Here is a 72089-nt window from a genome sequence, read left to right as displayed (position 1 = left end):
TTGGCTATAAACATATGAAGACATCTAAAACATATTCAGATAAACTTTACAACAAGTCATAGTTACGATTTAATAAACAATTCAATACAAATGAGATGCAAATTCGTTCCACCCATTTAACTAATCCATAATTCACATGAATTTTTCACTCAAATATGACCATATCCGAAGCATGCTCATAAATATCCAAATTCATCAACCTTTCAAGTGTATAATACCTACTACAATTACCATGCATTCAAGGCACACAACATTTTAACTAAAACGTACATAAACCATAAGCAATATAACCAACTTTAACACAAAGATTAAGCCATTTTCGCATGGCTTTATACACAACAAAAATTCATCTTTTCCAAAACACACTTCAGCCTATACATGCCATAATTCGAGTTTAACTTATAGAGGTACCAAAATAATAGATAGTGTGATGAGCTTTGCTGACGATCCCCGAGCTTGTAACTTGATTCCAAAATCTATAAAATAAAGACAAATACACACACAATAAGCTATATAAGCTTAGTAAGTCATAAGCAAACAAACAAACCGATAATATAATCAACTTATTATAACCAACCAAATTACAATATCATTATCAAGCTTATTTTCAACTTTCAACTTCAACAATAATATACCTGAACACAAATATTTATTACCTTGGCCGAATGATCACAAGGCTAAGTCATCAAATTATTGTTCAATTTTCAAAACCAAATTATCATCATAAAACCTAATACACATACCTTTGTATAAACAAGCTTTTAAATCAAGATAAAATTTATATACACATATTAACTAAATAACCGAATATGCAAGGTCACTATACATATATACGCAAAAATAAAATCACACCAACGAGGATCATAATTCTTGTCCATAGGGTCGAATACACATGATATATTTACACATATACTTGTAATTAATTTCATAACACTCACTTAACTTGTTGCAAATAAATACTAAACTAATACATATCTGATCCCTTCACTAATTTTACATATTTGTTCCTAATTATTGATGCCCGATGAACCATTCGAAATTGGGTAGGACATTCGGATAATCACACATGTATCGTACAATGCCAACGTCCTAGACGTGGTCTTACATGTAATCACATATCGATGCCACTGTCCCAGACAGGGTCTTACTCGTACACATGCATCGAAATGACATATCGATGCCATGTTCTTACTCGGACACATATATCGGAATCCTATGCCATGACATATGAATCCTAACTATTCCTAAGGTTTACACGGGGCTTTCGGACGTCGTAGCTCGGTCGAAACGAACTTGGAATGTGGTAACTAAACTTATTCATATTCGGCCATAGTATTTATGGCTTCATACATTTCGTTCCAGCATACATATTTAATATTAAACTACAATTAAACACGTTTATTTGCTTATAAAATTACCTCGGACATTATAGAACGGAATAGGGCAGCTAGTCGACGACTTTCGTTTTTCCCGATCCAAATCCGATTTCTTTGGTTCTTGATCTAAACATATTCAAATTAAGCTCATTCAAACATATTTTCATTCCATTTAGTCCAAAAACACAGAAATGGGAAAATTACCGTTTTACCCTTGACATTTACACTTTTTACAATTTAGTCCCTATTGCACAAAACACAAAATACACAAAATTTCAAGATACCCATGTTTGGCCAAATCTTACCCATTACCATACACGTCCATATATTTAATTTATTTCACATTTTAGTCCCTCAAATTATTATTTTTGCAATTTAGTCCTAATTACTCAAAATCATCAAAAACTCCAATACAAAATATGTTAATCTAAAACATATCTTTCATATTTAATCATCAAACAAAAAAATCACAAGATATCAATAATGGAATAACGCAAAATATTCATCAAAATCAAAAATTAAAGCTTGGGTCTTGAAGATTACTAAGCAACGATCTCAAAAAATTAGAAATTATCAAAAACTGAATAAAAACGAACCTTGATTGAGCTTGATTATAAGCCGAACCCTAACTTGTCTTCTTTCTTTTTCTTTTATTAAGTTTCGACAATGAGAAAGTATATGCACTTATGTTTTTGTTTTATTTTTTTATGGTATGTTTTATATTATAACATATTACTATATAATTTACTAATTTACCCTTAGCATAAGTTATTTATATATCACCTATTAATGACTGAATGTGTCCATGCAAGGATGCAAAGGTATATTTGCATTATAAGTGCCTCCATTAATAAAGACAACAATAATTAAGTACTTTCACATTTAACCACCAAGTTTTTATTTTACACGATTAAGTCCTTTTATTTAATCGGACACTCAAATGATAAAATTAAATCACGAAAATTTCACAGATATAAATTCACACAAAATAAACACAAAAAATAATTTTAAAATATTTTTCTGACTCAGATTCATGGTCTTGAAACCACCGTTTCGATTAGGGTCTAAATCGGGCTGTTACAATATTGATGATTATTAGGTTAATGATAGATGTGTATACATATATATGTTTGAGATTGGATTGAATTATTATAGTACAAGAAGAATGCGATGAACAATTTTCAGTACTAATCCTATAACTGCGTAGTATATGAATAACAAGCATGATTAATTTATTTATTTAGCTTTCACCTTGTTTAATGAAAGTAAATGGTTTCGGGATGATATGCTTATAAGAAATTTTGAAGCAAAAGATGAATTACAGAATGATTATATGTTGTAAGTGTTATGGTAAGAAGAAACATTTAAGTAAAATGGTTATATGAAATGCTTATAAGGAAAACTATATGCATGTATATGCAAGGCTACACCAATTATCCATGAGAGGTGTAGTGAATAGAAAACGACAGTTAACTTAAAATATAATAAAATAATCATGCTTAGTTGTTTATTCTAATATGTCAGCAATTAAGTTGCCTTTATACGAACTTACTAAGTATTATTGCTTACATTAGTTATTTCCTTTTCCTGTAGATCATCGGAAGGTTCAATTTGGTTGGAAGCTCGTCGGAGACCTATCACACTATGTAGTAGTTAATTCGGTAGTTTTTGAGCATTTTTGGCTAAAGGTTATAATGGCCATGCCATTATAACATTCCAACCATGTGTCCCTATTTCGAATGTTACATGGCCTAAGACACGGGCGTGTATCTCAGTCGTGTGACCCCTATAGTCAAAATTTTGCAAGTTTTTCCTGTACTTTCCAAATGTTTTCAATTAGTCCTAAATTATTTATAATGCATTTTTAGGGCCTCGAGGGCTCGATTTAGGGACTATATGTATGTGAATGATTGATTCATGTTATAATTATGACTATGTATGAAAGGTGTATTTAAGTGTTCTGTGTGTTCAATAATGCTCCATAACCCTAGCCCGGTGACGGATATGGGTTAAGGGTGTTATAGTTGGTGCATAGTATATGCCAAAGTGATATGAGTTAGCATAATGAGTCTATCTGTGTTCCATCTACGCCAGTAGGCATACTCTATGTAAAATGTGTGTATTTTTCTAAAAGATTTAGTTAATATTCTAAGTATTGTATTGTATGATTTCTCTTTGGAACTCTATGTTCATACAAACTTACTCTATTACCTTTTTCCTTCTCAGGATTTGTTGATTGAAGGAAGACTTTGATCAAGGACTACGCCAGTGAACTGTTAAGATTGTGAGTTGATTATTTTATGTTTGTATCATGCATAATATATGGGGGTGATGCTTAAGTTTATTTTGAAAATGATGTGTATAAATAACTTTTTTATATTAATAAATTGTTTTTATAAGAATTTAATGAATTATTAATATTTGGGTTTTAAGTCAATATATTCTATTTATGAAGTTGTCATATTTGAATTTATATGCCATATGAAATGTATGTTGTTTTCAAAATGATGATATTTCTTTTACCTTATTAAAATAACAGCTAAATTATGTTTTGAATCTATAACTTTGTAAGGATTCTTCAATGCTTCTACTGAAATGTATTTAAGTCAATATGTTTTCAAGTAGTAATACACCAATCTTAGATCCCATTTAGGGTCAGGTTTGGCGTGTTACAATCTAAACCACTTTGTCTAGCAGTCTGTAATACGAAATATCCCCTTTCTTGTATAACCATGTAAGATAGTCCCAATGGACTTCCCTACAACAAGGTAGTCTTTGTTGATATTCCTATCTTCAAGTTAGTCATTGGTAGATTTCTGAACATTCGATAGTCCCAATGGACATCCTCTTCCTTTGTTAATCCCTGGCAAACATTTCACCTCATATTGCCGTCGGCGGACATTTCACCCTACATTGCCCTTGTTGGACTTTCCACTTATCCTTGGCAGACTTCCCTCTTATGATAGTCCTTGGTGGACTTTCCACTCACGATGGTCCTTGGTAGACTTTCCACTTACGATGGTCCTTGGTAGACTTTCCTCTTAAGATAGTCCTTGGTGGACTTCGCTTTTTTGGCATCCTCTTTGCCAATAAATACTTGGAATTAAAATTTTAAAAAATCATATCACTTTCTCATAACCCATTTTGGCTTATTTGTTATCTCTGGCGTACTCTTAGTGGTAGGTACTTATTCGAAAATACCTTGAAGGAAATACCCCTATTTCCATACATATCCATGCATAAGGTGCTTTCACATATTCCTCCTACCTTTGCAACCTGGTTGGATCTCTTATCATCATGCTCGCCTATATTCCCATAAGCACCATGACCTTTATGACAAACATGCCATCATGCGAATCACATAGTATTTTTCACGTACATACCCTAGCGGGCTTCTTTACCTACTATCTTGGCAGACTTCATTTTTTCATAAGGCGTACCTATCCTCCACTGAATCATGCCATGGCTCACCCTAGAATTTCAACTTCGAGGAGTCAGTAAACTTCTTTCAAGGTATCATTCCATAAGGCCAGTAGAGAGCTTGTAGACTATTTCCATGGTGTCACTCCGTAGGGCCTATAAACTGTTTCCATGGTGTCACGCCTTAGAGATCGTAGAATTTTTCCATGGTGTCGATCCATAGAGCCTATAAACCATTTGTCTAACCAAACCATCCTCAAATTCCCCTTTCAATCTGTCTATTCCTCTATTATGCCTATTTACCTATCTTCAACTAACCTGCCAAAATAACTCCCTCCATACTTCAAAGTACATATATTTCACACATAACGTTACCCTTACTAGTATAACACGTAGTACACCACATGTCAATACATCAATACAACCATATCTTACATCCAGAGAACATACTTGCAAGCATTCTTATATTAAATTACTTTATGTAAACATAACTTTCTCATTCACCATAATCATATACAAGCATGGAATTCAAACTAAACTCAAAACAAACATACAAGCAGAACATGCAAGCACCAAAACAACCAGCAAACACCCAAAGGTGTAGTACAAAAACTCACTTTCAATCCTTCATCCTCGTTAGCTCAGCTTTTCCAAATGCTAGAGCCTCTTTTGTCCTAACAGCTAACCAAGACAACCAAATATACCAGTTAAATCAAAATCTTTCTTGCAATAAAATCCAAAATCCAATAACATGAATGACTTTTCAAAGATTTCATAAATCCTTAAGTTCATTTTTTCTCAATTCCACGATTACAGAGAGATTTAGAAGCTTATCGGTTCTCCAAATTTACTACATTCTAGACTTAAACCTCACGATCACTATCCCATGCAGTGCTTTCCTCAACTTTCTCTTCTTTAGAGCAGCTAAAGAACATGATGTAGGAGAGAAGATAATAAAACAAAAATGAGAATATTTCTACCTTTAGAAAAATCCTTCTCACGCAAATATGTAACCTTTCACACACAGTTACCAAAGCCCCGAATAACCATTCGTCAATAATCATTCAGTCTCCTACTAAGGAACTAGTTGGTTCCAACTTAAATAAACCAGAAGTGAGACTCAACTAATTACCAATCAGCCACAAAAATTCCCATATTTTTCAATAGAGCCCACCAACTTACTATATCTTTCAATTTACCCTTAAATATTTCTAAATTCCATGACCTTAATGAAAACTGGGTGTAACATATATATATTAAACTTCTAATCATACTACGATAGTTACTAGGATTAGTTGTAACTGTCCTTACATTTGGGAATCTAAAATCAACATAGGAGTTCTAACTAGCCTTGAACCTTCAAGCCCAATTTTTTTTCTGAGTTTAGTGCTTACTTCTCTTATGATAAGAAAATTCCATATTTAAGATGTTTGATCTAGAAACCTAAAAAAAATAGGACAATTCTCCTACCATGCTCATCGAACTCAGATTGCATCATTTTCACAAATCCTTCTTTGGCTTGCTCGAAGTTGAGCCAAATATAATACCATCTACATATATTTAAACTACTTTAATAACACCCTTCTACTTCTTAATTAACATGGTCTTATCCATGCACCCTTGCTCGAGAAAAACCTTAGAAGCCTCTTATACCATACCCTTAAGGACTGCTTCAATGCATATAAAAAATTTATAAACATCATTGGGATGCTTAGAGGTCTTTGAATCCTTTCTGATTCTCCACTAACACCTTTTCATTGATGAAGCCATTCAAAAAATGCATTTTCACATCTATCTAAAATACCTTTATTTCCAAGTAGGTTGCAATTGCTAGTAGGAGTTTGATTGTTTCTAATTTTACCACAAGTTTGAGTGTCTTAGCAAAGAAAAGTCCTCCCACAAAAGTGTAGCCCTAAGCCACTAATCTGGCCTTATTCATGGTGATGTTTCCATGTTTGTTAGTATTGTTCTTAAAGATCTATTTTGTCCTAGTTACTTTGCAATCCAAAGATCTAGGGACAATCTACCATACATCATTTCTTTCAAATTGATTTAACCTTTACTACATGGCTTGAATATAATTTTTCATATTTGTGATCAACGGAGGAAATGTATCATGCCAGTCTAACCATATCACAATAGTTAAGCTTAGGCTTGCGTCTAACCCTGAATCCTCCCTCAACATCACTAATTACATCAACCAGTGGATGGATCTTACATACCTTTGAAGATGGTTGAGGTTGAGACACATGAATTATATGTAGATCCCCATTGTCTTCAAGCTCACTTGCATGATTAATTTTAGGTTCAATTGCAATTGATTCTACATCTAGTTTAATTAATTCTCTATCTACACATTCATTGGATAAACAACTTGCTTGTTGACGTTTGACATAACCTTATTTGTTTATTTTTTAAAAAAAATATTTTTTCTAGCTTATTTGTATATGTATATAATATATCTTTCATTTGAAGACTTAAAACCAACTCATAAGTATATATGAAAAAAGTAATTTAGAAATATTTCAAATTTGAGTTGTAACATTAAAACACATGAATATTGATACATATTAATACTAAAAATATTAAAAAAATAAGTTCATCGACATATTAATACTAACTAATTTTAAAAATTATAACATAATATTTTAGAAAAATTTATTTATCTATAATATATATAAAAGCACGAGTTTAGAGAAACTTTTAAATCTACCTGACTACTCTTTATTTTTCATCATATTACTAAATTAACTTTAAGATAATTATAACTTAATTTAGAATTATTAATGAAAACAAATTGTTATTATCTTAAGATAGAGTTATTACTTGAATAGAACTCTAAGCATAAAATATACAAAAAATTTGTGGTAATTATAACTATAATTTAATTACAATTATTAATTAAAAATTTGTGTTAATTTTTTTAAAAAAAAACTGTGTTAGTTTTATTAATGTAAAATAGAGTTATTACTTATATAAAACTCTAAGCATGTAACACCCCTAACCCGTAACCGACATCAGATTAGGGTTACGAGGCATTACCAGACAGACAGAACATTTCAAACCAATTTAGAATCACATATACTATTTAACATCATTTCATAAACAATCATCTCTAATTATGGTCTACGAGACCTAAAATATACATTTAAAGAAAGGTCAAAACTAACCCGAACTTATTCAGAATTTTCAGAACTTAACTAATTCTTTCAAACTGTTAAAGTCACACGCCCGTGTGACTAGGCCGTGTGGTACACATGGGCACTTGACACGCCCATGTGAACCAGCCGTGCCAAAAATAGGTCCTATACTGACTTTTTCACACGGCCAAAAGGCACGCCCGTGTGACAGCCCTAAAGTGACCCTAGTCGAGAAGTGGTTTTGGGGCCACAAAACCGAGTCATAAAAATAATTAGCTGTCATATTTGATGCTTATTATATGTATATATGCATGTGTGAAAATTTCATGTTTGAATTTTGTCAATTGTAAGTGAATTTTATCAAATAGGACTTATGTGCGAAAATTTAGAAATGTGCTAGGCAAATGTGAAATGGCCTATTAATGCATGTTGTGAAAATGATGGGTTTGCATGTCAATTTACCCAAATTTAAGCTTAGTGGCCGGCCATGCTATGAGTGGAAACATGTCACAAACATGTTATGTTAGTGATGTATGTTAGGAAAAATAAAATAAGGAGTATGGGTAATAAAGAATGGAAAAAAAAGGAAAGAATGTGTGTGATTGTCTCCCTCCCCCATTGCCGTGAGTGGAAGAAAAGAAAACAAAAAAAAAGTGTTCATCCTTTGGTTCATCCTTGGCCGAAAATTCTAAGGAAGAAGGAAGGAGTTCTTGCTTCATGTTTGGTTTGGAAGAGGATTAGGAGGAGGTTCGGCTATACTTGTATCTAGATTAAGGTATGTTGATGTTGTGCCATGAGATTCATGCATGTTTTTAGTTGCTAGTTTGAGTTCTAATTAGCCATGGTTCAAATCTTTGCTATGTCATGGGGATGATATTCGGCCAAGGTGGATTTTGTGTTAATGTCATTGCATGCTAAATGTGAAGCTTGTTAATGATACATGTGATGGTGGATTGATTAACTCTTGGATTTTCTTTTTAGCATTTTTGAGTGAGACATTAAGTTCTTTGTTTAACCATGATCAAAATTGAAATGGTAAGGTGTTGTGATGTATTCGACCATGGTATATCCATAAGTATGATTTATGCTTATTGCATGGTAGGTAAGATTTGTGTTTTGGATTTATGTTTATGTTTGGTTATAATCAACCTTGTGATTCGGCTCTTACACATATATATATGTTTGCACATGATGTATTGGCATGACATATATAATATCTCAAGGTATATATTTTCATATGATGGTGTTTCGGTTATGGAGTAAATGATGGATGCGTATTGAGTTATAATATGTAATGCATTAGTTAGTAAAATGTATGCCATTTGTGTGTGGTATTAAGTATATAATTGGCCTCAACATAAACATGCATATTCGGCCACATGAATGAGTACATAGGTTGATGTGTTTGTTCGGCCATAGGTAAGCATATTGAAGGATTTATCTTGACTTAGAAAATTCGGCTAAGGAGAATACTAACTAATGTGTTGAGTTTGATTCATGATTCCGTACATATGTGACTTTGATGTCTAATGAATTATATATGGGCTAAGTACCTTGAGTTCCTCTTTTCGATGCTCAAATGATTAAATCAATTTATTTGTTAAATTAAGCTCAAGAGCAAAGGGGAACTAAATCCGATAAAGGGAAGGAAAAAGTGGTCGAATAGCCATCGAAATCGTTCGACAACATCCGAGGTAAGTTTTCGAGTAATGGAACTTAGATTATGATTTGATTAGATCATATTTTAAGCGAATCAAAATCATGCTCTTTGTATGTGGCTATTGAGCCGAAATTGCAAGTGTGATAAGTGTCTTGTGTTTGAGCTTTGGTAATGAAAATGAAATACGGATGTGTCATGATTTATTGATAAATGTGCATGGTTATTCAAATGATGTCCGGGCTAAGTCCCGAAGGCTTTGTGCTAAGTGACTATATCCGGACTAAGATCCGAAGGCATTTGTGCGAGTTACTAATTCCGGGCTAAGCCCGAAGGCATTGGTGCGAGTTACTAAATCTGGGTTAAGTCCCGAAGGCATTTGTGCGAGTTACTATAACCGGGCTATGTCCCGAAGGCATTTGAACGAGTAGCTATATCCGGTTAAATTCCGAAGGTACGTGATTCGGGAATGAGCGATCTTGCTGTAAAAATTTCAGTTAATACGCTTGTAAAATCCCAACAATGAGGTATGTTTCGTGTGTGCATTGGAATAGTTGATTCCCTTCGAATAATATTCGCTCAGTAAATTTATGAGTTTCCGGCCTTGGCTAAGTTGATCTTTTGTGTGTGAATATAAGGGTTGGTAATGTGAAGTAATTATGATATTGAGAATTTGTGCATATGAAATTATCCGTTTAGTTATATGAATGCTATACTTCAGTTGTACTTAAATTCTTTGCTCAAACTTACTAAGCACTAAATGCTTACTCCGTTTCTTTGATTCTCTGTTTTATAGATTTTGGTTCGTCAGCTATCGGACTCGGGAATTTTGAAGTCGAAGTCGCCCACACTATCAAAGCCCCTTTTGGTACACTTTTGGTTGAACTTTGAAATGGCATGTATAGGACTACCCTCTTTGTTGTGGGTCATGGACCCTTTGGATTTGTATAATTTTGGATAGCCATGCGAAAATGGCTTATATATGTTTGAGCATAATGTTATAATCATTTGGTATGGATATGGTTATTGAGAGGTGTGGATATGCTTAACAAGGATTGGCCATGGGAATGGTTAATCACTATCATAAATTGTGCTATTTATGCTAAAAGGGCTAGTTGAATCATGGAAACTATGAAATAGGTAAAGTCTACCTTAAAGGCAGATGCTGACAGCAGCAGTGATGTAGATTTGGAAAATCAATAAAAATAGTAGAAATGGAATTAAATAGTGAATAAATTATTTAAATGAATCTTGATGAATCTATTTTCATAGGAAAGTAATGAAACGATCATATGAGCAGTATGTTAAGAGATATTCAGGTTTTCGTGAGACAGGGCCAGAACGGTTTCTGGATTCCCTGTTCCGACTTTGGAAATTCATTATAAATTAACCAGAGATAATTAGAAGTCATTCCATATATGCATAGATTCATTTTTGAGTCTAGTTTCTATAGAAACAAACGGCATCAGTATTGAAGCCCTGTACAGGGAGATATCTAAGTCATAATGAGAAAAGGTCAGTGTAGTCGATCCCTGTAACATGGGAGACTTTGACTAATAAACTGTACTAATTGGCTCAACCAAAAATTCTAGAAAAAATTTTTTAGATGCATATATGAGTCTAGTTTCAGGGAAAAATCATGAAACTGATTTTCGAGTTGTGAAACTCAAGATATGATTTTTAAGGTGACAGTGACGCAGTTAGCCAGCTTGCCTGGAAAATTTAAAATGGATTGTGCAAAGAAGTGATTTAAGTCTGCAAACCCCTCGTGTCCGACTCCGGCGACGGACTCGGGTACGGGGTGTTACAGCCCGTGTACGATGGCCATGTGATACTTAGCTAGCAACTGACTTTAATCCACGGCCATATGACTTGCCCATGTGTCGAGATCGTGTGATTCTTAGAAGAATACTGCTTTTCTTACACGGCCACAAGGCACGCCCGTATACCCTGACTGTGTGGCACTAAACAGGCTTGGTTAAAGCCAATTTGCCACCCCTTTTTGGGTCCAATCCTACCAACAATAATATACAACATTCACACCAAAATTTCCAACCAATTCCATGCTTAAGAATGACCAAAACACATTAGAACTTAGCACATTACAAACATACACCAAAACTATACACAACTCATCATTGTTAGTCAACTCCCATGGAATAATATACACATCAAAACGTATATACATAGACCTTTTAGCCTATACATGCCAAACTTTAAAATATTTATGCTTTCAAAAGTACCAAAATGAGATCGATAGTGTGAAGACGATCCTCGACTATCCCCAAGCCCTCAGTAGCTACGATAACTGTAAAACAGACAGTAAACACACAGAGTAAGCTACAAAGAGTTTAGTAAGCCAAATACAATTCATATAATTACTGAAGCATATATATACCATTCAAACATCTAGATTCATAACCATTTCATAGAATAATTCATAAACTTAACCATGCTCCTTTGTTTGCATATATGTCATGCTTCATTTCCATACATATTTCACAAAGACAGAGTTTTTCATATTTAGAAAATTTAGTACGATACAAACGTACCTGCATAGGTTATACAATCCATATACTCAATCTCAAATTTCTTACGCTATAATCAGTCGGGTCAGAAACGATACAGATGCTCATATTCAAGTACAATGCCGACGTCCCAGACGTGGTCTTACATGTAATTCAATATCGATGCCTCTGTCCCAGACAGGGTCTTACACGAAATCAGATGCGATGCCGATGTCCCAGACACGGTCTTACACGATGTCACAGACAAATGTCAACTTTGCTTAAGAACAAACAGAGTTTTTCAGATATTAACATATTATCATACTATACTCCAAAGATATACATCAGGCACTCAAGGCCATCCAATACAGATTACAGTTTATATGTGCAAAATTTATTTCAATTAACACATAATTGTAATTTGACTTACCTCGTACGGATTTCAGACGGAACGAGTCGACTATTCAACTATTTTGGACTTCCCTCGATCTAAGTTCGATTTTATTTATTCTTGATCTAATACAATTCAAATTCAACCATTCAATCATTCATTCACTCAAAATATTCCATGAACACATATTTAGGGCACTTTTCATTTTAGCCCTTACATTTTCACACTTTGACAATTTAGTCCATTTTTCACAAAATAACAAATATGTAAAATTCACCAAGACTGTAGCTTGGCCAAATATACATAGCTTCCATACAAGTCCAAATAAAATAATTAATTCATAATTTAGTCCTTCAAAACTCCATTCTCACAAATTAGTCCAAATGACTCTATTACATCAAAATTCAAAGAGAAAACTTATAACCCATCTACCAAGCCTTCATAATTCATCCAAAAACATTTCAAAACTCATGATATCAACAATGGCATCTCATGAAATCTTTAACTGAAACAGAAATTCAGACATGGGCTTTGAAGAACACGAAGCAATGATCACAAAAACGTAAAAATTACTAAAAACTGGGTCAAAATGGACTTACAATTGCTTCCTCAAAGTGTCGAATTATTTTGAGCATTCAAACCCTATTTCCATGGTAATATTCGGCCAAAAAAATGATGAACATGCAAAACCATTTCATGCTTTATTTTTATTTAATATATCATTTATACACTTTTTACCATTTTAGCCTTGTTAATAAAACATTAATTTTCATCCACTAATGTCCATAATTGTCCATACCATATAACAATGGTCTAATTGCATCTTAAAGACCTCATATTTAACAAGATAAATCAATTAGATAGAAAGCTACTTTTGCATTCACTGCAATTAAGTCCTTTTTCATAATTAAGCACAGAAACAGACAAATTAAATCATAAAAATTTCGTAGATATAAATTCACATATCGCAGATACAGAAAATAATATTAAAATATTTTTTGAACTCAAATTTGTGGTCCCGAAACTACTATTCCGAGTAGGGTCAAAACTAGACTGTTACAATTCTCCCCCTTAGGGATTTTCGTCCCTGAAAATCTTACCATTAAACAGATTCGGATACTGTTGTCTCATTGCATCCTCAGGCTCCCATGTAGCCTCTTCTACTCCGTGTCGATGCCACATCACTTTAACTAGAGAAATTTTCTTATTTCGTAACTCTTTAATCTCGCGAGCTAAAATACGGATCGACTTTTCTTCGTAAGTCATATCAGGTTGAATCTCAATTTCAGATGGGGATATCACATGGTACGGATTAGATCTGTACCGTTGAAGCATTGATACGTGAAATACATTATGTATCTTTTCTAACTCAGATGGTAGCCTCAATCTATAAGCAACCGGTCCAACTCGCTCGATGATTTCACACGATACAATGAACCTCGGACTCAACTTCCCCTTTTTTACCAAATCAGAATAGTTTCCTCCACGGAGACACTTTTAGAAACACTTTATCACCAATCTCATATTTGATATCTTTTCGTTTTAAATCTGCATAAGATTTCTGACAATCATAGGCAGCTTTCAGACTATCTCGGATTACTTTGACTTTCTGTTCAGTTTCCTTTATCAAATCAATATCGTAAATCTTATTTTTACTGAGCTCAGACCAATATAACGGAGTTTTACACTTTCTACCATATAAGGCTTTGTACGGTGCCATTTTGATGCTCGATTGAAAGCTATTATTATAAGTGAATTCAATCAAGGGTAAGCATTGTTCCAACCCACCTTCAAACTCAAGAATGCAACATCTCAACATATCCTCGAGTATCTAAATAATCCATTTTGATTGACCATCTGTTTGTGGATGAAAAGCGGTGCTAAAATGTTGTTTAGTACCCATAGCATCTTGCAATTTCTTCCAGAATCATGATGTAAATCTCGGGTCTCTATCAGACACTATTGACAATGGCACACCATGCAATCTCACAATATCAGAAATATACAACTTAGCTAGCTTATCAAGCGAATAATCAACTGAATCAGAATAAAATGAGCTGATTTCGTCAAACAATCAACTACAACCCAAATTGCGTCTATCTTTTTCGGAGACACAGGCAAACCTGAAACAAAATCCATGGTCACACGATCCCATTTCCACTCCGGAATCATTATTGGTTGTAATAACCCAGATGGCACTTGATGCTCAGCTTTAACTTGCTGACAGATCAAACATCTCGAAACAAAGTCAAAAATATCTCTTTTCATTCCCAGCTACCAATATAGTTGTTTCAAATCGTTATACATTTTCGTACTTCTCGGATGTACAGAAAATCTACTATTGTGGGCTTCACTTAAAATCATTTGAATCAAATCTGGATTTCTTGTAACACAAAGCCTATTCTGAACCTCAGACAGTCATCAACATCTATTTGGAATTCAGAATCAGAATCAGAATTACACTGAGTTCGTTTAGCCATAATCCCATTATCAATCTTCTAAGCTTCGATAATCTGTTGTAGAAACAAAGGTCTTGCTTTTAATTCAGCTAAAACTGAACAATCATCAGACAGAACTAAATGAGTATTCATTGCAAATAATGATTTTCGACTCAAAGCATCAGGAACCACATTTGCTTTTCCTGGGTGATAATCAATCACAAGTTCGTAGTCTTTTAACAGTTCTAACCATCTTCTCTGTCGTAAATTCAAATCTTTTTGCGTCATTAAATACTTCAGACTTTTATGATCAGAAAACACGTGACATTTCTAGATCTTCAAAGCAAACACAATGGCAGCTAACTCAATGTCGTGTGTAGGATAGTTCTTCTCATGCGGCTTTAATTGTCTCGAAGCATATTCAACAACTTTTCCTTCTTGCATTAAAACAGAACCGAGTCCATTCAACGAAGCATCGCTGTAAACAATGAATTCTTTACCTGACTCAGGTTGTACCAATACCGGAGCTTCAGTTAACAGAGCTTTTAACCGATCAAAACTTTTCTGACATTTCTCAGACCATTCAAATTTCATATCTTTCTGAAGCAATTTTTTCAACGGAGTTGCTATCACAGAGAAATATTTTACAAATCGTCTGTAGTAATCGGCAAGTCCCAGAAAACTACGGACTTCAGATACATTCCTAGTATAGCTGAAATCTTGCTCGGATCAACTCGGATACCGGAAGCTGATACAATATGACCCAGAAAACCAACTTCTCGCAACCAGAATTTACATTTACTAAACTTTCCATACAACTGTTTATCTCGCAAAGTCTTTAGCACTATTTTCAAATGTTCAGCATGCTCATATTCATCACGTGAATAAATCAATATATCATCAATGAATACAACAACAAATTGATCTAGACACGGTCTGAAAATTCTATTCATCAAATCCTTAAAAATAGCCGGTGCATTCGTTAAACCAAAAGGCATAACTAAAAATTCATAGTGTCCGTACCTCGTTCTGAAAGCAGTTTTCAGAATGTCAGAGTCCTTTACTCGCAACTGATAATAACCCGATCTCAGATCTATCTTTGAAAACACAGTAGCACCTTTCAACTGATTGAATAAATCATCAATTCTAGGCAGAGGGTATTTGTTCTTTACAGTCACTTTATTAAGCTATCTATAATCAATACACATTCTCATTGTGCCATCTTTCTTTTTCACAAACAGAACAGGAGCACCCTAAGGTGAGAAACTTGGTCTAGTAAATCCTCAATTAGTCAATTCCTGCAACTGAGATTTTAATTTCTTTAACTCAGTCGGAGCCATTCTATACGAAGCTATTGAAATTGGAGTAGTACCAGGTACTAATTCAATGCCAAATTCGACTTCTTGAATTGGAGGCAAACCAGGTAGTTCTTCAGGAAACACATCAGAGAAGTCACAAACAACAGGCACTGATTCAACTTTCTTATCATTCACTTTCGAATCTAACACATAAGCTAAATAGGCTTCACAACCTTTCCTCACATATTTCTGTATTTTCATTGCAGATACCACAGCTGGTAGTCCATTCAAATCACTAAACTCAATTCGAATTATTTCATCATTCTTACACCTTAAATCAATGACTTTTCGTTTACAATTCACAATAGCATCATGCAGAGTTAACCAATCCATTTCGAGAATTATATCAAATTCGTCAAAAGGCAAAAGCATCAGATCAGCAGAAAAACAGACACATCGAATCATTAACAGGCAATTCTTGCAGACTTTATCAACCAGGACACTTTTTCCTAAGGGGTTCGATACTCTAATTACAAATTCAGTAGACTCTACAAGAAAAGTCTTACTGTGTACAAAATTTATACAGATATAAGAATACGTTGATCCAGGGTCTATCAATGCAATCATAGAAGTATCATAAAGAGTAAAAATACCAGTAATCACGTTTGGCAACGAAGCTTCCTCACGAGCTCGGATAGCATAGGCTCTGGCAGGTGCTCTGGCCTCAGATCTAATAACAGTATCCCCAGTAGCTCTTTGACCACCACTTGCATTTCTTGAATTTCTGAAAGGTCTACCTCTAATTGAGGGGTTACTCGGTCTCGGATTCTGTACATTCTCTTGCTCAACAGGTTCAGAACAATCTCTTACAAAATGATCCAGAGATCCACATTGAAAACAGGCTCGGTCATTCAATCTACAATTTTTCAGATGTCTTTTACCACAGTGTTTACATTCAGGTTTTTCAGATCGGACATTTCCAACACTTGTAGCAAAAGTAACAAGAGCTCTGGAATTCGAGTGCAATCTAGTCGATCTCGGTTCGAATATCTTAAATCAGTCTTTGAACAGTTTTGATCATCTCAAAATTTCTTTGACTCAGATTGAAATGCTCTACCCAGAGATCTCTTTCTAGCATCTCTAGCTTCAAAATTAGCTTTTCTTTTCTCTTTACTTAATTTTTCAGCTTTACAAGCTCACTCAATGAGCACTAACATTTCTTTAATCTCCAAAATCCCAACTAAAAACGAATATCTTCATTTAGTCCATCTTCAAAACTTTTGCACATTATTGCTTCATTCGATACACATTCTCGAGTGTACTGACTCAATCTCACAAACTCACGTTCATATTCAGTGACAGATATACGGCCTTATTTAAGCTCGAGAAACTCTTTGCGTTTCTGATCGATGAATCTTTGACTGATATATTTCTTCTGGAATTCAGCTTGGAAGAAATCTCACGTAACTCGTTCTCTCGGAACCACAAATATTAAGGTTTTCCACCAATGGTACACCATATCTCTCAGAAATGAAATGGCACATTTCACACATTCTTAAAGATTCAAAGACATTACATCAAACACTCGTATTGTATTCTCTAACCAAAATTCAGCTCTTTCAGCATCATCATTTGTTGTAGCTCAGAACTCTTCAGCTCCATACTTTCTAATCTTATCAACTGCTGGTCTACTCAACTGTACTGGATTCACCCGTGTCTTATCAGAAGTTTAAGGAGGATTAACCGGGGGTGGAGGTTGTTGTACAGCTGGATTGGTTCTAATATATTGAGTGAACCAATCATTCATCATCTGATAGAAGGCTCGCTTAGCCTCACCATCACAGCTACTCGTAGCCGGTCGATAATCAGCTTGCACTGTCCCTTGTACGGGAGCAGGCGCATTGCTTTCAACATCGTCAGCTACAGCTCTATCGGGATCCATTGCTATACAAAAGCACATTTCAATTTCAGGATTCATCTTACTATCGCAGTTTCAGATATATATGGCATGTATACTAGACTCACATATGCTATGGTAGTCCTAGAACTGACTAAACCTTGCTCTGATACCTACCAAATGTAACACTCCTAAATCGTAACCGACATCAGATTAGGGTTACGAGGCATTACCAGACAAACAGAACATTTCGGACCAATTCAGAATCACAGATACTATTTAACATCATTTCATAAATAATCATCTCTAATTATGGTCTACGAGACCTAAAATATACATTTAAAGAAAGGCCGGAACTAAACTGAACTTATTCAGAATTTTTAGAACTTAACCAATTCTTTCAAACTGTTAAAGTCACACGCCCGTGTGACTAGGACGTGTGGTACACACGGGCACTAGACATGCCCATGTGAACCAGCCGTGCCAAAAATAGGTCTTATACTGACTTTTTCACACGGCCAATAGGCACGCCCGTGTACGATAGCCGTCTAATACTTAGCTAGCTACTGACTTTAACCCACGGCCATATGACACGCCCATGTGTCGAGACCGTGTGATTCTTAGAAGAATACTACTTTTCTTACCTGGCCACAAGGCACGCCCGTGTACCCTAACCGTGTAGGACCAAACAAGCTTGGTTAAAGCCAATTTGCCACCCCTTTTTGGGTCCAATCCTACAAAAAATAATATACAACATTCACACCAAAATTTTCAACCAATTACATGCTTAAGAATGACCAAAACACGTTAGAACTTAGCACATTACAAACCAAAACTATACACAACTCATCATTGTTAGCGAACTCCCATGGCATAATATATTCACATTAAAACTTATATACATAGACCTTCTAGCCTATATATGCCATACTGTAAAATATTTACCTTTCAAAAGTACCAAAATGAGATCGATAGTGTGGTGACGATCCTCGACTATCCCCGAGCCTTCAGTAGCTACGATAACTGTAAAACAGACAGTAAACACACAGTGTAAGCTACAAAGAGCTTAGTAAGCCAAATACAATTCGTATAATTACTAAAGCATATATGTACCATTCAAACATGTAACATCCTAAACCCGGCCCAAACGTTATTGCCAGATCTGACGTGTCACATGGACTTACAACTTAATATGCATTCGTTGGTTTAAATGATTGGGGTGGTCTTTGTAAAAACAGCGATTGAATGAAAAGTCGGTTTATCAATATTTAGGCTATCCATTTGTTGTGCTTGTTGAGTCTTGGAAAACGTTCATTAATTATGAAAACCTGCACAGCCTAACACTAGCAGTTTCGACATAGTATAAATGTAATCAGAAAATAAAACCATAGCAGAAAAAGAAATTTAAATAGCGGCCTTATTACAACTTAAAACCCAAAATTAAATCAGAATATAAAATAATAAAAATAAACTAACTTAGAAAAACCAAATTTGCAGATGATGTGGCCACTCCGAATCCCTCACAGCTCCAAGCCCACTATGGTTGGGGATTTCCTGCAGAGATTGAAAATAAAGGGTGAGCTCGGTAAACTCAGTGTGTAACATAACACAACCATAGCCCAAAACAGATCAAACCTCAGAGTCAGACTTATCTGGGCCTTGGCCCAGTACAGAAATCAGAATGAAACCCATAGGCCCATAGCAGATACAGAACAAATATATCATGAATGCAGAAATCCCAACCCAGAGCCATCCATAACACCCCCATACCAGCCTTACACCATGTGAGGAGACTACTCGACCCACCCAACAGATATTGTGACGAAGTCACCAGATACAGATATTGTGGCTAGGCCACCAGAGCAGATATATGTATGTGGCGAAGCCACCAGATTGCAGCGAGGCTGCCAGGTATTGTGACGAAGTCACCAGAACAAATATATGTGGCAAGGCCACCAGATTGCAGCGAGGCTGCCAGAATGCTTCCTCCATCAATATAAACCCATGTCCCATGCAACAGAAATAATATGTCATGGCATACGCATACAGAAACAAAACATCATGCTTTTCAGAAAAAAATAACCCTAGGGGTAAAATCGTAATTTTGCATGCATAAGGGTATTTCAGTAATTATTACCTATTGCTAAGGTTTCATGCTCATTCTAACGTTTACCAAGTAATCAGAAGTACTTACCTCGTCTTTTAACCAAAGTGGACCCGTTGGCCCGTTGTCTCGTTTTCGGCCCATTAAGCCCAAAAATACCGTTGTGCACGAAAATGCACACTCTGCACTCTAATCACCCAAATGCACCATATCCATTAACAACTGTCTCACAAGCGCTCGTACACTCGCGAGTTCACAAAATACCAACGGTTCGGTATTACGGCTTTTACCGATTCAATCTAAGGGAGGGTGTCATTTACACACTTGGTTGATGACGATTGATGAGGATATCTCCCACGCGATAATCCTACAATCGATCACTAACACATTAGACTTACGAATTAATGATAACTAACATAAATCCACGTCAACTAACCCAATCATCACACAAGTTAGTCATTGACGCACGAGGGGCAAAATAGTCATTTAACACCCTAGGGGCAAAATGGTAATTTTACCCCACAAGGGTATCTCGGTAATTCTACCCTACAGGGGTATTTTGGTATTTCTACCCTATAAGGGTATTTCGGTAATTCTATCCTACAGGGGTATTTCGGTAATTCTACCCTACAAAGGTATTTCAATAATTCTACTCTACAGGGGTATTTCGGTAATTCTACCTTACAAGGGTATTTCGATAATTCTACAACTTATCCACTTGGGCCTACGGACCCATTGGGACCACATAGCCCATTTTAGCCCATCGCGGCCCGAAATAGCCATCCTACTGCTAGAGTAATGAGAAATACACACCTGTTAGGAGACTGCAGTTAATCCGCGCTCCAAACACTCTTAGCTGACGCCCAACCCAAACGAACACGTCACAAAGCGAAAGGGATCAGTGAAGAAGGGTATGCCTACTCTCCTCATGGTTTGCTCTATTTAAAACCAGCTCTCCATCTACTCTTTTGTTAGCTTCCCGATGTGGGATCCTTCCATCACCAGAGTTTAAAACTAACACCAACTCTTGCTGTCTAAACATAGCAAAATAATAAACCTTTGCATGCCAACGGATTCGAACCAAAGTCCTCTCACATGCCAACTGACGCCACCACCACTAGGCCATCAACTCATTTCTGTCATAAATCCAACACATTAAACTTTAAAGCGCAGCTACTTGCTTCTAAATTTATTGAAAAGAAAAACCAAAATATATTGCAAGAGCCAAGACTTGAACCTTGGACCCCTTGCTTCCTCTATGGCGTCACTTCCTTGTCCCCTAAGTGGCGCCACCTTACCACTACACCACACTCCTTTTTGTGTCATCTTTTAGCCATTTACTCTTAAAAACCCAAACGCCAATTGCATCACCTGTTCATAAAATTAAAATTCCGAAGACTACCACGGATTTAACTTAAGTTTGGGTCTTCCAAAGGCCCACTAACCTACTAAAATATATATATTAACCAACCAGAACAGACACAAATTTTAAAAATCACAGAAACACAGAAAACCTAAAAATTGGGGCGTTACAACTCTACCCTCCTTAAAGAAATTTCGTCCTTGAAATTTTACCTGAATCAAACAGATGTGGATATTGTTGACGCATCGCCACTTCTGGCTCCCAAGTAGCTTCCTCTCTGCCATGATTACGCCATAGAACCTTTTCCAGCGAAACTGATTTCCTCCTTAAAATCTTAACATCTCGATCCAAAATCTGCACAAGCTCTTCCTCAAAAGTCAAGTCTGTTTGGACCTTGATCTCTGCAACTGGCACAACATGAGTAGGGTCAGAACGATACCGCCTTAACATGGAGACGTGAAAGACATCATGAATCCTATCCAACTCTGGAGGTAGCTCCAACTGATAAGCCACTGGACCCACTTGCTTATGAATCCGATAAGGCCCAATGAACCGCGAACTTAACTTGCCTTTCCTCCCAAACCTTAATATTTTCTTCCAAGGTGAAACCTTCAAGAAGACCATATCACCCACAGAGTATTCAATTTCCTTGCACTTCAAATCTGCATATAACTTCTATCTATTAGATGTTTCCTTCAACCAGTCTCTAATCATCTTGACCTTATCCTCAGTATCTACCACCAACTCAGGTCCAAGAACCTGTCGTTCACCCAACTTGGTCCAACAACTAGGTGTACGACATCTTCGCCCATACAGTGCCTCATAAGGAGCCATTCTAATACTTGTCTGATAACTGTTGTTGTATGCAAACTCTTCCAACGGTAAGTAATCCTCCCAACTGCCTCGAAAGTCGATAACGCATCCCCTTAACATGTCTTCCAGAATCTGAATAACCCTTTCCGATTGACCATCAGTCTGAGGATGAAAGGCTGTACTAAAGTTCAATCACGCACCCAACACCTCATGCAACTTTTGCCAAAACTGAGATGTGAATCTAGGATCTCGATCACAAAATAATCGACACTGGCACTCCGTGAAGTCGCACTATTTCCACCACACACAATTTGGCTAACTTCTGAAGTGAATAATCAGTGCGGACAGGTATGAAATGAGCAGATTTGGTCAACCTATCCAAAATTACCCAAATCGAGTCCTTCTTCGACGGTGTCAAGGGTAACCCACTCACAAAATCCATGGTTACCCTCTCCCACTCCAAAGTGGTACTTTCACTGGCTGCAAAATTCCAGGAGGTAATTGATGTTCAGTTTTCACTTGCTGACAAGTCAGACATTTTCCCACAACTTCCGTTACCTCTCACTTTAATCCAGGCCACCAATACAACTTCTTTAAGTCGTGATACATTTTATTCCCTCCAGGATGCATAGCACACAGACCTCCATGAGCTTCTTTCAGAATTTCTTGCCTCAAGTCAGAGTCCTTCAGAATACAAACTCTACCTCGGTAACACAAAACTCCCTCACTATTCAGTCCGAACTCAGAAGTATCCCCATTCTTAACCTACCAGAATTGAGAAACCAGGGACTCATCCCTCGACTTTTTTTCCATAATCTCATCCACCCAAGTTGGCCTAACTTGCAGTTCTGCTAACAGGCTACCGTTGTCATACAGACTCAAACAAGCAAACATGGCTCTCAGATCAGTTACAGTTTTACGACTTAGGGCATCAGCCACCACATTAGCTTTGCCTGGGTGATACTCAATCGCGTAGTCATAATCCTTAAGCAACTCTATCCATCTCCGCTGCCTAAGGTTCAACTCCTTCTGAGTCAGCAAGTACTTAAGACTCTTATGATCTGTGTATATAATACACCTTTCTCCGTACAGGTAATGTCTCTAAATCTTAAGCGCAAAGATTACTGCTGCCAACTCCAAATCATAAGTAGGATAGTTAACTTCATGTGGTTTAAGCTATCGTGATGCATAAGAAACCACTTTACCCTCTTGCATCAGCCCACAGCCCAACCCTACATGTGATGCATCACTGCATACGGTAAAATCTTTTCCAGACTCCGGCTGAATCAGTACAGATGCCTCGATCAGAACTTTCTTCAGCTTCTTAAAAGATTCCTGTTGTTGCTCAGTCCAAACAAACAATACTCCCTTCCTTATAAGCTTTGTCAAAGGCGCTGGCATCATAGAAAATCCTTCCACAAACCTTCTATAGTACCCAGCTAAACCCAGAAAACTTCAAATTTTTGACACTGACCTCGGTGGCTTCCATTATAGAATTGCTTCAATCTTTCGAGGTTCCACCTTGATCCCTTCAGCAGAGACAACATGCCCCAAGAAAGCTACCTCTCTCAACTAGAACTCACACTTACTGAATTTCGCATAAAGCTCATTCTCCCTCAGCACTTGCAGCACAATACGAAGGTTCTTATCATGCTTCTCCTCAGTTTCAGAATAAACTAGAATATCATTGATAAAGACGACCACGAATCGATCCAAGTATGGCTGGAACACTCGATTCATTAGATCCATAAATGCCGCAGGTGCGTTCATCAACCCAAATGGCATAACCAAGAACTCATAGTGACCATACCGAGTTCTGAATGCTGTCTTGTGATATCCACCTCCTTAACCCTCAACTGTTGATACCCAGATCGAAGGTTAATCTTGAAAAATACTGAAGCTCCTCTAAGTTGGTCTAATAAATCATCGATTCTCGGTAGTAGGTACTTGTTCTTAATCGTCAGTTTGTTCAACTGCCGATAATCGATGCACATCTGCATTGACCCATCTTTCTTCTTTACGAACAACACTGGTGCTCCCCATGGAGACACACTTGGTCTAATGAAGCCTCTATCCAATAACTCTTGAATTTGGGCTTTGAGCTCTACCAACTCCTTCGGTGCCATCCTATAAGGTGCAATGGACACCGGTGCCGTTCCAGGCAACAAGTCGATTCCAAACTCAACCTCTCGGTTCAGGGGCAAACCCAGAAGCTCCTCTGGAAAAACATCTTGAAAATCCTTGACGGTTCTAATTTTATCCACTGTCAGATCCTCAGTTTTCGATTGGCTTACAAATGCCAAATAAGCCTCACATCCCTTTCGAATCTATTTCTCGGCTCTCAATGCTGACACCACATTAGACAGATAATCCTTACGCTCGCCTATCACTAAAACCTCCTCATCCTTTGTGGTCTTTAACATTACTCGCTTAGCAGCACAATCCAGAGTAGCCCTATGCTTAACAAGCCAATCCATTCCCAAAATGAGATCTAATTCTCCGAAAGGTAGCTCCATCAAATCTCCAGAGAAAACTTTTCCTTGAGTTTCTATAGGCATATCTCTATACAGTTTATCTACCCTAACCGAGTGACCCAAAGGATTTAGTACAGATACCCCACTTACAGTCTCTTCAGAGCGCACACCCAGCGACCCAAATATAGCACATGCAACATATGAATGGGTAGATCCAATATCTATCAACGCAGTGTATGGCATACTGGAAATCAGAAACGTACCAGTTATGACGTCAGGTGCATCACCCTCCTCTCGGTGACGAGCTGCATACACCAACGCCGACTGACGAGCCTCAGCAAATCCAGCACCCTTACCAGGCGCTCTTCTTCCTCGACCGTTTCCATTACCACCTCTGCTTTGCCCACGTCCTCTCGAAAACTATGGTCCACCCCTCACTGGTTGAGCGACCCTCTACTCTAAAACTTGAACCTGATCTGGTTCCTGGGGACAATTCTTAACCCTATGCTCCATAGATCTGTATCAGAAACAAACACCAGAACGTTTCTGACACTCGCCCATATGCATCTTCCCACAATTCCTACAACTCTACGGTCTAACAGCATTCATCGATACTACTCGAACTGGCTCCATTACCCTTGCTCTCTTAACATTCCTGTTCATACCACCTGAAAGTCCTGAATCTCTCCTAAAGCGGTTCCAATCTTTCTCACGATTCTGTCTTTCTATATGTTTCACTTCCTCAGCTATCTTAGCTTTTTCCACTAAAGCAGCGAAGTTACGCTCCCTCTGCGGAGCAATCAGCACCCTAAGTTCATCTCTCAGACCATCCTCAAAGCGTACGCTACGCTCATACTCGGTAGTGACAATCCCAGAAGCATACCGGCTCAGTCTCAGAAACTCAGACTCATACTCAGCCACTAACTTACTCCCTTGGACCAGGTTCAGAAATTCTTTCCGGCGAGTGTCCACGTAACTAGCCCCAACATACTTTCCATTGAAGGCTGTCTTAAATTGCTCCCAAGTCACACTGTCAGCAGGAGTTCCATCTCTCACTATGAGCCACCACTGATAAGCCTCATCCCTGAGTAACGATATGGCTCCTTTCAGTTTCTGCTCCACAGAGCAGTCCAGATCATCCATAATCTGCTCTGTGGCTTCTAACCAATACTCAGCCACATTCGGAGCTACACCAGATACGCCCCTAAATATCTCTGCTCCATTGGCCCGGAGCCGCTCAAAAATAGACCCCCGAATTTCGTTTCCCGTACTCGCCCTAGCAACCCTTTCTAAAACTCGAAGCATTGCCTGAAACAGAGCATCGTCCCTGGCACCTCGATCATGAGACTCTACCTCCGTTGCCGGTGGTATCGGTGTATCTGCTGTCGGCACATGTCCTGAAGATGAAGATTCAGCCTTAGCATTACCTCGGCCACGTCCACGGCCTCTTCCACGAGCTACTCGTGTACTAATTTCGTATTATCTGGTTAAGAATTTTATGAATCAGTTTAATATTTCAGTGTTTATTACAGATGTCTTATGAATAACAGTAATTCAGAGTTTGAGTCTACAGTCTCAGTCTACTTATCAGAGTTTCTATAGTTCCAGTGTTACCGTAACTAAAGTACCATGATAAGGTTTTGTACAAGCATATAACAGATATTCAGAAACAATCAGAAAGGCTCAGAAAACTTATAGACTTGGGCCGGAGATTCGTTGTGCCACCTTCTAAAAAAAAACCTAATTTTAGAAAACTGATTTTAATCTTTAAAATCATCTATTTGTAAAGAGAAAATATTGGAAACATTCTCGAAAACAATTCATAATCAAGTTCCAAAAAAAAACGATTTGTGAAAACCTTTATTCAATGTTTCTTTACAAACTCCCATTTTTAGACCCGTTCCACAATCGATTTGTTGCAACTTAGCTCTGATACCACTAAATATAACACCCCAAACTTGGCACAGACATTATTGCCAGATCTGACAAGTCACATGGACTTACGACTTAGTATGCATTCGTTGGTTTAAGTGATTGGGTTGGTCTTTGTAAAAACAACGGTTGAATGAAAAGTCAGTTTATCAACCTTTAGGCTATCCATTTGTTGTGCATGTTGAGTCTTGGAGAACGTTCATTAATTTTGAAAACCCGCACGCCTAACACTAGCAGTTTCGACATAGTATAAATATAATCAGAAAATAAAACCATAGCGGAAAAAGAAATTTAAATAGAGGCCTTATTACAACTTAAAACCCAAAATTAAATCAAAATATAAAATAATAAAAATAAACTAACTTAGAAAAACCAACTTTGCAGATGATGTGGCCACTCCGAATCCCTCACAGCTCCAAGCCCACTATGGTTCAGGATTTCCTGCAGAGATTGAAAATAAAGGGTGAGTTCGGTAAACTCAGTGTGTAACATAACCCAACCATAGCCCAAAATAGATCAAACCTCAGAGTCAGACTTATCTGGGCCTTGGCCCAGTACAGAAATCAGAATGAAACCCATAGGCCCATAGTAGATACAGAACAAATATATTATGAATGCAGAAATCCCAACCTAGAGCCATCCATAACACCCCCGTACCAGCCTTACACCATGTGGGGAGACTACTCGACCCACCCAACCGCTACACACCACAAAAATTGTAGCGAGGCTGCTAGATATTGTGACGAAGTCACCAGATACAGATATTGTGGCTAGGCCACCAGAACAGATATATGTATGTGGCGAAGCCACCATATTGCAGCAAGATTGCCAGGTATTGTAACGAAGTCACCAGAACAGATATATATGGCGAGACCACCAGATTGCAGCGAGGCTGCCAAAACGCTTCCTCCATCAATATAAACCCATGTCCCATGCAACAAAAATAATATGTCATCGCATACGGATATAGAAACAGAACATCATGCTTTTCAGAAAAAAATAACCCTAGGGGTAAAATCATAATTTTGCATGCGTAAGGGTATTTCAGTAATTATTACCTATTGCTAAGGTTTCATGCTCATTCTAACGTTTTCCAAGTAATCAGAAGTATTTACCTCATCTTTTGACCAAAGTGGGCCTGTTGGCCCATTGGCCCATTTTCGGCCCATTAAGCCCAGAAACATCGTTGGGCACGAAAATGCACACTCTGCACTCTAATCATCCAAATGCACCATATTCATTAACAACTGTGCGCTTGCACGCTCGCGAGTTCACAAAAGACCAACGTTTCGGTATTACAGCCTTTACCGATTCAGTCTAAGGGAGGGTGTCGTTTACACACCTAGTTGATGACGATTGATGACGATATCTCCCACGCGGTAATCCTACAATCAATTACTAACACATTAGACTTACGAATTAACGATAACTAACATAAATCCACGTCAACTAACCCAATCATCACACAAGTTAGTCATTTACGCACAAGGGGCAAAATAGTCATTTAACACCCTAGGGGCAAAATGGTAATTTTAACCCATAAGGGTATCTCGGTAATTCTACCCTACAGGGGTATTTTGGTATTTCTACCCTACAAGGGTATTTCGGTAATTCTATCCTACAGGGGTATTTTGGTAATTCTACCCTACAGGGGTATTTCAATATTTCTACCCTACAGGGGTATTTCGGTAATTCTACAACTTATCCACTTGGGCCTACGGACCCATTGGGACCACATAGCCCATTTCAGCCCATCGCGGCCCGAAATAGCCGTCGTACTGCTAGAATAATGAGAAATACACACCTGTTAGGAGACTACAGTTAATCCGCGCCCCAAACACTCTTAGCTGATGCCCAACCCAAACAAACACATCACAAAGCGAAAGGGATCAGCGAAGAAGAGTATGCCTACTCTCCTCATGGTTTGCTCTATTTAAAGCCAGCTCTCCATCTACTCTTATGTTAGCTTCCCGATGTGGGATCCTTCCATCACCAGAGTTTAAAACCAACACCAACTCTTGCCGTCCCAACATAGCAAAATAATCAACCTTTGCGTGCCAAGGGATTAGAACCAAAGTCCTCTCAAATGCCAACTCACGCCACCACCACTAGGCCATCAACTTATTTCTGTCATAAATCCAACACATTAAACTTTAAAGCGCAGCTACTTGCTTCCAGATTTATTGAAAAGAAAAACCAAAATATATTGCAAGAGCCAAGACTTGAACCTTGGACCCCTTGCTTCCTCTATGGCATCACTTCCTTGTCCCCTAAGTGGCGCCACCTTGCCACTACACCACACTCCTTTTTGTGTCATCTTTTAGCCCTTTACTCTTAAAAGCCCAAACGCCAATTGCATCACTTTTTCATAAAATTAAAATTCCAAAGACTACCACGGATTTAACTTAATTTTGGGCCTTCCAAAGGCCCACTAACCTCCTAAAATATATATTAACCAACCTGAACACACACAAATTTTAAAAATCACAGAAACACAGAAAATCTAAAAATTGGGGCATTACAAAACATCTAGATTCATAACCATTTCTTAGAATAATTCATAAACTTAACCATGCTTCTTTGTTTGCATATATGTCATGCTTCATTTCCATACATATTTCACAGAGACAAAGTTTTTCATATTCACAAAATTTAGTACGATACAAACGTACCTGCATAGGTTATACAATTCATATACTCAATCTCAGATTTCGTACGCTATAATCAGCCGGGTCAGAAATGATACAGATGCTCATAATGCCGTCGTCCCAGATGTTGTCTTACATGTAATTCAATATCGATGCCTCTATCCCAGACAGGGTCTTACACGAAATCAGATACGATGCCGATGTCCCAGACATGGTCTTATACATAAATCTCAATCGAGGCCTGTGTCCCAGACACGGTCTTACACGATGACACAGATAGATTTCAACTTTGCTTAGGAACATACAGAGTTTTCCAGATATCAACATATTATCATACTTTACTCCAAAGATATACATCAGGCACTCAAGGCCATCTAATACAGATTACAGTTTATATGTGCAAAATTTATTTCAATTAACACGTAATTATAATTTGACTTACCTCGTACGGATTTCAGACGGAGCGAGTCGACTATTCAACTATTTTGGACTTTCCTCGATCTAAGTCTGATTTTCTTTGTTCTTGATCTAACACAATTCAAATTCAACCATTCAATCATTCATTCACTCAAAATAATCCGTGAACACATATTTAGGGCACTTTTCATTTTAGCCCTTACATTTTCCCATTTTGACAATTTAGTCCATTTTTCACAAAATCACAAATATGCTAAATTCACCAAGACTATAGCTTGGCCAAATATATATAGCTTCCATACATGTCCAAATAACATAATTAATTCATAATTTAGTCCTTCAAAACCCCATTCTCACAAATTAGTCAAAATGACTCTATTACATCAAAATTCAAAGACAAAACTTATAACCCATCTACCAAGCCTTCATAATTCATCCAAAAACATTTCAAAACTCATGATATCAACAATGGCATCTCATGAAATCTGATAAATGCCAAATTATACATACCTACACCCCAAATACTTAGCATATTTATGGATGTTTATTACTAGATTTGTGGATTTTGGTGCTTTTAATCCGGTTATTTCATGTTTTGTACTCAGGAAAGCACTAAGAGTCGAAAGGAGCCAAAAACGAGCTAAAAAGGGACAAAACAGACCAAATCGAGAAGATGACATGGCCTAAGCCTTGCTACATAGGCATCTCACACACCGGTGGCCTTCGGGGGCATCAACCAAGGTTTTCACGATTCACACGGTCTGGCCATTGAGCCCACACGGTCATGTGTAATTCAAACGGATCGAACACGGCCTGGTAATCACGTCACAAGGCCGTGGCACACGGGCGTGTCCCTTTTTCAAAGAGTTGTATTTTACACGGAAAAAGGTACTTAGGGAGGAAGAAAGCCAATCCAAAGCCTATATAAACACCCTAAGTGTGACCTAGAAGGAGGCCACTCTTTCCAGAACTTTTCTGGAATACAGTACCATACGCCAAGAATTACTTGAAGGAGGCTAGACGATCCATCTCAAAAGCCGGAGCTACTCCAAGACTGAAGATCTCTCTCAAAATTCCTTCAGGGGTTTTCGAGTTTTCTTTATGTTTTGTTATTTTCATACTTTTGAGATGTACTCTTATTTTATTATGAACTAAACCTCTTAGATACCTAAGGGGGATAAAACCTATGATGGATCTTGTTATTATTATCTGAACTGTATGATAAATACTTGATTTGTTCTTAATTATGTGTTTTTAATGCTTGAGTTAATATTCCGGGTATTAATTCATGATTTTATGTGATTAGCAAAGGAGGAATAGACCCTGCCTAAGAGTAGATTTGGCAAAATTAAGCGGAGTTGATCGAACGCCTAGAAATAGGGTTACAAGATTTTGTCAGATTAGGCTGAAACCTAATAAGGGGATCCATAGATCGAGTTAATGCAACCCTAGAGTGTTAATTAGAGAAAAGTCTCGGTTTTTAAATCTAGGGATTAGACGTTATTAGTCTTGAATAGGGATAATAACTTAACTTAGGGATCTCTACGAACAAGTCAAGTGAATAAATCGTCCGGTTCAGAGTCAGATAACAAGTGAAATCTAGGTGGATTCCTCCTTGGGTGTCGTCTTTATCAATTACTTTTCTTCAAGTCTTTTTCCAAATTTTCTCTTTGCTTTAATTAAATCAGTTAACTAGTTTAAATAATTAGTTTAATAAGCAAACCCTTTTATTCTTAGGCTAGATAATAAAAAGATAGTTATTACTAGTACTTTTGGTTCCCTTGGGTATGATATCCCGGTCTTGCCATTACTATACTATTGTTCGATAGGTGTGCTTGCCTTTTCGTCGTGATAATAGTTAGTCTATGTTTGATCTTCATTATAAATATTTATTACTTGTTACGAATCACACGATCAAGTTTTTGGCGCCGCTGCCGGGAACTGAAATATTAGGAACACTAAATTTTTATTACTTGAGCCATTTATTTTTCTTGCAAATTTATTTTATTTTAATATTTATTAATTTACTTGTTTCTCTCTCTCTTGGCAGTTTTTTTTATATAGTTTATGACTAGAAGAAACCCGTCAGGACCTTTACTCTTTGACGAAGAAATCGATCGTACAATTCGCAAAAATCAAAGAGAAATAAGGCGTAGTTTACGCTACACGGAGAACGAGTGAGAAGACGATACTCAACCCTCAAACGAAGAGATGGCCGAAAACCCATGCGATCAGCTGCCTCCTGCAATTGTAGTAATCAAAATCCTACTCCACGTACTATAACTATGCTAAACCTTCTTTAACAGGAACTGAGTCTAGTATAGTTAGACCTGCTATTGCTGCGAATAATTTTGAACTAAAACCTAGCACAATTTAGATGATACAGCAGTTTGTTCAGTTTGATGGTTTGCAGGATGAGGATCCCAACACGCATTTGGAGAATTTTCTTGAATTTTGCGATACATTCAAAATCAATGGCATTTCTGATGATGCCATTCGTCTTTGATTATTTCCCTTTTCACTGAGAAACAAAGATAAACAGTGGTTGAACTCGTTACCACGAGGGTCTATCACTACTTGGGTACAAATGACCGAGAAATTTTTACTTAAATATTTTCCGCTGGCTAAAACGGCTAAATTGTATAATTATATCTCTTCTTTTGTGCAAATGGATTTAGAAACACTTTACGATGCATGGGGGAGATACAAGGACTTACTGAGAAGGTGCCCTCACCATGCGTTACCACTTTGGCTGCAAGTTCAAACGTTCTACAATGGTGTGAATCCCTCGACAAGACAAATGATTGACGCAGCTGTTGGCGGAACCATTAACAATAAAACACCAGAAGATGCCTATGAATTCATAGAGGAGATGTCACTGAACAACTATCAGTGGCAAGTTGTAAGGACAAAGCCAACGAAAATAGCCGGCGTCTATAACATCGATTCAGTCACCATGCTCTCTAATTAGGTAGAACTTCTCAATAAAAAGATTGACGGTTTACTTGGTTCTACACAGGTACATCCAGTAATGAGGTGTGACTCAAGCGGAGGAGGTGTACATACAGAATACCAATCCTTCAATCCTACTATTGAAGAGGAACAAGTCAATTGTATGGGTAATAATAACTTTAGATCTCAAAATAACCCATACAGTAATACTTATACTGCAGGTTGGAGGGACCACCCAAATTTCTCCTAGGGTGGTCAAGGAAATCAAAAGCTACAAAATCCTCAGGGTTTTCAACAGCCACCTTACCAATAGGAGAAAAAACCAAACCTTGAATAGATGCTTTCTAAATTCATCTCGGTGTCAAAAACCCGTTTCCAAACTACCGAGGCAACACTTAAGAATTAACAAGCATCGATCCAAGGATTAAAAACTCAGATAGGCCAGCTGTCCAAACTAATCTCCGAACGACAACAAGGTAGCCTACCAAGTAATACTGAACTTAATCCAAGGGAACACCTTAATGCAATTAGCACTCAAGATAAGGAAGGATTCACTGGACCCGAGCCAGAAATATAGCAAGACAACGCGATGAACAAAGGACGAGAAGAGGTAAACAATAATGATCCTAAACAGGTAAGGATAACTCATGAACCCCGTGTGCCATATCCTAAAGCGATGACGAAAGACAGAATAAAAGAACAATTCGGTAAGTTTGTCAAACTCTTAAAGAAATTACATATTAACTTACCCTTTATTGAAGTTCTTTTGCAGATGGCCAACTCAGCAAAATTTTTAAAGGAACTTCTGAGCAATAAAAGGAAATTAGATGCTACATCACATGTGGAACTCAATGCAGTCTGCTCAGCTGTTCTAAAGAATGAGCTACCTAACAAATTGAAAGATCCAGTGAGTTTTACAATTCCTTGTTTAATTGGTAGTCTATCTGTGAATAATGCTTTAGCTGATCTAGGGCCAAGTATAAATGTTATGCCATATAAAATGTTTAAACGACTAGGTCTCGGTAAACCCAAACAGACTAGGATAAGCATACAATTGGCTGACAAAATACTTAGATTCCCTAAGGGTATTATTGAAGATGTTCTCGTTAAAATTGATAAATTTATTTACTCAGTAGACTTCGTTGTCTTAGATATGGATGAGGATAACGAGGTACCTTTAATTTTAGGATAGCCATTTTTAGCAACTGCCAGAACCATTATTAATGTAGGTACAGGAGAACTAACACTTCGTGCAGGTGACGACGCAGTAACACTCCAAGCACGCGACTCAGTCAAAACCTCTAAGACTCAAGCTAACGCTATAAAACCTGTCGATGATAAAACTAATATTCAATCGTCCTTGTAGGAACTTCCTCGAACAAGGACAACGGAGACAGTGCGCTATTGTCATGAAGAGAACAAAGATGTCCATGAAGAACAAAGACTATAGATAGAGGAGCTAGATGAATGGCGAGAACACAAACTGAGAACACATGATAAACCGAAGCTACGCAAACACAAGCCCGATACCTCTCCTAATCAACTTTAGGTCGACGATACAGTCTTACTAGATGCCGTTGATCCTCACATTGTCACTACCACACCGAATGAGGAAATCCCTCTTACGGTACTTAGTATTTTTCCATTCGGTACAATGGAGGTGAGTCATCCTAAGTTTGGCACTTTTATGGTAAACAACACCCGTTTAAAACCTTATTTTAAAATTGACAGCAGGAACAAGGAGTATGAACTCCTCAAACCACCATGATAATGAACGGAGAGGTAACTCGAGCTTAGACTATAAATAAGCGCTTCTTGGGAGGCAACCCGAGCACTAACATATTTTGATTTCTTTATTTTTATTTTCTAACACTTTGGATCCTTAACTTAATCTTTGAATTGCACAGTTTTTCAGCACAAACAGCCAAGCACACGGGCGTGCCTAAAGCCGTGGCCAAACAGGGGAAGCGACACGACCGTTCGATACGGTCGTGTTGAAGCAGGACATGATTTCCCAAAACACGGGGTGCGCTAAATCCCCACGACCGTGCGACATGGCCGTGGGTGAACTTGATAGGAACACACGGGCGTGGGAATGAAAACCAACGGCTGTACCAGGGAAAAGGCTCGATTCTGTTTCTTCGACACGGGCGTGCAACACGCCCGTGCCATTCAGTCGTGTACAACAATACACGGGCGTGCTACCATAACACACGGACGTGAGAGAAGCGAACAAAGCTAGGCACGGTCGTGCGACATAGCCGTGTGCCACACGCGCCCAAGCCACATGAGCATAGGACAGTAGCCGGGCACGACCTAAATTTAAAAATTCAAAAAACACAGGCTCACACTCAAAGCACACGGTCGTGGCACTAGGCCATGTGACCCTCCCCTATATAAACAAACCATTGTTCATCTTCTTCCCCCTTTCAAAACCCTAGCCGAAAAATTCTCCTCCCCACTTCCTAATCCTTATTCCGGCCACCATTCCCAAGATTCTCACTTCCCCAACCCTCAAACCACCCTGAAATCCATTCCCTTTGCATTAATCCCCACCTTCCCCTCTCTATACCCTCCATTTTTCCCACCACACGACTTCCTCTTCGCGTCACATGCCCGTGCGTCACCATACAACAACCCTTGGTTCACTTTCTCTACTTTATTTTTCCAATTTGTATTGCTACATTAGTATTATACATGCTTTACATAGATATTGTACTATTTTTCTTTAGACAAGTTAGGAATTTGACTTAGAATTTTCTATATTTGAATTATTTAAGCCACTAAATAGCATATACTAGTTTTGGGCCTCTTGCTTAACTACTGATGTATCGTGAATTCTATCACTGCTCATATATTTTCAGGTACATTATGTCGTCATCAAGAGGAAAGAAGGTCGCGGTCCTATCCTCAAAGAGACGTAGAGGACCGGGTTCTTCCTCGGTGCGTGCTACAGCTGAAGTTCGGCACCTGTTCTTTGAATTTCCGTGAGCTTCACAGGAGGAGCTATTCCAGATATTACGCGCACAACCCATTACCACAAATCGTTGCATCGAATGGGCTACCGTAGAGCAAGTCCAGCTCACTGACGCCATCTGCGCCCTCCTGTCCACAGACCCATTGGAACGGTTCTTCGCTATTACCAAGCCCACTTATTTAGAGCTAACTTTAGAATTATGCTCTACTTTTCATTTACAGGTGGTGATAACGAACAATGATGACCCAAGCACCATTCACTTCCGATTAGGCGGTCTAGTTCATTTGATAAGTGTCCCAGAGTTTGGAGTTGCTCTAGGACTTTACACAGATGAGTTTATGGAGGAGGAGGACATGAAAGCACTACCACGCAATATCCACATCTCCCCCTCCTTGTGCTGCAAGGCTTTAGTACCACTCTCTTCCAACTATGACCCCAGCTGCTCGAAGGCCTCAGCTCTCCCCCTTCCCTACGATATCTCTATGCCATATTTGCATACACCTTGATAGGAAGGAGAGAGAGCACCAGCGTCGTTAACACCTACGACGCCTACTATTTATGGTGCATGGCGAATGCACACGTGACTGACTTGGACTACTTCATTGCTTTCGCCATTCGCCATCAGACCGAGCGGTATAGGAAGGGTCTGATCTCCATCGGCCCCTACGTGACGCGCCTTGCTAGACACTTCGGCCTTCTCAACACCGTGGCTCAATCATCAGCACTTACCCTGATAGGTCAGATGTCCCCACAGGGCATCACGACTCTGTTACACATGAGGATGATCGAGCGCCAAAGTGGGACCGATCCTCCTCAGTACAGTCTCTCGCATTCCATTGACGAGGAGGATCTTGAGGACATCCCTGATGATGTTCCCCCACAGCATGAGGAGCCTCCTACCGTGCCACCTAGGGAACGACCAATTCATGCGGCTGCTTCATCGGCACATCTTTTCGACTGACTCGCCCATTTCGAGCAGTATTGCACTACACAGTTCAAGATGATCCACGAGCGAGATCGACGACGGGACCGACAGATGGACGACATGTAGGCCATGATGCAGCAGCTGTACCAGCACTTCCACATCGCCACTCCAGCACCACCACCTGAGGGCCCCACCGATGAGGATCATTGAATCCTCCTATTTTTTATTTTTTAGTTTTATTTTTATTTTTATTTTTATTTTTATTTTATTTTATTTTTATTTTGAAAGGCATATCTATATTAGTAAATTTTATTTTTATTTATCCATTTTCTGGTATTTCTAACAAGTAATTCTGCTACGCTCTCTTCCACACAAACTCTTAATAAGCTCTTCATGATTCTACAGCTTGCAAGCAAAGCTGCTAGGAATATTTTACAGAATGAGGAAACAAAAGGGAAACAATACCTCACGAGTGCCATGTTCAACGACCCAATTTCTTCATCTAGCCAAGAACAACGGTAGCCATCACTTTCCCCGAACACTCCATCCTCAGAATCAAGCTCCACATCCATATAACAGGGAGTTTCACCTCTTTTCCTCTTACGATTTTCTTTATTTTGAATAATATATCTTTGTACATTGAGGGAAATGTACATCTTAAGTGTGGGGGGGTGAACATGAAATCTAATTTTTTGCATTATTCTCAAATCCCTGAAGTTGATCTTGTGCTTAAGTGATTTTCTCATAATCTTAATCGAATAAATTCTGATTGATCTATAATTATTGTTGGTATGTCATGAATTAGACCATGGGAATTATGGATGATTATTTGATTATAGGACATTAAAGAATCGAGCATGATAAGTTGATATTTTGAGAACTAAAATTTTTAGATTATTTTCCTAAATTGAGGTATTATCTTGAAATCTTAAAGTATACATGAATGACATCAAAAACCCAAATTTTTGGTGAGATTTTTGAGCCTTTTGAGCATATAGTTTTCTTTCTTGCTCACTTCTTTTGTGGTTTGAGTGTGTCAACATTGAACTGTTATTCTAGAACTTGTTTTGATTATACATATCGAGATCACACGTATGATTTGATATACTGAGATGATAAAGACACTTAGGATTTAACTCATTTACTCCATAAAAAGACTTCCCACATAGTTAAACCCTTGGTGAAACCCCTTGAGCCTACTAACCCTTTTTCATTGATTAACCGTCATCATTAACCCATTAACCCATTAACCCATTATTGTTGAAATCCTCCTACTAAATTTGACCCTTTTTATCGAGATTGAATTTAATATTGTTACCTCGTTATGTTCACAATTTTTTGTTACTGAATCATGAAGTATGATTTCTATATTGTATCGACTTAATTTGAAGTATGATTTATATATTGTATCGACTTGATTTGCTCTTAAAAAAAAACTCAGTATTATATTGTAATTCTCAGCAAGCTAAAGTTGCCATGAACTCATGTAAACTAGTTCTAGATATTTGTTTGTGATTCAGTAATTAAGTTTTTGATTGTGGGGTAATATATTGAAATTATCTCGATTCTAACCTTTGTCTCTTCAGCTTGTATCCATACCTATAACCTAAACCCCGTTACAACAATGCAAAGACCTTTTGATTAGTGTATCATGTAACACCCCTTACTCGTACCCGAGCCGGGATAAGGTACGAGGCGTTACCAGACAAACATACAAACATTAAACTAAAATACGAGCCATAAAATTTCATTCATATTTCAAAACGTTCATTCACTTACACATAGACCCTTATTTGAGTCTACGAAGCCTAAAACATACTTTAGAAAGGGTTCGGGACTAAACCGAGAACTTACAAAAATCTTGGAAATTTCATGCTTTAAGGCTCCACGCGCCCGTGTCCTAAAGTCGTGTTCCATACATGGCTGAGACACATGGTCGTGTCTCTCCCTGTGTGGAATATACCTAGGCTATTTTCCAAGTTTTGGTCAACTTTAATCTCTTACACACTTATACAAAATCAAAAGCATATAACATGGTATTCATTTAATGATTAAATATTCTCAATTAAACCACAAACATAGCATTTGTATGTCATCATACATGTGTATCTCATACTCATTTTACCTTGTTTATTATAGTACCACTTATACATTTATACCAAGATTATCATCTTACCAAATATCTTTAGCTTAATCATCAAGCATTCATATTTAAAACTAGATCATATCTTTATAAAATACCACAATTTCGATGCGCAAAATAACATGTTTGCCTGAAACATTTCAATTCAACTCCATACCCAACAAGAATTACATTGAGACTAGTCATATATATATATAAATGTCATGATACATATCATTCTCTTTCTGTTTTCTTATAAACACATATCATTTATTTCATTATATCAATATTTCATATACCATAGTTTCCATGTATTCCACATATATTTATTTTCCTCCTCCTCCTCTCCATTCCACATCCTTAATGTATATAGCATTCTTGTAAGTATGATTTCACAATTTACTAATAAATGCTCACATCAAATTGTCTACACGAGTCATAGTCACTTATTTATAATTCGAGCTACAGAGCTCCAAATTAAGATCCCGAAATTTATCCTTAAACTAGACTCACATATCTTTCCACCATAAAATTTTCATAATTTTTGGTTTAGTAAATTAGTACATTTTATTCATTAAAATTTCCCCTATTTAACATTCTGACAGTTCTGACCTCTCTTCACTAAAAATTAATTAGCTCACAATACAGAAATAGGATAATGTTCTTGTTGATTTATATTGAAAATAGACTCCTTAGGGATTTTAAAAATATAAGTTTAAGCCTCTAATTATTTTTATCCAAATTTTTGTGATTTTCCAAAGTCAGAACAGGGGATCACGTAATCATTCTAAACCAGTCTCACAAAAACATAAATATCTCAAAATATAGAACTCATTTTCTTGCTCTGTTTCTTTTATATGAAAATATACTCATTAAGATTTAATTTTATATCTTATTCAGTCTCTGATTAAATTTCTACTATTTTTGGTGATTTTTGAAAATCACATCACTGCTATTGTCCAAAATAGTTTTATTGCTAATTCACTCTTTCACACTTTCTTTGTATTAACCTCATTTTAACATACATATCACAAATCATTTTCACCACATGTCATACATCACAAGTATAGGCCCATGATCACTAGGTCACCATAAAATCATCCTCATGTATAACTTACTTGTTTATAACCTTACCACATCCTGGTCACTTAATGAACACATCATTCACATAACCAAGTTCATGCACTTATTCATCACAAAACTCACAAAGCAATACATAGAGAGTCTCCCGTTGAACACTTCGGATCAATCCTCGATACTTGGTGGTTTCAGCACATAGCTCCACCCATCATATAGTTCGGCTCTCTTGTACACATGGTGAACACTCAGTACCACCCATGTGACCTAGCCAATTTATCTCGTAGCTCTCTTGTCTACATGGTGTCCTTCACCTGGAACCACGCATGCGACCTAGCTACATATATCCCGTAGCTCTCTTGTCTACATGGTGTACACATAGTATCACCCATGCGACCTAGCTACATCATAATGTCTTGTAGCTCTCTTGTACACTTGATGTGCACTCAACACCATACATGTGACCTAGCTACACACTATCTGTATCATCCAATCTTTCCGAAGGTTCAACTGGGATTTCTCTCTCTTTTCCAACAATTTCACCAATCAAGTAATTATCCACAAACATATTTCCAATATTATTATAAAATATCATAATACAAGTACTATTAATGTATTACTTACATATAAACTTACATCTCATTTAATATCAAGGCAATAACATTAAATTACACATTGCCTTATTAAAAATCATATGAACTTACAATTTCCCATAATATCCATAATCATAGAAATCACTTTTATATATGATAATTCAATGCACTTCATGTACCATAGACATATTTTTAAATCAATTCATAAACTTGGCACCATAATCATTTAATTTAACATAATTCAATTAATTCACTAAATTTAACTTTCAAATATAAATTACAGCATTATTGATGTATTATTATCAAACCAACATACATGCTTTCAACACCTCGGAAATTATAATAAATATATCAAATTTACATTGAAACATGCATAAATTAATACTTATTATACATATGAACTTACCTCGATACTAAAATGATCATTTTACCAACTTTCCCAATTTTCGATTTTTCTCTCATTCTAGGTTCAAATCTCATTTTTTGGGATCTAAAACATCATATTTTACTTATTTAATTAATTTACTATTCAAAACAGTCCTTAACTCAAACTTTGGAAAAATTACAATTTTGCCCCTAATTTTTGCATATTTACACTTTTGCCCCTAGGCTCGGGAATTAAACTTCATCCCTTATTCTTATGTTTTGTGACATGCTGATCACTTTTCACTTCTATGGCAACATCAAATTCTCACTCTAACATATACTTATGACTATTAGGTATTTTTACCGATTAAGTCCTTTTACTCGTTTTCACTCAAAACCGAGTAGCACAAGTTGTCTAACATAATTTAAAACCTCATATTCTATTATAAAATAGAAAAATAAACACATTTCACCTATGGGTATTTTTCCAAATATGAACCCTAGATTAAATTATTGCTAGAATAAGCTTAATCAAATTACCGAGATTCTAAAAACGTAAAGAACTTGAAAAACGGGGTTAGAACGGACTTACTATTGAGCTTGGAAAGCTTGAAAACCCTAGCCATGGCTTCCCCCATGCTAATTTTGGCCTCCATGAAAAAGATGAGTTAATTTTGGCTTTATTTTCCCTTTTTATTTCTTTTAATTACCAAATGACCAAAATGCCCTTCCTTACTAAACTTTCGAAAATTCCATCCATGTCCAATTTTTTTCCATCACTTAGAAATTGGTAAAATTGCTATTTAAGACCTTCTAATTAATATTTCAAAGCAATTTCATACTAGAAACTTCTAGAATGCAAGTTTTGCAACTTATTCAATTTAGTCCCTAACTTCAAATTGAGCACTTTATGCATAGAATTTCTTCACGAAATTTTTACACAATCATGCAATCATATCATAGACCTAAAAATAATCATAAAATAATTATTTATATCTTGAATTTTGTGGTCTCGAAACCTTTGTTCCAACTAGACCCAATTTTAGGCTATTACAACTCTCTCACCCTTTAGAGATTTTCGTCCTCGAAAATCTTACCGGAGTGAAGTTTAGTACCTTTCTCATAATTTCCAGCATTACTAACTAATTTTTTTCAAGACGATACTTTCAGAAACACTCTATCATCAATTTGAATCCCAAGATAACTCAGTCAACTCTGATATTTCTCTAACTCTGTCCTTCACTTGTCAACCATTCTCAGTCTCTGGTCATATCTATAATTATTTTATCATTGAACTCTTTGATTCCACACTTAGGAACTTAGTCAACATGATTCTCATGAATTTCCGTTATATACACCTCGTCGGTAAGGGGGTGAGGTCGTACAGTCTCTAACTCGATTCTGACATATATCTATATGACACATTTTTTTCATTATCCACATATGTCATTATAATCATACTATCCACTTCAAACAATTTATTATTCATATCTGCCTTACATAAAATTTCCAATTATCTCATTTCAAACAAGTGCACTCACTCATACATTCTATGAATTTTGAATAACTTTAGTCATCACATTTACTAATTGATTTAGTCAAGCATGCAACAACATATGTAGGCCAAACAAATATGAATAAATATATCACTATATAAACTTTCATCTCAAATATTATCACATATACATACATCACGAATTCTTATTCATACCTTCCCGAGTTTAACACATCATAGCTACATTTTATTAAATACTTCAATATTACTATTAAATGGTCAGATGTAGCTCGGTTGGAGAATACTTCATTTTAAACAAAATGGTCCTCATTAGTGTCGGGAGACATCACACTATCACATATTTGTGGCATGTATAACTAAACTCTCACACTTGCTATGTTAGTCCGAGAATCGACTAAACCTGCTCTGATACCACTAAATGTAACACCTCTTACCCGTACCCAAGGCTGGGATAAAGTACGAGGCGTTACCGGACAAACATACAAACATGAAATAAAATACGGGCCATAAAATTTCATTCATATTTCAAAACGTTCATTCACTTACACATAGTCCCTTATTTGAGTCTACGAAGCCCAAAACATACTTTAGAAAGGGTTTGGGACTAAACCGAGAATTTACAAAAATCTTGGAAATTTCATGCTTTAAGGCTCCACACGCCCGTGTCCTAAAGTCGTGTTCCATATACGGCTGAGACACATGGTCGTGTCTCTGCCTGTGTGGAATATACCTAGGCTATTTTCCAAGCTTTGGTCAACCTTAATCTCTTACACACTTATACAAAATCAAAAGCATATTACATTGTATTCATTTAATGATTAAATATTCTCAATTAAACCACAAACATAGCATTTGTATGTCATCATACATGTGTATCTCATACTCATTTTACCTTGTTTATTATAGTACCACTTATACATTTATACCAAGATTATCATCTTACCAAATATCTTCAGCTTAATCATCAAGCATTCATATTTAAAACTAGATCATATCTTTATAAAATACCACAATTCCGATGCGCAAAATAACATGTTTGCCTGAAACATTTCAATTCAACTCAATACCCAACAAGCATTACATTGAGACTAGTCATATATATATATGTCATGGTACATATCATTCTCTTTCTGTTTTCTTATAAACACATATCATTTATTTCATTATATCAATATTTCATATACCATAGTTTCCATGTATTCCACATATATTTATTTTCCTCCTCCTCCTCTCCATTCCACATCCTTAATGTATATAGCATTCTTGTAAGTACGATTTCACAATTTACTAATAAATGCTCACATCAAACTGTCTACACGAGTCATAATCACTTACTTATTTATAATTCGGGCTACAGAGTCCAAATTAAGATCTGTAAATTTAGCCTAAAACTAGACTCACATATCTTTCCACCATAAAATTTTCATAATTTTTGGTTTTAGCAAATTAGTATAGTTTATTCATTAATATTTCCCCTGTTTCACATTCTGACAGTTCTGACCTCTCTTCACTAAAAATTAATTATCTCACAATACAGAAATAGGATAATGTTCTTGTTAATTTTTATTGAAAATAGACTCATTGGGGATTTTAAAAATATAAGTTTAAGCCTCTAATTATTTTTATCCAAATTTTTGTGATTTTCCAAAGTCAGAACAGGGGATCACGTAATCATTCTAAATTAGTCTCACAAAAACATAAATATCTCAAAATATAGAACTCATTTTCTTACTTTGTTTCTTTTATATGAAAATAGACACATTAATCTTTAATTTTATGTCTCATTCAATCTCTGATTCAATTTCTGCTATATTTGCTGATTTTTCAAAATCACGTCACTGCAACTATCCAAAACAGTTTTATTGCTAATTCACTCTTTCACACTTTCTTTGTATTAACCTCATTTTAACATACATATCACAAATCATTTTCACCACATTTCATACATTTCACTCTTGTACACATGGAGAACACTCAGTACCACCCATGTGACCTAGCCAATTTATCTCGTAGCTCTCTTGTCTACATGGTGTCCTTCACCTGGAACCACACATGCGACCTAGCTACATATATCCCGTAGCTCTCTTGTCTACATGGTGTACACATAGTATCACCCATGCAACCTAGCTACATCATAATGTCTTGTATCTCTCTTGTACACATGATGTGCACTCCGCACCATACATGTGACCTAGCTACACACTATGTGTATCATCCAATCTTTCCGAAGGTTCATCTGGGATTTCTCTCTCTTTTCCAACAATTTCACCAATCAAGTAATTATCCACAAACATATTTCCAATATTATTATAAAATATCATAATACAAGTAATATTGATGTATTACTTACATATAAACTTACATCTCATTTAATATCAATGCAATAACATTAAATTACACATTGCCTTATTAAAAATCATATGAACTTACAATTTCCCATAATATCCATAATCATAGAAATCACATTTATGTATGATAATTCAATGCACTTCATGCACCATAGACATATTTTTAAATCAATTCATAAGCTTGGCACCATAATCATTTAATTTAACATAATTCAATTAATTCACTAAATTTAACTTTCAAATATAAATTACAGCATTATTGTTGTATTATTATCATACCAACTTACATACTTTCAACACCTCGGAAATTATAATAAATATATCAAATTTACATTGAAACATGCATAAATTAATGCTTATTATACATATGAACTTACCTCGATACTAAAACGATCATTTTACCAACTTTCCTAATTTTCGATTTTTCTCTCATTCTAGGTTCAAATCTCATTTTTTGGGATCTAAATCATCATATTTTACTTATTTAATTAATTTACTATTCAAAATAGTCCTTAACTCAAAATTTGGAAAAATTACAATTTTACCCCTAAATTTTTGCATATTTACACTTTTGCCCCTAGGCTCGAGAATTAAACTTCATCCCTTATTCTTATGTTTCATGACATGCTGATCACTTTTCACTTCTATGGCAACATTAAATTCTCACTCTAACATATACTTATGACTATTAGGTATTTTTACCAATTAAGCCCTTTTACTCGTTTTCACTCAAAACCGAGTAGCACAAGTTGTCTAACATAATTTAAAACCTCATATTCTATTATAAAAAAGCAAAATAAACACATTTCACCTATGGGTATTTTTCCAAATATGAACCCTAGCTTTAATTATTGCTAGAATAAGCTTAATCAAATTACCGGGATTCTAAAAACGTAAAGAACTTGAAAAACGGGGTTAGAACGGACTTACTATTGAGCTTGGAAAGCTTGAAAACCCTAGCCATGGCTTCCCCCATGCTAATTTCAGCCTCCATGAAAAAGATGAGTCAATTTTGGCTTTATTTTCCCTTTTTATTTCTTTTAATTATCAAATGACCAAAATGCCCTTCCTTACTAAACTTTCAAAAATTCCATCCATGTCCAATTTTTGTCGATCACTTAGAAATTGGTAAAATTGATATTTAAGACCTCCTAATAAATATTTCAAAGCAATTTCATACTAGAAACTTCTAGAATGCAAGTTTTGCAACTTATTCAATTTAGTCCCTAACTTCAAATTGAGCACTTTATGCATAGAATTTCTTCACAAAATTTTCACACAATCATGAAATCATATCATAGACCTCAAAATAATCATAAAATAATTATTTCTATCTTGGATTTTGTGGTCCCGAAACCTCTGTTCCAACTAGACCCAATTTTGGGCTATTACATATCATATCATTTACAAGTGGTGGAGATTTGATTTTCATGCAAGCCTATGGTAATAACTTTTCATGTTAGACAATCGAGTGCTTAATATTGAACCTTAAACACTTTGAGTGATTTGACTGAATCTTTAGTGAGGATGTCATCTCTTGTATATTTAGGACTAAAGTTAATTACTTGAAGGAAAGAGATTACCTATAATTTTGTTGTCAAAGTATTCGATTTAGATTGTTTGAGGCTTTTAATGCCCTTATAGTTGAATTCTCACTGTATGATTTTCTGTGGAATAACTTGTGACATTATCAATACTGATTATGTGATTGAAAGGAATGAATTCTAGTAGTAAATGAGAATTTTTCTTGAGGACAAGGAAATGCTTAAGTGTGGGGGTATTTGATAAACGCCAAATTATACATACCTACACGCCAAATACTTAGCATATTTATGGATGTTTATTACTAGATTTGTGGATTTTGGTGCTCTTAATTCGGTTATTTCATGTTTTGTACTCAAGAAAGCACCAAGAGTCGAAAGGATCCAAAAACGAGCTAAAAAGGGACAAAATGGACCAATCAAGAAGATGACACGGCCTAAGCCTTGCCACACGGGCATCTCACACGCTCGTGGACTTCGGGGGTGTCGACCAAGGTTTTCACGATTCACACGGCCTGGCCATTGAGCCTACACAGCAGTGTGCAATTCAAACGGATCGAACACGGCTTGGCAATCACGTTACATGGCCGTGGCACACGGGCGTGTCCCTTTTTCAAAGAGTTGTATTTTACACGGAAAAAGGTACTTAGGAAGGAAGAAAGCCAATCCAAAGCCTATATAAACACCCTAAGTGTGATCTAAATGGAGGCCACTCTTTCCAAAACTTTTCTGGAATACAGTACCACACGCCGAGAATTACTTGAAGGAAGCCAGACGATCCATCTCAAAAGCTGGAGCTACTCCAAGACTGAAGATCTCTCTTAGAATTCCTTCAAGGGTTTTAGAGTTTTCTTTATGTTTTTTTATTTTCATACTTTTGAGATGTACTCTTATTTTATTATGAACTAAACCCCTTAGATACCTAAGGGGGATAAAACCTATGATGGATCTTGTTATTATTATCTGAACTGTATGATAAATACTTGATTTGTTCTTAATTATGTGTTCTTAATGCTTGAGTTAATATTTCGGGTATTAATTCATGATTTGATGTGCTTATGCAGAGGAGGAATAGACCCTGCCTAAGAGTAGATTTGGCATAATTAAGCGGAGTTGATCGAACGCCTAGAAATAGGGTTGCGAGATTTTGCTAGATTAGGGTGAAACCTAATAAGGGGATCCATAGATCGAGTTAATGCAACCCTAGAGTGTTAATTAGAGAAAAGTCTCGGTTATTCAATCTAGGGATTAGACGTTATTAGTCTTGAATAGGGATAATAACTTAACTTAGGGATCTCTACGGAACAAGTCAAGTGAATAAATCGTCCGGTTCAGAGTTAGATAACAAGTGAAATCTAAGTGGATTCCTCCTTGGGTGTCGTCTTTATCAATTGCTTTTCTTCAAGTCTTTTTCCAAATTTTCTCTTTGCTTTAATTAAATCAGTTAATTAGTTTAAATAATTAGTTTAATAAACAAACCCTTTTATTCTTAGGCTAGATAATAAAAAGATAGTTATTACTAGTACTTTTAGTTCCCTTGGGTACGATATCTCGGTCTTGCCATTACTATACTATTGTTCGATAGGTGCGCTTGCCTTTTTGTCGTGATAATAGTTAGTCTAGGTTTGATCTTCATTATAAATATTTATTACTTGTTACGAATCACGCGATCAAAATCTTTAACTGAAATAGAAATTCATACATGGGCTTTGAAGAACATGAAGAATGATCACAAAAATGTAAAAATTACTAAAAACTGGGTCAAAATGGACTTACAATTGCTTCCTCAAAGTGCCAAATTATTTTGATTATTCAAACCCTATTTCCATGGTAATATTCGGCCAAAAAAAATGATGAACATGGAAAACCATTTCATGCTTTATTTTTATTTAATATATCATTTATACACTTTTTTACCATTTTAGCCTTGTTAATAAAGCATTAATTTCCATCCATTAATGTCCATAATTGTCCATACCATATAACAATGGTCTAATTGCATCTTAAAGACCTCGTATTTAACAAGACAAATCAATTAGGCACTTAAGCAAATAGAAAGCTACTTTTGCATTCACTATGATTAAGTCCTTTTTCATAATTAAGCACAGAAACAGACAAATTAAATCACAGAAATTTCGCAGATATAAATTCACATATCGCAGACGCAGAAAATAATATTAAAATATTTTTCAGACTCAGATTTGTGGTCCCGAAACCACTATTCTGACTAGGGTCAAAACCAGACTGTTACAAAGCATCTTAATTATCACTTAATTTTTTGAACAATAATTATTACTGAATTAATATTAGAGTTATATACCAATTAAAATTTAAGGTTAGCTTTATAAATAGCATTCCATAGTTAGACATGTTCAATCAAGTAGTATCCAAAAAGAATATTAATAAATAAATGAAGATTGTTAGCATTAATCAAGTAGCATTGAATCATATTCGAACAACAATGATAACGGTGAGGTAATATAATATTATAGGTTATTTATATCTATGAAGTAAGCTCCTTTAAGACCATTTCTCTTTTTATATATTAATTATTTGTTTGGTGCAGGTAAAAAAATATTTTGTGAGTTTTTTTATAGGAAAGTTAAATTTTCACAATCATTTTTAATTACAATTATTACTTTTTTTATTAATTTAGGGTAAATATATTTTCTATTTATCATGAACTATTATAATCGTTGCATGTTGTTTTCCTTAATTTATAATTTTGTTTCAAATTAAAATTAAAATTTACTTTATTATATTGACCTAAATCAGCATACTATTTTAAAATTAAGATAAATTATCTTTATCAATGATAAATTACAATACTTCAAAATAAATTATTTAAATATTAACTAAAAATTAAATACGCAAATTTACATGCAACACATATAACATTAAAAACTAATAGATTTTAAATATCGGGAAGGATCAATTCACCTTACCTTACTCAATTTCATTGGTTACCTTCTATAAAGTTTGGAAGAGATAGGTCTCCAAATCAAATCAAATTCGATTACTTTTAGAATTGTTATTTAATATATTAGTGGTTGAGTTTTTTTTTTAAATTTTAAACGAGATTAAGTGATTGTTATGTATTTCATTTATTTTCTAAAATATCAATTAAAAATTATTCATTCCATTTATAAAATTAAAAACTCCATCATTAGTGAACTAAAAAATAATTAATGTTTCTTTTTTGAATAAATAATAATCAATGTTTTCAAACTTTTTAAAAAAATAGATAATTTATTTTTTAAATACCAAGTACATGACAATGAAAACTGAATTAACAGGAAAAAGGGCAATTCAAATTTCAGAGAAAAGGCAAATACATAATTTATATCATTGTTGTTTTAAAGCATGCAATACTGATAATACCTTAGAAAAAGTTGTACAATATAATGTGTAAAGATAAGATAGGACAAGAAGAAAAATTGGGCAGGGACTTCTTCCCCAACTAACAGATAGAAAATTTTGATAATTCAATTGGCGGATGAAAGATGGTGTCATTATTGGTATAGTTGGAGATCAATTATTGATATAAATCCCATGATGAAATTAAGTACGATAAATTATTTCAATCAAACACAATCGCATGAACCGGCTTTATTTCTTGCCCTTTTCTTTTCTCTATTAGTTTTTTAGTAAGTTTGAATAACCCAAAAAGGAAAAGTTCATTGCTCGCTTGGATTTTGTTCTACATGATTTTCGTTTTCCACATTATGGTATGAATTTTTTTTTTGAAAATATCATCTGTATCTTTTATTCATAAAAGCAAAACCCAAAATCAAGCCCAAATCAGGCAAAAACATAAGAGCAAACATTAACAATCGGTCAACCTAGAAACAGGCCCAAAACCAAATAGAAAGAAAATGAAAAAAAAAAATTAAAACAACCCAAACACAAATATCTAGCTTGCAGAAGGGGATGCTCTAGAGACATTGTCAACCAACTGTTATCCATTAAAAACCCCTCTCCTCAAAAGCAACAAAGCACCTGGGAAGCCACATAGACTTCATCATTACTCTTCATTAATTTTCAATAGCATCCATCACTTCCCACAGAAAATATCTTTGAAAAACACCACACTCCCTAACTCTTCAAACCCCTTTCCAAAACTTTCCTTCAGCAATCCAAATGGTTCATTCCCTCATGGGAACAGTCCAAATTCGACCGGCGACCACCGCGTCCTCTGCACCAGAAATAACCATATTCAACAGTTAAGTTGTCTCTCTCTTTTGGAGTCCCTCTTTAGCTATGAGATGAGCAACCTTGTTAGATTTTCTATGAATAAACCGAGAAACGCAGAATTCAAAACCTAAACTCAATTGCTTTGAATCTTTTATAAAAACTTCAATTTCTGGTCTACCTTCTTTCTCCTCTTACAGTTTTCGAATCACCAAAAGGGAGTCACCTTTAATCTGAACCTCCCTCAGCCCGAGATACAACCCAAGATTGAGCGCTTGAAAACACGCCATCATTTCTGCTGCAAAAATAGATGGTTTATTCACATGCATAACTGTTTTTGAACAAATCAACTCTGCTTTTTCATTTCGTACCACTAACCCGGAGCATGACTCATTTCTTTACTTGTTGAACACTTCATCAAAATTGATTTTTAACCTCAGACCATTTGGAGCGACCCATCTACCCATATGAAATCATCTTGCTGGTATGTTCGTATTCAACCCATCCAGTTCTTTTAGGTAGTTACTTACAAAATCTGAAATTTGAGAACCCTGTTTTTTTTCTCCTTTATGAATGAATCTGTTTCTTGATGTCCAAATTGCCCACAAAGCACATGCTATCATCCTGTACTTGGCCAGAAATTTTGACAAAAATGTTTTTAAACCATTCTTTGAAATCTGTATTTTCCTCAGTAATAGGCCAGGTAACACCTAACTTGTCCCATGTCTTCTTCACTATAGGACACTCCCTGAACAAATGCTCTCTCATTTTCGCTCCTTTCTGACACCTTCGACAAGTTGCGGATCCCAGTCATCTTCTAAAATGCAGATTATAGAAAGTAGGAAAATAGTTACAAGATAACCTCTAGTTTGTAATTTTAATTTTTAGGGGTAGATCTAAGATCTACAATCTTTTGTAAAATTGTCTGTAGTTATATTGTATTTGATTCTGTCTATCATGTAAAAGAAATTTTGCCCGCTATGAATTGTATACTCCCCCGTTGGCTCACCGCGCCAGATTAAATGGTCCTTATGTGGGCTCATAGACAAAGGAATGCATAAGATCCTCTCCGCATCCTTCTCCAAAAATGTATTATAGATTAGTTCAGTTTTCCATTTTCTTGTATTGGCATCAATTAAATTTGCAACTATTGATATATTAGAATTAGCATTCAAGTTCTGAACTCTGAAATCATCACTTCCAGGAACACATCTATCACCCTAGATAGAGACATTCTTCCTATTGCCAATTCTCCAGCCCAAACCTTTCAGAATGAGCCCTTTTGCAGTCCATAAACTCTACCATGTAAGAGAAGGTAAATTTCCTAACCTAGAGTTTAAAAAATCTAAATCCTTAAAATATTTGGCCTTCAAAGTATGCGCTAGTAACGAACTAGGATTACATAACAAACGCCAATCCTATTTGGCCAATAATGTAATATTAAAAAAATCCAAATTACAAGACCCCATACCGCCCTCTTCTTGAAGCGCACATAACGACTTCTAGTCAAATCAGTGCATTCCTCTCTTCCCTTTTTTTTCCACCAAAAGGCCCTTATTAGATTTTCCATCTCCACATAAAAAGTTTTTGGCAAAAGAAAGCAAGACATCGTGTATGTAGGAATTGCTTGTAAAACAACTTTTATAAATACCTCTTTGCCACCTTGTGAGATATGCCTTATACTCCAACTATTAATCTTCTACTTCAATCATTCCTTAAAGGTTTGGAAAGCCATTTTCCTTCTTCAACCCACCATATTTGGTAACCCTAAATATTTCTTTGGATTAGTCGAACAATGAACATTAAGTACCTAGAAAGCCAAGTTCTTATCCTAATCATTCATATTCGAACTAAAAAAATCGTGGATTTTTTAAAATTTACACATTGGCCCAAGCAAGATTCATATTCTCTTAGAATATCTCTAATCACATTAATCCCCCTATCTGAAACCTCTCTAAACAGTATACAATCATTCGCAAACATGAGGTGGGTTAATGGTGGGGAAGATCTACATACCTTTTCTCCTAAGATTTTTCTTTCTTGGCTTGCAAGTCTCATCAGAGTAGATAAACCCTCTCTACAGAACAAAAATAAGTAAGGGCTTAAAGGATCCCCTTAACGCAGCCCTCACGATGGATTGAAACTAAGACTTTCTTCATCATTAAGTAAAATTGAATAATTGACCGAACTAATACAGTAAAGTATAAAATCAAGAAATGGATCGACAAAGCCCAATTTTGACATCATACCTTTAAGAAAAGGCAATTCCACTCGATCATAGGCCTTGCTCATATCTAGCTTTAGAGCCATAAATCCTTTTTGCCCTGATCTTTCATTCTTGAAAGAGTGAAGTACCTCATACGCCAACAAGAAATTGTCAATTATAATTCTACCCGACACAAAAGTACTTTGAGAGTCATCAATACAAATATCCAGTACCTTTTGTAAACGGTTAGCAACTGACTTGGCAATAATCTTATAGATAACCATACAGAGGCTAATAGGATAAAAAATTTTCAAATTGAGGGGATTTGCAATTTTTGGAATTAAAACTGAGTTTTGTTGATTTCTTCCAAAGATTTGCCATTATTCAAAATATCCAAATAGAAAGCACTAGTATCTTTACCAATAATATGCCAATACTTTTGATAAAATACTGTCGAAAAATCATCTGGACCTGAAGCCTTTGTAGGACCCATTCCTTTTAACGCCTCAACAATTTCCTCCTCTGTGTAAGTAGCCATCAAACTTTGATTTATGCTGTCAGAAATATAACACGGTACCCTGATAGAATGTGATCCAAATTGCCAATTCCTCTAGAAGCGAAAAGGTTTGAGAAATATTCACCAGCAATATTCCCAGTTTTGATACAATTAGTAGCTAAAGAACCATCATTCCTTTGTAATCCTCAAATACAATTAGTACGCCGTCTCTAAGAAGCAAACTTATAAGTGTTCTTATCACCCATTTCAACCAATTCACTCTGGCTCGTTGCTTCCAATATCTTTCTTTCTTATCCATCTCCATATTCAGGTGTACTATGACATCAACAAGTTCAACCAAAAATTCTTTCGATCGCTCAGAACAATTTAATTCCTCTAATCTCCTTGTTAATCTTTTAACATCTTGACCTCGTTTGTGTTTAATCTTGCCCGCCCAACATTTTAAGCCATTAGCAAGAGTTAAAATACGATTTTGAAAAGAACCCAAACTGCCCTTCCATAGCTTTCTTATCTCTTCCTCATAGGACTCCTCCAAAACCCACCACACTTCAAAATGAAACATTCTAGATCTTTTACCCATTCCTCCAACCTTTGTCTCAATAAGCAATAGATAGTGATCCGAGAAAGAATGAGGAAGATGCCTCAATGAATAAGTTGGAAAGAGTTGAATCCATGCGTCAGTGGCAACACTTTTGTTAATTCTTTCTCTTATGATATTTTCCAATATTCTACCCCTTTCCCAAGTAAAACATGTCCCAGAATACCTTATGTCCTCTAAATGATAACCCTCCAAAGTTCTACGAAAAGACTCCATTCTAGCCTCATCCCTTAAAATCCCTCCATGTTTCTCATTCTTAAAGAGAATATCATTGAAGTCCCCACCAACTAGCCATGGTAGCGAATTATTTCTCCCTAATCGTCAAAGCAAATCCCACGTCATGGCTTTATCCTTTACATCTGGGCCCCCATAGAAACCGTCCTCTTTTTGAATTTCAACATTAATGTGATTTTTAGAGAAACTATTCAAAGTAACTAAATGATCTTTATTCCACCCAATACTTAAACCCCCCGTGTCCCATTCGCAGGAACATCAATGCCATTTAAAAACCCACACCGTCTCCTAACATTCTCCATTCGATTAGTGTTCAATTTTTTCTCCAAAAAGGAGACAATGGGATGATAAATTTTCCGCACATGTTGAAGTCTTCGTATTGCTCGCAGACTCCCCAATCCACAAACATTCCAGCAAAAAAAATTCATTTCTTCCGGTTGGCATACCCACTGGTAGCCGCCGATAATTGCTTAAGATGGACTGAATGCCCAACACTGATCTCCAACGAATCCTGAATAGTGGAAAGATTAGAAGTTAAAGAATCAAACCTTTGTCTTTTTTTACCTTCCTCATTAGCGACTGGATCCTTTTCTAACTCACAATCCATTCTCGTCAAATCTAGCCTATTAGCAGGGCCCACATCAACTGGAGCATTCCTTATTTCCACCACATTCAAAATAGTCTCCATCTGTTGACTTCTACAAGGCTCTAAATCTTTCCCAAAAAAGTGACGTGATTCCTACCTCTGTACTAGAACATTTGTAAATTTGGAACCTTCCAAATTAATTCCAAGAATAGGGTTAAAATCTGCCCATGATCCTCTCCCATGATTGTGCCTTGAATTTTGGCTAGATTGCTGCTCAATATGTTTCTTTCCTAAAAAAGTGTTTTCACCCTCCTTCCCTAGCCAAACGCTGCTTACAGTGGTGGCTTTCCTCAGCTCAGCCCTCAGCATCAAATCCAACCCATTTCCATTTCCTGCATCCTGCATTGTAACCTCATCGGGCAGAAACTATCACCATGCCCAAGGCAGCCACATAAAAAAAAACAAAGTTAATTTTTCATATTGAATTTTGCATAAGTAAAATTTGACTCAAAGATTGTAACACCCCAAACCCGGCCTAGACGTTATGGCCAAATCTGGTGTTTTCACTTAGTTCGGGAAAACGTGTTATAATTGATTTGATTTAAAACATTTATTTTGCGTGGAAGCTTTTGAAAAACCCATTAAATTTTTTGGAACCGTTTCGTGTACGAAAACATTAGCTTTTAGGAAAACCAAGTCTAGTCTAAAATCCCCTAAACAGTTCAAAAATCCAAATAAAGTCCATAAAGTCCTAAATTACATCAACTAACCCATACCATAAAAAATGAATACCAGAACTGAAATTAAAACAATCTAAATATGTGTGGCCACCGTAGAGTCTTCTGCTGCACCAAACCGTCAAGCTGGGGGTTACCTACACATATTAAACAAAAATGGGTGAGTTTTCACAAACTCAGTGTGTAATCCCTTCAAAAAAATATACACAATAGCAGAAATTAGGCATACATCCAAATATCAGATAACTCGGGCCTGAACCCTTTACAGAACCGGTGTGAACCTTAGTCCACTCAGATACAGAATCACATACAAATAGGCCTTAGCCCATCTTAGATATATCATGCATAACAAAGTAGAATAGTAAAGTCTTACCCACCAGCCTCTACATTCCAACTCCGTCCAACCCTACACACTATGTGGGGATAAAATTGACCCACCAATCCCTACACACCATGCAGTACCGAAATTCGGCACATAATCATATAATTGCAGCTGTGCTACCAGATATCAGGCTTAGGAGCCTTTCAAAATACTCCCTCCATGTACAGTAACCCAACCCCGATGCAACGCAACATACAATACATGACGTGCAAATATGCAATTAACAGATCATACATACAAATCGATTTACATGTTAAGAGTAACGTGCTAGAGCACATATATCACATAGATCTCGAATCAGGGGTCAAGTAACTCTTACCGACCTTACAGCAGGTCCTAGTAGACTTGGGCAACCCGAGCAAGATTTCAGAGTATTTTAGTAAATCGGGCTCACACGCTCATATGGCTGCTCGTGTTGGCCCACACGCCCGTATGGCTTACACAGCCTAAATTTTCCTTGGCCCTGTGGATCAAACGGCCTGGCCCAGAATTCCACACGCTCTGGTCCAAAATTCCACACGCTCGTGTGGTTAACTCGTGTTGGCCCACATGCCTGTGTGTTCACATGGCCCAATTGGTCGAGCCCGTGTGTCGCACACGGCCTCATCGGCCATTACACGAAAGTATCATGCGCCCGTGTCTTACGCGCACGACCTAGCTCGTCGACCACATGCCTGTGTGCTTCCACACGGCCTGCCACACGGCCTACCACACAGCGTGTGTTGTTGACAGAAAGGTTTTTGGCTTTCGCCAAAACCTCATTTCTTGCTTTTTCGAGTACTCACCTGTTACGATTTCGGTCCTACACGCAATCACGAATCTTCAGAACTTATAATAGATGTTACCAAGGCCGATTTTAGCGATACAATCGAAAACCAAACCGAAAATGTTTCCCAAAAAACCCTTAGAACATTGGAAAAGTGGACTCGTCACTTACCGAAGCGAGCCAAAAACCCAATGTTCAAAACTCTGCAGAAGTACCAATCGCTACTTGATTTCCACCTAATTTGAAAGGACCAAAACAAACCTTTTTTTTCAGAGAACCAACTACGAAACAAAAGAAAGTGGCAACACGAAAACTTACCAAAACGAGCGAGTTCAATCACCGGACACGATGGAGGCACAAAAGAAAACAAAAGATAGAGGAAGAAAACAATGAAAAATTCAGCAGCACATCAGAGAGAATTTTACAAAAATCAAAATTTTGAAAAATATTCCAATTAAAACTGATAACTTCCCAAATCCTTTAATTATCTCCCTACTAACCCACTACACAGAATTCTAACTGCATTGAAACACCAACGCAGAGCTAAACAAAAATAAAACTCCCCTGCTCACGGAGGAATTGAAACTCTAGACCCCCAACACACCAACACACATTTTAACCACCAGACCAGTAGGCCATTCTGACATGAAATTACAAATGCTTAAATTTAAGCCTACAATGCAAGTATCAAGCTTAATTCAGAAAAGTACCAAAATTTACCCAAGCTAATGCTTGAACTTGGAACCTTTCAAACACTTCCCATAACACTTAACCAGTGAAGTAGACACACAATTGTGCGTAACAATTTAATAGAATCAGAACATGAAATTTGGGGCATTACAACTCTACCCCCTAAAAGAAAATTTTGCCCTCAAAATTTTATTTAATCAGAAAAGGTGAGGGTACTACTGATGCATTGACTCCTTCGGCTCTTAAGTGGCCTCCTCAGTGCTGTGATTCCGCTATAGCACCTTCACTAAAGGAATAGATTTTCTTTATAGAACATTAATGTCGTGATCTAAAATTTGAACCAGCTCCTCCCCAAATGTTAGATCCGGCCTCACCTCAATCTCCCCCACAAGAACAATGTGTGTTAGATCAGAGCGGTAGCGTCTTAACATCGAGACGTAGAAAACATCATGGATGCGGTTAGCTCTAGAGGTAACTCCAACTGATAAGGGACTAGCCCCACTAGCCTCAGAATACGGTACGACCCAATAAACCTAGGGCATAGCTTACCCCTGCGACCGAACCTCAAAATCTTCTTCCATGGTGAGACATTGAGAAACACAAAATCCCCTACAAAATAGTCAATCTCGCGTCTCTTCAGATCTGCATAAGACTTCTGCCTATCAGAAGCTGCTTTCAGATGATCCTTGATCAATCTAACCTTATCTTCTGTCTCAAAGACTAATTCAGGACCCAGAACACGTTACTCACCCAACTCAATCCAACATAAGGGAGTACGACACTTACGACCATACAGTGCCTCATAAGATGCCATTTGGATACTAGACTAAAAGCTGTTATTATAGGCGAACTCTGTTAATGGCAAGTACTCCTCCCAATTGCCTCGGAAATCAATAACACAGCTTCTCAACATATCCTCTAGTATCTAAATCATCCTCTCTAACTAACCATCTGTCTGAGGATGGAAAGTAGTACGAAGTATAACCTCGAACCTAAAGCCTAATGCAGCTTTTTCTAGAATTGAGACGTGAAATGAGGATCCCTATCGAAAATGATTGAGACGGGTACCTCGTGAAGCTCACTATTTTGGAAATGTAGAGCTTAGCCAATTTCTGCATGGAGAAGTCCGTCCTGACCAAAGTGAAGTGAGCAGATTTGGTCAATTGATCCACGATGACCGAGACAGAATCTGTCTTAGTGGGTGTTAGAGGCAACCCACCAACGAAGTCCATCGTTACTAACTCCCATTTCCATAACGGTATCTTAACCGGCTGCAGCAAACCTGAAGGTAACTGATGTAAAGCCTTAACATTCTGACAAGTCAAACATCGAGAACCGATGTCAGTAACCTCATGCTTCAACCCTGACCACCAGTATAATTCTCACAGATCCTGGTACATCTTGTTCTCGCTGGGATGCATAGCATAAGGTCTAATATGCGTTTCCCTCAAAATTGACTGCCTCAAGTCCTCATCATTAGGTACACAAATCTGACTATGAAAACACAATACCCCATCCTTATTAATCCTAAAATTCGTAGTAGCACCACTCTCCACATGATGGAAATGCAACTCCAGAGACTTGTCCCCCAACTATTTATCTCTGATCTGATCAATCCATGTTGGTTTCACTTAAAGTTCTGCTAGCAGGCTCTCATCATCGAAAGGCTCAGTCGAGAGAACATCGCTCTGAAATCGATCATACCCCTACGACTTAACGCATCGACCACCACATTGGCCATACTAGGATGATACTCGATAGTGCAGTTGTAATCCTTTAGCAGTTCAACCCATCTAAGCTACCTAAATTTAACTCCTTCTAGGTGAGGAGATATTTGAGGCTCTTATGATAAGTGTAAATAGTACACTTCTCACCATATAGATAATGCCTTCTAATTTTCAGAGCGAAGACTACCGCTACCAACTCCAGTTCATGCGTCAAATAGTTAGCCTCATGACTCTTGGGTTGTCGAGACGCATAAGCAACTACCTTTCCGTCTTGCATCAGAACATAACCCAGACCTACTTGCAACGCATCACTGTATACCACGAAGTCTTTACTGAGCTCAAGCTATATCAGAGTAAGAGCCTAAGTTAAAATCGTCTTGAGCTTATCAAAGCTCTCCTATTGAGCATCACTCCAATCAAAAGGAACTCCCTTATGCAGTAGCTTAGTCATCGGAGCCACAGTTAAAGAGAACCCTTCTATGAAGCATCGGTAATATCTTACCAGCCCTAGAAAGTTATGGATCTCATACACATTCTTTGGCTGTTTCCAATCCAACATAGCCTTAATCTTATGAGGATCGACTCGTGTCCCCTCAGCAGAAACTACATGTCCCAGAAATGTCACTTCCTGAAGCCAGAACTCACACTTGCTAAACTTCGCATACAGCTGTTTCTCACGAAGAATCTGTAGAACCACTTTGAGATGCTCATCGTGCTGATCCTCTGTTTTAGAATACACCAATATGTTATCAATGAACACCACTACAAACTGATCCAAATAGGGCTAAAATACTCGGTTTATTAAATCCATAAATACCGCTAGTGCATTAGTCAGACCAAAGGGCATAATTAGGAACTCGTAATGTCCATAATGAGTCCTAAATGCTATCTTATGCACATCGGCCTCCTTAACTCTCAACTGATGATAGCTCAAACGTAGATCGATCTTAGAAAACACAGAGGCCCCTCTGAACTGATCAAATAATTCATCTATTCCCGGAAGTGGGTATTTATTCTTGATCGTTAGCTTACTCAACTGATGGTAGTCGATACACATCCTCATTATTCCATCTTTTTTTTTCACAAAAAGAACAAGTGCTCCCTATGGAGACACACTAGGACAAATGAACCCACGACCCAACAACTCCTGAATTTGAGCCTTAAATTCCGTCAGCTCTTTCGGTGCCATTCGGTAAGGGGCGATACATTGGACCTGTACCAGGAATCAACTCAATCCCAAACTCTTCCTCACGGCTGGGAAGCAGCCCCAATAACTCCTTAGGAAAGACATCTAGAAAATCTCTTACAGTTCTGATATCCCTAACAGAAGAGTCCCCAAAATTCGAAACACTCACAGAAGCCAGATAAGCCTCACATCCTTTTCGGACCAACTTTTCCACCACCAACTCATAAATCACATTAGTTAGAAAATCCTGACGTTCCCCAACCATAACTACTTCTACGTCCTCCTCAGTTTTTAGAATAACCCTCTTAGTCGCACAATCTAGACTTACTCGGTGCTTGACTAACTAGTCCATTCCCAAAATTAAATTGAACACGCCAAATGGAAGCTCCATCAAATCTGCCAAAAACACTATCTCTTGGACCTCTAACGGAATGTTTCTATACAATTTGTTGACTCAGATAGATTGCCCCAATGGCCTCACAACAGTACCTCGCTAGAAGTACTCTCAATTGGAATGCTTAAGGTTTCAGACACAGTACTAGTTATGTATGAGTGTGTAGAGGCTATGTCTATCAGTACAAGATAAGGTACATCAAATATTAAAAAAATACTCGGAATGACATCAGGAGCATCTCGTTTCTCATGGCGATGATCAGCATAAACAAAAGTAGGTTGCCTCACCTTAGACGGTCCAGCACCTCTGCCTGGTGTTCTCTGTCCTCGGCCCATGCTGTTACCACCCTTGGCCTTACCTCGGCCCCTAAGTGGCTACTGAACTATTCTCGGCGGTTGTACATTACCAAAACTTGAAGCTTGCACCTGATCAGTTCTTAATGAGAAATCCTGAACACGGTGCTCAGTCGACCCACATCTCAAGCACCCCCTAGTAGTTCAACATTTGCCCGAATGGCGTCTACCACAGCGCCCACATAACACCACCCCAGTTGGTGCAACAAGAGGCCTAACTCTCACTAGCACATCAGATCTGACCTTTTTCTTAGGCCTCATCCCAAAACTCGAGGGCTCTGAATCCCTTTTGTTCTTACCCCTCTCTCGATCTCTGTTCTGGCGCTCCGCGCGCTTAATATCCTCAGCAATCTTGGCTTTCTCAACCAGAATAGTAGACTCACGTTCCCTCTACGAAGTTATCATCACCCTTAGGTTATCCCTAAGACCTTCTTCAAAACAAACACATCTCTCATATTCAGCCGCCACCATGCCTCACGTATAATGGCTCAGTCTCAGAAATTCAGCCTCATACTCGACCACTGAACGGTCTCTTTGGGTGAGATTAAGGAACTCACGCCTCCTGGCATCAATGTAGCTGGCCCTTACATTCCTACCCTGGATCGTAATATTAAAATAATCCCAAATCAATCGATCGGGCTGAGTGCCCTCCTTAACCTTGAGCCACCACTGGTATGCCTCATCACGCAACAGAGAAACAACCCCCTTAAGCTTCTGCTCAGCAGTAAAATCCAGGTCGTCCATAATTCTCTCTGTGGCCTCCATCTAGTACTCAGCCATGTTAAGGGCGACTCCAGCGACACCTCTGAATAACTCAGCCCCATTGGACCAGATTCGTTCCAGAACCGACCCTCGGCCCTCAGAACCAGTATTTGGCCTAGCGACCCTCTCCAAAATCCTGAGCATAGCCTGGGACAATGTGTCGTCCCTGGCCATGTGATCACGATACCCAGTCTCAGCAATAGTCGACACAGGCATCTCACTTGTGTCCAAATTTGATATATTATCCATGGAAGAGGACTCAGCTCGAGCCTCTCTACGGCCTTTACCTTGGCCTCTAGTACCACGTCCGCAGATACCTCGTGCGCTCATTGTCTAATCGAATTTATCTGTATTACAATTTTTTATGTATTAGTTAACAATTTTGATATTTTATTAACAGATATTTTATGCAATACAATATCAGAAGTTTAGAGTCTGTTATCGCGAACTGTAGTCTCGCTATTAGTTTCAGTTTACACTTCCTAGAGTGTTTTCAGTATGGTATGCTACCTATAGTAGTTTCAGAATATTCTAATCATATTTTCAAACAATTCTAAACAGAGTTTATGTAACGCCCCGTACCCGAGACCATCGTCAGATTCGAACACGAGGTGTTAACAGGCTTAATTCATTACTTAAACAGCTCAAACAATTTATTTTTAAAATTTTCAGTCAAGCTAGCAATCTGCGTCACAGTCGCTTAAAAATTCATATCTCGAGTTCCAAAACTCGAAATCCAATTCCGTAAATTTTCCCTAAAACTAGACTCATATATCTATTTACTAATGTTTTTTATATAATTTTTGGTCTAGAAAATTAGTACAGTTTAGTAGTTAAAGTCTCCCCTATTTCAGGGTTCGACTACTCTGACCTCTGTGTATTACGAATCAGATATCTCCTTGTACAGAGTTTCAATGACTATGCCGTTTGTTTCTAATAAAACTAGACTCAATAAGGAATCTGTACATATAAATCATGTCTTATAATTATCTTTTAACAATTTATGGTGAATTTCCAAAGTCAGAACAGGGGATCCAAAAATTGCTCTGGACCTGTTTCACAAAAATTTAAACATCTCATAAAATATAACTCATATACCTGTTTTGTTCCATCCATATGAAAATAGACTCATAATTCTTAAATTCCATATTTTATTCATCATCTAATTGTATCTCTAATATTTTTAATGATTTTTCAAACTCACATCACTGTTGCTGTCTGAATCTATTTTATGGTAAATTTTACCTATTTCATGGTTTCCATGGATTAGCTAGCAATTTAGCATACATAACACCAAATATGATCATGATTAGCCATTCCAATGGCTAATCATTACCAAGAATTTCCATACCACTCAATAACCATATCATAAGACCATATATACAAAATGATTATAATGTTATACATGCCATACTCAAAATATACAAGCCATTATGCCAAGATGGTATACGGATAGTGTGAGTGTGCCTCCGACCATTCCCGATTTTTGAGCTGGCTTGTCAATACTACAAGGAATGAAAAGGAGGGAGTAAGCATAAATGCTTAGTAAGCTCACATGCAAATAGCAAGTAACACAACTATATACGCAAACATAAAACATCATTTGCATAATCATCACCGAGACATTCATATCACATTTTCATTTATCATCTTACCATATTGTTGTTATATCGAGTTTTCAACCCGAGGGTTAAGTACATACCTATTCAAAGTATTCATTTCACAACACTTACCAATACGTCCCTTTCATCTCGAGTATTCCTCCATTTAAGTAGAATTTTACCCGTTGAACACATCGGAATATAATTCGGATACATGGAAAGTTTGCACATAAGTGCCACATATGTAGCCAAGCTACCATGTAACCCGCCCATAAGTGAACTCGGACTCAACTCAACAAGCTCGAGCGTTCGCATCCATAAGTGAACTCGGACTCAACTCAACGAGTTCGGATGCCTAGTTACATCTCTCGAAATCGGACTCAACTCAACGAGTTCGGACATTCGCATCCATAAGTGAACTTGGACTCAACTCAACGAGTTCGGATGTTCAACCATCCTAGTGACATGTCACTTGTATCCTAATCTATTCCTAAGGTTCAAACGAGCTTTTTCCTCGATCACACATCTTTACCGTCTTCCACGGAATATTGAAACTGATACTCGGTAGCAATTCAGATTTAACAAGTAATAAACATAATTTGCATATTACTCAACAATAACCACAAAGCATAATATTTCATAATAATAATCATCATATCATATAAATATCATTAAGTTACTTAAAATGAAAATTATGTTACTACATTTACACATGAACTTACCTCGTATGCGAAAATGGCTACTTTTACCATTTCGTCCACAACTTGGTATTTTCCCTATTTTAGCCCGAATTTTAGTTTTCCTTGTTCTATCATTTAAAATATAGTCTAATTAGGACTCGCATTATACAAATTGACCCAAAATCATATTTTTCCAAAATTACAGTTTTGCCCCTAAACTTTTACATATTTACACTTTTGTCCCAAAGCTCGTAAATTAAACTTCAGCCTATTTTCTTATGTTTTATGACATGCTGATCATTTTTCCCTTCTATGGTAACATCAAATTCTCACTCTAACATGTACTTATGACTATTAGGTATTTTTACCGATTAAGCCCTTTTGCTCGTTTTCACTTAAAATCGAGTAGTACAAGTTGTCTAACATAATTTAAAACCTCATATTCTATCATAAAACACCAAAATACACAAATTTCACCTATGGGTATTTTTCCAAATATGAACCCTAGGTTGAATTATTGCTAGCATAAGTTTAATCGAGCTACCGGGACTCCAAAAACGTAAAAATCATTAAAAACGAGGCTAGAATGGACTTACAATCGAGCTTGGAAGCTTGAAAAACCCTAGCCATGGTTTCTCCTTGCTATATTCGGCCATGGGGTTGAAGATGAGCAAAATTGGCTTTTAATTTTGTATTTTAATTCATTTTACCCCTAAATGACAAAAATACCCTTACTACTAAACTTTCCAAAAATTCCATCCATGTCCAATTTTTGTCCATAGACTTAGAAATTGGTAAAATTTCTATTTAAGACCTCCTAATTAATATTTCAAAAAAATTTCATACTAGAAACTTCTAGAATACAAGTTTTACAAATTATTCGATTTAGTCCCTAAATTCAATTTAAGCACTTTAGGCATAAAATTTCTTCACAAAATTTTCACACAATCATTCAATCATATCATAGACCTCAAAATAATCATAAAATAATTATTTCTATCTCGGATTTTGTGGTCACGAAACCGCTATTCCGACTAGGCCCAAAATCAGGATATTACAGTTTAAGGAAAACTTACAGGATCGGTGCTGGAGGCTCAGTGTGCAACATACTTATTCCAAAAAATATTTCAAATTATTTACAAATCATTTCTTTAAAACCAATGTTAAAACCCAAATCTACAACTGAGTTTTGCAATCTGACTCTGATACCACTAAATGTAACACCCCAAACCTGGCCTGAACGTTATGGCTGAATCTGGCGTTGCCACATGAGAGTATTTTTGAAAACGCATTGACTTTAAAATCGTCCCAATTATTAATTTCACTTAGTTCAGGAAAACTTGTTTTAATTGATTTGATTTAAAACATTTCTTTTGTGCGGAAGCTTTTGAAAACCCATTAAATTTTTGGGAACCGTTTCGTGTACGAAAACTTTAGCTTTTAGGAAAATCGAGTTTGGTCTAAAATCCTCTAAACAGTTCAAAAAATCCAAATAAAGTCCATAAAGTCCCAAATTACATCAACCAACCCAGAACATAAAAAAAATGAATACTGGAACTAAAATTAAAATAGTCTAAATATGTGTGGCCACCGTCGAGTCCTCCGCTGCACCGAACCGTCAAGTCTGGGGGTTACATAGATTAAACAGAAAAGGGTGAGTTTTCGCAAACTCAGTGTGTAATCCCCTCAAAAAATATACACAATAGCAGAAATCAGGCATACATCCAAATATCAAATAACTCGAGCCTGAACCCTTTACAGAACCAATGTAAAATTTGGTTCACTCAGATACAGAATCAGATACGAACGGGCCTTAGGCCATCTCATATATATCATGCATAACAGAGTAGAATAATAATGTCCTACCCACCAGCCTCTACACACCAACTCCGTCCAACCCTACACACCATATGGGGATAAAATCGACCCACCCATCCTACACATCATGCTGTACCAAAATGCGGCACATAATCATATAATTGCAGCTGTGCTACCAGATATCAGGCTTAGGAGCCTTTTAGAATACTCCCTCTATGTACAATAACCCAACCTCGATGCAATGCAGCATACAATACATGACGTGCAAATATGCAATTAACAGATCATACATACAAATCGATCTACATGCTAAGAGTAACATGCTAAAGCACATATATCACATAGTCAGATCTCGTAATTAGGGCTCAAGTAACTCTTACCAACCCTATAGTAGGTCCCAGTCGACTTGGGCAACCCGAGCAACCTTTCAGAGTATTTTAGAAAATTGGGCTCACAGACCCATGTGGCCTGCTCGTGTGGGTCCACATGCCCGTGTGGCCTACACTGCCCAAATTGGCCTTAGCCGTGTGGATCACATGACCTGGCCTAGAATTCTGTGTGGGCCCACATGGCCCAATAGGTCGAGCCCGTGTGTCGCACACGACCTCACCGGGCATCACTCGGCTGTGTCATGCACCCGTGTCTTGCGTGCAGTTAATTAACATTATTTAATTATATACACATTATTTCATTTATGAAGTTTCTCATCTTCAAACATAACCTTTAACTTAATTAACATTGCAACTTAATCAATTTCATTGCTTTTCATTTATCAAGCAAACAAACTCAATTACGACAAATGTAAATAGGTAACAAATCACAAAAATAGAAAATAAATTTGTTTAATTTAATTTTACGAACTTACCTAAACACATTAGCTATGAACACTTCAACAACTATTACTCAACGAATTTTCCTTTCCCACAATTATCAATCGACTGATCTGTTTCTTTATCTAAATATAATATTTTAATTTAATTAACCAACTTAATTACTTTAAAACACTTAGATTCAACTATATAACCCTTTATCAACATTTTACACTTTTACCCTAAACTTTTCCTTTTATTTAATTAGTCCTTAAACCCAAAACTTTGAAACTTATCACAATTTAACCTTAACAATGCTTGACGAATTTTATATAGACTCTATGCAGTCAATATTTAACAAATTTTCACAAGAATTTTATATAATTTTACTATTTTAACAACTTAGTCCTTAAACTTTAAAATCTACCAAACATGTTTACAAAATAGTCCTATTTAACTATCAAACTTATAAATCTATAACCAAACTTCAAAAACATCACAAATCCATCAATGCCATAACTCAAAACTTTTGACAGTTTCACAAATTAGTCCCTAGGTTAGCTAGATCAAGCTATAACGATCTCAAAAACATAAAAATTAATAAAAACTGATAGCTAGAGGACTTAAATGTGTGAACAAATACAAGACCGAAGCTCCCAAGCTTTAAAAATGGTGTTTCGATTTGCCAACTAAAGATTAAAGAAGATGATTCCTAACTTTCTGTTCTTTTTTTTTACTATTTTAACATGTAATTAATTTAATAATATTACTATAAAACATATAAATTTTAATCTAGTTTTTCCACTAACCATCCAAGCTTTATACTAATGGATTAATTACCATGTAAGTCCTCTTCCATTAACTAAATAAGCCATTTAATTAATAAAAACCACTAGCAAGAAAATTTTACAACTTTTATGATTGAATCCTTTTTCCTTAATTAATTATCCAAACGTGAAAATTCCTGGATGAAATATACCTATATTGTAGCCTTGTAAATATTTAATAAAAATATTTATGGGCTCGATTTATAGAAATGAGGTCTCGATACCTCATTTTCCCAAACCAGTTGACTTTAAGGACAAACCACTTGAACTTAACTATTAGTCCAATGAACAAAATTCATCAAATCAAAGACTATATTTGACTCGTAAATATTAATTAATAATATTTATAGACTCACTCATCAGATTTGTCGTCCCGAAACCACTATTTTTGACACCACCAAAAAACAGGTTGTCCCAATCTCAAATCCTAGCAGTAGACAATTTAGGGTGAATACGATGCAATGATTGTGGTGATTGATGTTGACCAGGATGTTGGGTACTTAAATCTCCGGCTGACATGGCGATTTGGGAGCCCAATGCCTAGTTATGCCAGGGGCAACATTTGGCTTGTATAAATACCCCAATAATGTAGGATTGGTTTGTAGGAAAAAAAACTTATAAAGAGAAAAGAAACTAATAGTAGAGAGGGAAAATTGCTTTAAAAAGATGGGGAATTTTAAAGTGTCAAAACTAACCCACATTATTCAGTAATGATAAATTTTTAATTATGTATACATTCAAATTGTGAATATTTTAGTTAATAAGTGGATTATTATAGGGAAAAATAGATTAAAGTAAATTATTTTTTTCAGGTTCATACTTAGAAAAGGCAAGCTCCATAAAAAGCGTAAGCAAACTTACAAAGTAATTGTATTAGGGTTTAGGCTATATAATCAAACGACATTTTGTGATTTTTGTGGCATTAAGTCGTAGGGTTATAACATGTGAAATAATTTTACTCTTAAATGATTTATGGTTTAGGGAGAATGAATTTAGTATATATGTTGTAATAAATGCAATAAGACATAAATGTGTCTTGTAGAAAAAATTTGACATGTTAATTCGTATTGCGAAAAAGATAAGAACTCAACATCAAATAGTGAATGTTGACAATTTAGTAGATAAAGTAAGAAGTTATAGAATGGACCTAAATAACAACTGCATGGTTTCCCATATAATCAATGTGAACCTCATAATGCATGAATTAATTGTAGGATAAATTGAGTGGAGAAGATAGATCCAGAAATGATATTGAATTAAACAGTAGTCTTCGAGTTGTGAGTGACGCTTTCCAAAGAGAACTATTTTCCCCTACACAAAGTTGCTAAAAGGTTAAGACAAAAGTTCTCCCGGGATACAATGAAGCTTTTGAATTTCTTTGATTAGAAGTATCCAGGAATTCCCTAACTCTTACTCCAATTTCTGAAAAATAAAATTAATTGTAATATCATTGTGAGCACCATAAATCCTTCATTTATATAAACTCAATGGACACTATTTTAAAGAGTCACAACCTTTTACATTTGATTTCCATTGGACATAATTCTTAGAAAAACATCCCATGGAAATCAAATATATCCATTGAATAAACCATCACTTTCTAATAAGTGCTTATGATAATTATGAATTTGCAATATACAATTTCCAACAATAATTTGGTCATGTTATCCTGGTATTATGTGGAAAGTTAAAAAATATTCATTGTTTTAAGAGAAACATTTATATAGTAGAACATAAAGTTAGGTTGGATATATGTTGATTGATGGTATCCACCAATAGGAGAAATAAAATAAAATTGTATGAGTTGTTAATTGAAGAATTTGTTAAGAGCATCACAAAAAATGGTGCAAAGAGAACCTCCCAACCAATTACATATAACCATTTTTGTAGAAGAAATCCAAATCCTCCTTATTTTCCATTAATGAGGAATTTAGGTGTTTTTGGGTTTTGGGTTCTACATGATTTTATTGACTCCATTTTAAGGTTATAAGGATATAAAACCAAGGAAGAATGGAGGTGCGGTTATGAGTTGAGGGTATTAGGGTTTAGATTTGATATGTACTAAAATTTCTCGAAATATGAGATTGAGTTATTATATGCAATGGATGTTTCTAATATGATAAGAAATTTGTATGTTTTTTTTTAATATAATGTTTCATTCTTTTAATTATATTCTATAACACCCCTTACCCGTATTCGACGTCAGAATAGGGTACGAGGCATTGTTGGACTTAAACATAAGCATTCATACAAAATCGAGACATGAATTTCTGTCCAAATTTAAAACTTTTCATTATATTCATATCGTCCCTATTATGGGCCTACGAGGCCCAAAACATACATCGGAAGTGATTTGGGTCTAAACCAAGAACCTTCGAAACTTTTACAACACTTAGAAAATTTTCATGTTTTGGAGAGTCACATGCCCGTGTGTGTAAACCGTGTGATCACACACGCCCATGTGGCTTGGGAGATGTCCGTGTCCTCAGCCCGTGTAACTCTCTATTTATGACATCATCAGTAATGAGGTCACACGGCTACAGCACACGCCTATGTGCTTAGGCCATGTTGCGAATTAAATTATCGAAATTAAGTGCAGATTTCACACAGCCAGGGCACATGCCCATGTCCAAAGGCCGTTTTCTTTACACGACTGAGACACACGGCCGTGTCTCTGCCCATGTCTTTACTACTGGGCATTTTGTGTTACATTAATTAGGGCGTAGGGGACACACGGCTAGACCACATGCCCATTGGGCAGACCGTGTGTCACACATGGCGTAGACACATGCCCGTGTATCTACCTATATGAACAATTATTGAGGCTATTTTCCAAACCAATTGCCACCCTTAATTGCACATACACAAACATGACTTCAATGGCACCTCCACATGACATAAACCTTCATGAACATAGCTCATACATGAAACTTCTCATCACATTGTACTTGATTAAGACTCCATATCATGAAAAACCAATTTTACCAACACACACATATACAAATAAACAATTTTCCCTAGATTGCATGCATGCATTATCATGTTAACTTATTTACACACCAAACTACCGTCATCATTCAACCATTAATAACCATAGGCCATATCATAATGGCATTGGCACATACATGCATAATTGAATTAGCTTACAACCCAACACATCTCATGGCCTTATAAAAAATAATCAAATATCATCATAAGCCAACACATTTGGCTAAATCAATATGACATATTACAAAAATACCAAGTCCCTATACATGCCATATTCAAAATACTTAAATTCACTATACCCAAAAGATTAGTTTGATAGTGTGAATCAAACCCCGACGTCCTTCGATCCCCAAGCTAGCTTGACAATACTATAAGAAAATGGAAAAAGAAAGGGGAGTAAGCATAAAGCTTAGTAAGTTGCATGTAAATAATTAACAACATTAACCAAACATTGTTATACCCATAAACATAATATAACTTATCACAATGTCATCAATCATCATAAATACATTTTAAAACATGTCATTTACATAGTGTACAATAAAACCCAATATCATAATTCATTCATCCACTTCTTACCGAGATCTCATCATTTTTATAATCTTAACATTTATGAGCTTGGTGTACATACCTGTACCCTTTCAACATGATCATACCTTTTCATCTCGTTGACTTAATCTTGGGATTACTCGTTGAACCACTTGGAATACTAAAGGATATTCAGGAAATCACATTCACATAGTTGGATGCCAATTCCATATCCTAGATATGGTCTTACATGGGATCACATATCGATGCCAATTCTATGTCCCAGACATGGCCTTACATGGGATAATGCATGTCAAAGCTGATAGCCCAACATGGTCTTACACGATGTCTCATATTGATGCCCATGCCACGTTCTATACATGGTCTTACATGGGATCACATATCGATGCCAATGCCATGTCCCAGATCATGCATATAGCTAACGTTATGACATTTGTATCCCATATTCCTAAGGTTCAACAGGGATATCATGGTACCAATTCTTCGTCGAATCGTCATTGAATCATCTTAAATCAATCCAAAAAAACAATCATAAAATTCATACAATATTAAAGTATTTAAATACATAATAACATAATGTTGAATTATTTACAAACGAACTTACCTCGGTACAAAATATGGACAATTAATTCGATTTAGTCCAAAATCTTGCTCTTTCCCCAGTCTAGGTCCGAACTCCGTTTTTCTTGATCTATAATAGAAAATTTCACTTATTTAATTATCACATTATTCAAAACAACCCATAAATCATATTTTGGAAAAATTACTATTTTGCCCTTAAACTTTTGTATATTTACAAATTAGTCCCTAGGCTCGGAAAATGAAATGTACTCTTTTTCTTTGTTACTTAAGGCTAGCCGAACCTAACACATATTCATAGTAGTCCACATTTTCCTTCAATTTAGATTTTTACTACTCATTTTTACAACTTTCAGAAAAAAGGTCCTTTTTGGGGTTTTCATGAAAAATCACTTAGTAATAGATTTTTATCATACATCAAACTTTCATATTCCTCTATTAAACACCAAAATAAATGAATGACACACATGGGTAAGTTTTTTAACATGAACCCTTGCTCAAAATAACGGTAGAAATAGCTAGATCATGCTTCAAGGATCTCAAAAACATAAAGAACATAAAAAACGGGGCTAGGATATACTTACTTTCAAGCTTGAAAAGTTGAAGAAAAACCCTAG

At 36.5% G+C, this 72089-nt stretch overlaps 1 long non-coding RNA gene and 1 other non-coding gene across 2 annotated transcripts; one reads left to right on the top strand and one right to left on the bottom strand.

The window, feature by feature from the left end:
• Window positions 1-32512: 32512 nt before the first annotated feature.
• On the bottom strand, window positions 32513-32617 carry LOC121205344 (small nucleolar RNA R71). The gene has a single exon (XR_005900425.1). It is a non-coding gene; the product is annotated as a small nucleolar RNA R71 (small nucleolar RNA).
• Window positions 32618-50069: 17452 nt separating this feature from the next.
• Window positions 50070-51641, top strand: LOC107915091 (uncharacterized). The gene is made up of 2 exons (XR_001689197.2): window positions 50070-50967; window positions 51224-51641. It is a non-coding gene; the product is annotated as an uncharacterized lncRNA (long non-coding RNA).
• Window positions 51642-72089: the final 20448 nt, after the last annotated feature.

This window comes from Gossypium hirsutum, chromosome A08 (assembly GCF_007990345.1).
Source record: "Gossypium hirsutum isolate 1008001.06 chromosome A08, Gossypium_hirsutum_v2.1, whole genome shotgun sequence".
Classification (NCBI taxonomy): Eukaryota; Viridiplantae; Streptophyta; class Magnoliopsida; order Malvales; family Malvaceae; genus Gossypium; species Gossypium hirsutum.
This window is presented reverse-complemented; position numbering and strand designations above follow the sequence as displayed.